This window comes from Nannobrachium achirus, assembly GCF_963921795.1.
Source record: "Nannobrachium achirus genome assembly, chromosome: 4".
In the NCBI taxonomy this organism is placed as follows: domain Eukaryota; kingdom Metazoa; phylum Chordata; class Actinopteri; order Myctophiformes; family Myctophidae; genus Nannobrachium; species Nannobrachium achirus.
In genome coordinates this window covers 32,874,900-32,946,988 of record NC_137813.1, presented here as the reverse complement: position 1 = coordinate 32,946,988, position 72,089 = coordinate 32,874,900, and the positions used below count along the sequence as shown (strand labels likewise).

Below are 72,089 nucleotides of genomic sequence, written 5' to 3'. Positions count from 1 at the left end.
CTGACCAAATATGTGTCTTAGCACCTCAGTTCTGGGATAGGGAGTCCCTCCCTTACCATGTTGATGAGTTGTCATTTTACTTTTCTTTTTTTTTCTTTTTTTGTTGAAATGCTATTATGTATTTCTTATCAGGATTGTATTCATTAAATTTGTACGCTGTATAAAGGGAATATAACCCTAGACATTCTTTCCATCTAAAGGTTGAGTCCTCTAATTAAATTGTTAGGCTATAAGCAGTATTAAGCACTGTGATCGTGTGATGTAGGACCTATACAATGTATAATGTGTGTGATAGATTTATGTGTGCCGGTGTGTGATCATACCAAATGACAAATAGTTCACAATATTGTCCATGCCTGCACACTGGGACTCCGAATCGCCCCCGTTATTAGTAGCTGCAGTATTTCTTTTACAAATTTACAACAGCGTCTGTGGGCCTATATTTATTTTGTATTCACATTTCTATAGGAATCAGTAAAATTATAAAGCCATGCATATTCCCCCTTTCTCCATGGGAGGGTGTGTATTATGTTCCCTCAATCCCTCAGCCTTAGGTTAACCCTAACCCCAATCCTCAGGGAACATGGAAAGTACATGAGGCCCTCCCCCACGAGCACGTAAACACAACCATTCATACACGAAATATGGTTTCCCAGAGAGCAAAGGAATGTTGCTTTTCACACATGATCCTTATCAAAGTCGTCATCGCACTGCACGCGATGACCTGATAATTAACAGAATAGTTTTTTACAGATGTTTTGATTGATTGAAGAATTTATTAGAAGTTTGCAATAGAAAAAAAGTACAGTTTCATGACAGTACAAATCACTGGTACAAGGTCAACTAAAAGGAGATCCTAGAAAGCCGAGGCTTATTTCCACAGGAACCAAACTTTAAGTATCTCATATAACATTGAAAGACAGACGGATAGAACATAGTACTTTATCTAGGATAATATCAGTTTCAAAAGCATAACATCAAATACAAAGGCAGAAAAAAAAGAAAAGGGGGGGGGGGGGGGAGCATAGTCTATTTACAAGTCACGGGTAGCAGCTGTCTGAAGGTGACTTTTCATACCAACTTTGAAGGAGGCTAGGGATTTGCTCTCCTTTAAGGCTTGTGGAAGGGCGTTCCACATGTTGATGGTATAGCAGTATGTACATGCAGCATGTACGTATGTAACATTCAAATTATAAATGTAGGACAGAAAAAAACATATAAAAACCCATAAATAGAATCCGCCTACTCCTATGAGCATTGCGTGATAAAACAATAGAGGTTCATGGGAGAATTATCCTGCGTGCGAATACGTTTTCTGAATGAACAGGGCCAGGCCAATTCTTTTCCCGACACCTGCGGCAGAAGGGTGTGGTGTCACACTGATTTACACTCAGTAGTTTTTCTGTGGGGGGTGGTATTCCTCTTGAATGTGTTTGTCTTACTGAAGAGAAATTTACTCATCTTCTGTTGAATAGAAATAACTGAACTAACTCCCTGCATTAAAGGACAACTTTGTTTGTTACAACAAGGGTTCATATTTTAGATTGTAATTCTCTCATTTGCAAATCCCGCCCCATTCTGCCCTGTTACTATGGTGGTACAGATGACCCTGGGATTGTTTTTATAGTGGCAGTGAATGGGGGGAGAGGGTATTTTCATTGCCTCATTTGCAATTTAAAGTACCAAAGGAAAAACATCTAGGTGATATTAATAAAAAGGGAAGACAAAGGTACAGTACATTGCAAAACAGGGGGTTTCCCCCGAAAATATATGTTTTAATTGTTTAATCCCAGTGGGACAGAATCACCATTGCAGATTATTTTATAGTGGAAGTGGATGGGGAAAAAAGATTGTTCATAGCCTCATTACAGCTATATAAAGTACCAAAAAAAACACATCTATGTGATATTAATAAAAAGGGAAGAAAAAAGTACAGTAGTTACATAGCAAAACAGTAGTTTTCCCCCGAAAATATATGTTTTAATTAGTTTAATCCTCTGGATCAGAGAGAGGAGAGTAATAGAAAGAGAAAGCGCAGTGCATCTTGGGTAGGAAAATGACAACCAGATTATAGTTCTACTCACATAATAGGCTGGCTTTCGTAATTCTGCCCATTTAAAATATATGTACCCAATCATAACTCTTAGTTACATTGATAAGGTCCACCATGTGAACTAGTCTGTTGAAGCTTATTCATTATAATGAGCGATCACCTCGCGCGGCCGTACTGCACGCACGCCGTGTCGCGCAGAGCGGACCATTGTTGAAAGCCTAAAGCAACATTCTCCACTGCACAAACTCCACCCCCGATAGCAAAAAGTGAATGATTTTTTCTGGTTGGCCAGTCAGGGAGTCTCAGGGACCAATCAGAAGGCTGACAAACGGTGAATTAGAGAAATGAAAACATCAGTGTTAAAAAATATTTTTATTTACTGCTTTCTATCGTTTTAGATGTTTTAGTATTTTGATTTCAGTGGGTGGGGGCATGCAAACAAGTGGCTAAATATGTCTTTTTAGACACAATAAGCCGGCAATTTCTTTGTTACTATTTACACCATCCCATATAAGTCACATATGCTCACATGCCCCCAACCTGGGGGCATGCATGCAAATCACAATCGTTAAAATCACTAAAACGATATAAGTAAATGAAAACATTTTAACACTCATCTTTTCTTTTCTCCAATGACTATCTAAAATATGAACCATTTGTTGTAAAAAAACAAAGTTGTCCTTTAAATTGATAGCCTACCCTGTACGGAAAGTGAATGGACCGGGTCTTTTCACACTTTCAGAGATAGATTAACCCTGGATTTTACTGTGTATTACCCAGAACAACTGCAAACAATCATCTTTGTCATAACTGGCCCCACAGCCACCCGTACCCCCTAGGACAAAACTTCTGGAGAAGTCCTTTCCTACTGGCTCCTGTGACCTCCCTTCCTCCACCCCAACAGAGTCTGTCTATGAAGACATAGATGCCCTACTGGTAAGGGGTGAAAAGTTAATATCTCACCCAAATATTCATATATAGAGAAGAGTAAAATATTGAACCTGTGATGTGAAGATAAAGTTGATATGGGAATTTCTCTCTTGATTCTAAGGTTGTTTTGTGGTTGCAATGTGGATTTTGAGTCAAAATAATTCCATTATGTGTTCCGTTACAAATAATGCCAATACTTTTTTCTTACCTTCAGAGTGATCCTATTGAAAGAAGCCAGTCATTGACTGACACCAGGAAGCCTACACCTCTTCCCAGGTCCAAATCATGTCCTCGTGCTCTTTGTCCCCCTCCCACTCCCAGTCCACCTATAAACAAGCGGCTGTCTTCCTATGGTTCTGCAATAACTGTTAATGGAAGCCACAATAACAACTCGAGAACAACTGTACAAACTTTGGAGGTAGGAAATGTTAGTGAAATGAAAGACAGTGAGTTAAATGCTCCAATCAATATAACAGGTCCATTATTTGTAAAGAATATAGGGCCTACATAATCGTACAAAATAATTGCTGACATGAAAGTCCAAGCACTTAAGCAGTAAGCAACGCTTATAGCTTGCACATTTTCAAAGCCACAATTAAGTATTTCTGAAATGTTGAGTTACTTTTCATGTTGCTATTAAATCTTTTAATTTGGCATAACATTGTTTAAATATTTTAATCTTGAAATTGATTAACCGTATTATGTAGGAGTAGCTGAAGAATCTATTTAATTTGTTTATTTGTTGTCCAGATTACAAATACGTGTATAGATGGTGAGAGAGCGAGAACACCACCACCTCCACGACCCCCTCCCCCCTCCAGCTACCTTGCCTCCTCAGAGTATAAGAGAGGACTAAAACCTCAGGTATGTCATCATTATACTGCATTTTCACTGTAAATTGTAAATAAATGGTAATTGGTGCATTTATATAGCGCCTTTATCCAAGGCACTTTACAGAGATTTTGCATTAAATTCACCCATTCATACACCAATGGCAGAGGAAGCCTTGCACCAACCTTGAGCAGGTTGGTGCCACGCATGGTTTCCTGGAGCAACTAGGGGTTCAGATTCTTGCTCAAGGACTCTTCGACACTAGCTCTGGGGGAGCCCGGGATCGAACTGGGAACCCTCCGTGTTCTCTACCTATGAGCCACTGCTGCCCTCTGTACAAGACTGCACAACAGGCCATACGCTCGATAGACCATATTCACCTGGCGGCCATGTTTGAAATTTGCATTGAAAACTGTACCTACATAGGAGACAATTCATTGTCTTAATGGCAAGTGGCCGCTGTGTGAATATGGTCAATTGATAGTGCCCACTGCTCCTAATATAGTTGGAGGGTGGGTGAAAGGGGAGGGACCATCATTTCTGTTATTATAATAACTGTCAATCACCTGTTCCAACTGTTCCATCCAGACCATCTATCTCAATGGAACTCTTGAAAGCAGGATTCCTGGTGTAATGGCATTTCATGTAATATATTGTGATAAATATTGCATATCTTATACATTTTACTAACTTTATTGGTTGCACATATACATCAAGCCGCCCCACTCTAAGGAAACATGAGATAGGCCCCCGACCCATGGGCCACATGACTCAGGAACGTTATGGTTTCCAAGGCTACACTGACAACTTTATTGGATTTACTGTGCTTTGCTACTAGTAATTTCTAATAATACAGAGGAAGGCCCCTAGACTGTCTGGGGAGAATTTGAGTGGGGGAGGTTTCAACACTGGTTCTGCAAAATTGCTCCACCGGTGTGGCTCACTGGACAAACAATAGTTCAGGTTTACATACAGTACGCAGTCAATACAGACAGTAGCAGTCATTGTGGGCAGTGAAGTGCTTGTAGGCAATATAATAGACTATTGTGGGTAGTGAAGTGCTATAGACTCTAGTGTGTTGTACTGGGAAACTAACTAAGTGTGCGATGTGTACAGTCTGCAATTGTACGTGTGAAGCATCAGCACTGATTAGAGCTTTCCTGGTGTAAAAATAACATAAAAATATATGAATTAGGCGTTTGTCTAGACAATACACAATAGCATGCCTCGAATGAGTCAGTCCTGTTTGAGTTGGAAGCTTTCCCTCTAGGCCACTGAAATACCAGTGAATGGAGAATCCCCATTGGTAATCTCTGTTTTTGAAAAGGTGCCAAGGTAATGTCAGTATCATGGAAGATTAGGCTTGCTAGTCTATCTATACCCCACCCTTTGGAATTACTACTTACTTACTGTATGACAAAAGTAATTCAAGGGAAGCCTTCATTTGTGTCTGTAAATAGATGTATAAATAGATACAAGGAAGTGTTCCACTCTGGTGAACAGTTGTGATGGCTTACGTAAATTCCTTTTAACTGTCACTGACTATACAGATGTTTAGGTGATAACTAGGAGGGTTGGTTCTTGTTGAAATGGTGAGGTGAGCGAATACAAAGAGGGAAATCACAGTTAAACCGAAACTTGAAAATGACACAACACTTTCATATATGGGCCTTGACGGACTTGGCACGCGAAACGGCAAGGATACAAGGGTGTGCAGTGCCGACGTCAAGTCGTTAGGCCAACCGAATGGAAAATGATTGTCCTGAATTTTATTCCAATATTGTTTAGTATTTTGTATGTATTACAGCTGAATTGAGTACAATGGACCACAATGGAAACTAGGGTCATAACTCCCTATACCCAACTCAAAAAACGAACCTAAAAGAGTTCCTGTCCTGAGTTTTATTACAATATGTTCAGTATTTGTATTACGTCATGTATTACTGATGAATTTGAGTACAATGGACCACAATGGAAACAAACCCCCTGTGGCTTTTTTTAATCATTTTAGCATAACCTTTGACTGCACTACCTGTGCTGTTAGCAATCATCACATACAGTATGACTTGACATGGTGACAGACAGGGCTCAATGCCTGTCCAGCTGCCTGATGGCTTGGCTGAGGCTGTGGCTTGGCAGTTGGCACGGCCCCTTTAGTCTGTTCATTTGGCATTTGATGCTGTTATATTTCTCTAAAAAATAAGTTTTGAGACAGACTAATCTAATGAGCAGAGCATTATATCAGGATGTAATCATGAATTATTTGTCTCTTGTCCGCAACAGTACGTCAGTGCAGGAGAAAACGGAGCACCACAGCGGCCTCAACAGCCACCACCACCACAGTTCACCCCTCCACCTCCACCACGACCCAATCGGCCCAGCAAGAGGCCAGCTGTATTGTATTCCTCCGGCACCTATGACACCCAGGCCCTGTACACTGAGATAGAGTATCCCCCGTACCTGGAGGTGTTACCAGATGAAAATGAGTATCCCCCGTACCTGGAAGTGTTACCAGATGAGAACGATGATAAGGTGAGAGAGAGAGACACACGCACGCACGCACGCACACACTCGGGTGCACGCGCACACACACTCGGGTGCACTGATAGGCTTATAGAAGTAGGCTGATATGGAATCCTGCATGCTCACATTAGTGCACTTGTAGCAGAGTAGCCCTGCTGAAGACCAGAAACCTAATCACTCTCTTGACCAAGAGGGGTTCCCCCTGTGGGAAGCCCGGGCTCAAATCCAGGTGGTTCCAATGGGGGCTTGGATTGGATTTCAAGGCAGGAGGAGGTCAAAGCTGGGTGAAGCATATCTGCCTGTCATGATCTCTCCCTTGGAAAAGGGTTCTGGTTGAAACCCCCCCTCTGGGATTAACTGGCACTTAACCACCACAAAAAAAAAGAAAAAGAAAAACTAAAAATTACTAATAAACAAGCTCACAAATGCATCGCGAGCACATGGATCTGCTATTTTAGAAAAATGCTTTTGAAATGTTTCGAATTAAACATTTTACCTATAATAACTTGCACATAATTGGGAAGCCAGGATTAGTGGTTAATAAAGTGTAATTTAATCTAATTTAAGATCATACCATCAAACAGTACGCACAAGCAGTACATGGGAGTGGGAAGGCCAACACTAGCCCGGACCCCACCACAAACTGGACCACACTACCGCAATGGTGACCTTCCTGTACAACAGGAGGAGGTATGGTCGTAATGTAACCAAGGACATTTAATTATACTTTATTGATTGGCTTCACTTTGCGCTCTTTCCTTTTACCAGCGAACAATGCTCTGATCTTTGATGCACAATACTTTTTGATTTCGTTTTTATAATACTATTTTTCTTATCTTGCTGGAACACAGATCATTCCAATTATTTCACATACAATCTGTGAGAAACTAACCAAAACTAACCCTAACCCTGCAAAAAAAGTAGGATCTCTGTTAGTTAAATGTGAGATTACAAAGAAACCACTGTAAACACATTGACTGAAGCTACGCTGATTCAACACCCATTTCTGACAATAAAAACCTCTTCTTCTCAGAACATCGACAATCTGTTGAGATGGCTGAAGACAATGGCATGTAAGTACGGTATAACATGTTTTATGGTGCTACTGTGTTTGGCTTTGTGTTGGATTTTGCTTTGGGTTGTGCTGGTGGCCTTGGTGCCCCAAAACAGAACCATTGTGTGCATTGCAATGCATATAACTCCATCTCTTTTTGTATTCTTGTAGACTCGAATAACATGGCTCCATCACTGTATGGCCTCAATATAGAAGATGAAACTAGGTAAGAGCTGACTGTCCAGAGAACAAATGTAACCTGTATAGGTATATTGGGCACAAATGTAACTCCATATTTCAACTTTAAGTGCACAATGCTTCTTCCTGTCGCTTGAGGTGGTGAGAGATGGAACACAAGGTACATGGTGCACAGGAAAGAACGATATGTGGTTAGCGAAGTTTCACAGTTTAGTAGGCTATGTTGCAATATTCAGCATGTACACACTTTTAGATGACATATGGGGCAAAAGGCCACAGCGAGGCCTCTTGCTATGAGGAACTGAAACAGTAAACTTTATGCTCTGTAACAACAGGAATCGCTGCAGATGAACAAGAACTATTGCATTATGACAGGGAGTATCAGCTCATCAAAATGTGACGTGTTGTGAGCTTGTAGATCTGCCTGCTATCTTTGCCATTTCTGCTTAAATTGTTTTAAAGTGAAAGTGGTCATGTTTGTATGTAGGTTTTATAAATATTGAATTGGACAAACAAGTTTCCCACCTGACAGCGAGGATATATTGTCCTCTACTGTGCTGATGCAGGAATCATGATGCAGCAGAAGCTTTTGGCGTGTCGGGGATTGGAACTATAAGTGTTTCATGACACAGAAGTGATTTGTGATTTATTAAAGACAAACGTTAATAATACTCAAGCTTTATAACCAAGGGGGGTCAACAGTTGGTTACATCTATGTGTTCTACAATTTTCTAAGCTTTAATAATGAAAGCAGCTTCTGGAACCTAATCTGACCACAATGTGTCAGGGTATATACACAAAGGTGTAAAAACCACACAGACTAACTTTCCAGCTGCAAATTCAGATGTGTTTACATTAGTGGCATGCATGTACTAAAAGAGACTTGGCTGGGTAACAGAGGTATGATTGAGATGTTTAATGTAGCACATTTAATTACAGCTGTGTCCCTCCTCCACCAAATAGAGTAATGTCATCCACAATGCCATCCACATTGACATTACTCTATTAACTCTCTTCTCATTACATCAGACCCATTATCTTTATTTTCTTCTGTTTAAAATGTCTTTCTCCTGAATGTGTTGAAAATGTGTTGACATTATCTTAACATTAAGTGAAAGAAACAGATGGAACTAATGACATTTTACAGGGTGGAATGTAATTACTTGCCACACAATAAATGTGACACTTTAAAGCATATCTAGCCATGCACACTCATTGTAGAAATAAACCTATGACATGTCTAGGATGGCCAATGTTTTCATACATGCTTTCTTTTTATCAGACTAGTCCCACTATTAATTTGGATACTTGGAAAGCAAGCCGGGAGAGCCCACAAACATCCACCACATTAAAAAGAGTATAAATGTTGTTCCACCTGGGTCCAATCAGCATAAAGGTCACCACATGATGTATGTGAAATTAACTTGGAACCAGAAACATGCAGAATTCACAATCTCATCAAACGATCATTAAGGTTTAATACGATATATCATATAATACAGATATGCTTAGTGGGAACACAGTCCCCAAGGACAGCTGCCCGGCTGCCTTGAGCCAGCCTTTCACCTTGGATGCTCCTGTGTACTCACAGAAAGCTGTTAATCAGGCCTCATGAGCCCGTCCAGATGTAGACTTAAAAGGTTGTACCATAACTTTCCTTTCAGGCTTTTAGGCTACTTCATTAGGCACATGTATGTAGCTACTAGCTACATAACTTATCTTGACCTCAGTATGAACCAGGCTGGGAATTTCCTCTTTTTAGGGGCAAGGCCACTTTGGTCTTATAAATGTTTTGAGGGCACAAAGGCCAAATGCCAGGACAGCAAGGCCTTCAAATAAAATAATAATTAAGTCCACTGAAATAATTATTTGAATTGAAGGGTTAAGAATGAATTTGGCAAATGTGTAGTATAACTATCAAATACATAAATGATTGGTATTTAGAAATGACTAATATTTGTACAAACCCCTGAAATGTAGTTCAAAGGTTCATACTCGGTTCACGTCCTGTTCTACAGAAGCAGGATGTAGTATGAGACGTGCACATGCTGTATGGGCAGAGGGTTGTTAAATTAAAGGAAAGAGACAGAGGAGAAAATTATGAAATAAGACTCTGGTCCAAATATTTTACAATATGTATTTCATGAATGAAAGTACATGTGTGTGTTTCATTGGGGTGGGATTGAGGGGGAGATGCAAACTTGTGTTGCCACTATAACACATGTTCTCTTTTTCAGAGACAGAATGCTGAGACCAAGTATTGTGCATGCTATATGCTGTGTATATAATATTACAGTGTATTGTTGATTGTTTGATCAGAAATGTATTCCTGACTCCAAATGTTGTCACATTAGCTTTTTGTCAAAAGACATGTATCATACCATGACATTTAGGTGTTTATTTTTGACAATGGGCCAACAGCAAGCCTCAGTTAGTTGTGCTGTGAGCTTGTAGATCTGCTATCTAAATATCTCTGGCTTAACCACGAGTGCAGTTTCATAGAACCTTCCCTCAACCTGTTCTACCATTGTCTATACAGGGAATTCAATCAGAGAGCCATGAACATGAAGAAAGCTCTACGTCTCTACAACCTCCTCCTGATTCAACGTAACAGCACCCTGCGAGGCCACATCTCCGAACTCAACGGCATCTCCGACAATGTGGACAAGGTGCAGAAGAAGAGCAAGACCATGGGAATTGCTGGGGGCGCAACTGGCGCCGTGGGCGGTGTCGCGGCCGTGGTGGGCATCGCCCTGGCTCCCATGACCATGGGGGTTTCTCTGGTTGCCACGGCTGTGGGTGCTGGCATGGTGGCTTCAGCGGGGGGAATGGGCACCAAAGCAGTTATTGCCCGCAAGAAGTGTGTGGACAGGAAGAAGCTGGAAAACATAGTGCAGAACTACAGGACTTGTGCTGCTGAAGTGGAGTTTTGTGTGGCGTTTATCCATTCTGGGATGGATGAATTGAGGAGGCATGACCTGTCCAGGTTACAAAGGGCAGGAGCTCAGCCTGAGGCATTGAGAATGGCAGAACTCTCACAGACAATGTACAGTACAACTCACATAGGAGGCATGTCATCTGAGCGGCTGCTTCAGAGCTTTGCTAAAGAAATTGACTTGTACTTTACGGAAAACGATGGTCAGAGGCTGAAGAAGTCTGCAGAGAACAAGTTTATGAGCAGAGTTCGCTTGCTGGCTCAAGATCTGCAGAGTGTGCTGGATGAACTGAACGAAATGTGGAAGAAATTCAGTATAGTCTAGGAGTTGATCTCTCTCTGTTCATTCATGGGAAAGAAAAATATGACAAATTATTACACAAAATTTGACACAAATCTTGAACTGTTTTGTATAGTTTTAAAGTATATCCAATGTTATTTATCAATTATTTCGTTTTTTGTTAATAAATAGGTCTATACTTCAGTTCAGACTTTTGCTGTGGATTTCTTTTGTTTGTAGGATTTATTTTATCAGTGAACACATTTGAACCAAGATCAAACGCATGGGGGGGAAATGCTTTCATAAGCTTACAAAAACATTGTTGCACAACCACATCCTAATTTCTCGTGTCACGATGATGCTGCAATAAAACGCAGACGCCGTGACTACTTTTGCAGGGAATGCAAACATTAGCGGAGTGATACGCCGGCGCAGAGGTTGCGGAAGGACACGCGTGAGCTCTATAATTACAACGCAGCAGGCTCAGCGCCATTTTCCATCCCGAGGATTTTACACACGGAGTGTCTGTATTAAAGAGCCGGGCTATTTTAGACCGAAATGGCAGTGTGAACGTGTGCCGCGTCCCAGCCGCAGCCAACCAAACAGTGCATCCAACCAGTGCACTGAGTCACTTACTCTTTATCAAAATGACGTGAGTACTAATTTTACCGTTTATTTTCCATAACATCCATATGGCCTAGCTGCGCGAGCCTGCATCCATCATCAGGGCGACACTGAAGAACCTGCGAATGTCGAGTTCCCAAAGTCACCTTTTCATTAAACTATTCATTTCTAAGTGTTTATGAAGTTGATTGTGGGTGTATGACGTTGTTGTATTGGGTAGGTTTAATAGGCGAATAGAAATTGTTTAATGTTAGGGTAGTTAAATGTTATGGTAGTCTAATCTAATGACATTCAACATGAACACGAGGTGTGTCATTGTCACCCTCGACAAAGAGAGGCTATGTATTTGTGTCATTTTTTACTATCTCAGTAGAAAGTATAAGTAGGTGCCAACGTGGCAGTTAGAAAATGGTTCGCTTCCACATTTTGTCAAAATGGCGGCTTCGTGTAGGCGGGTTTTGAGAATAGAAATACTACCATAGTTGACAGTTGTTGTTATGAGGAGAGGAGAGTAGAGGAGGGGGCCGGAGTGGGACTTTCCCCCAGCCCAGTTGCCACGGAAACAGACAGACATTGACGTAAGAGTCACAAGACTAGAGGCGGGGCTTGTGAACATTGTGTAAAGCAGGTGTAATGCAGTGATGGGGGCAGTGTTGTGCTCATGCAAACATCAGTGCCAGCTTTTTTTTAGGGGGGCAATAACACCTGTAATAACAACTGTAATAACACCTGTTATTACACAAATCACAAATTGTATTAAAATCTGTAAAACTGTGTTACACCCCTACAAGATGAATCATATCCTCTGTACTGCTTTTCCCATACAGGTCCTTTGTGGAAACCCTGAAATCTGCTGTAGGCGACAGCATAAAAGAATCCGACACGTTCCCTGTGTTGTCACACTCCCCGTTTGTGACCAACAACAGCCACTATGACCATGATGATGACAAACTCACAGTTTGGCCTGGACGACATGGAGGCCCTACTTTGGGGACCTTCCTCTCCCATGGCTGACCCCATGGGCTCCCTCCTTCTCCACCCTGAACAGGAAGAGCAACGCCCAGGAGGTGGAGCCTCTGCTTCAGAGGGGGGCGATTCGCCCGATTCCTCCCTCTCCTCCGCGTTGACCTCTTCTTCCTCATCTCCTCCTCCCTTCTACTCCCCTTCTCCCTCACCGCCGACCCCACTCCTTCACGGGGACAAGGCGGGACCTGAGTCAGACATGCTGTCCTTCCCATGGCTGGCCCATCCTGACCAGCTGGGGCGCTCCCAGGCCGGCACGGATGATAATGGCAAAGGTGATAACCATGAAGAATGGACTAACTTACTTTTGCATAGATAAGAAAATACTTGACAATCAGAAATCAGTCTTAAGGCCCATTCCCACTGGGCCAGATAACAGATAAAAAAATCTCTTTCTCCAGATATTTTTCCATTCAAGTGGATGGTAGATACAGATAAATCTTTTTTTATCTGTCACAGATATTTGCTTTATCTGTGACCGATATTTTCTTTTATCTGTATCTACCATCCACTTGAATGGAAAAAGATTTTTTTTAATTGGTTATCTGGCCCAGTGGGAATGGGCCTTCTTTACACTTAGTAATATCAATACCCTAATGAAACCACACACAGGTTAGCTTTACAATCAACACTAAAGCACATATTAGCACTTAATTGCCAACAAGTATCATGCAAGTAACAGCCACCATAATTTGAAACTTGACTGATCTTATTGCTTCCATCCGCAGAGGCTGCCTTTTGTGACCTAGACTGGATGACAGAGAGGATGGACCTGAGTGAGTTTGACCTGGACACACTCATTGGTCCCTGCAGTCCACATGAAGATTCCCCCAGCTCTCCAGAAGGCCTCCTTGACTCCCTCGACTGTTCCATGGACCTCGACTCCCTGCCCCTCCCTGCTCTCACAGCTGCTACTCCTGCAGACCTTGCCACACCCTCTGCCCTAATTCCTCAGACCCCTTCCATTGAAACGACTCCTGCTTGTCTCTCTGTCCTCTCAACAGTTGACTCTGTGTCCCTTATGGATGGACAGGAAGATTCCTCCCCTCCTCTGTGTGTCCCAGAGCCCCAGGAGGAGCTGGAAATAAAATCTGAACCTGTATCCCCTGCTCCTTCCTCCTCAACATCTCCCTCCCCTGTCCACTCGCCTCCCTCCCCCACATACACTCTAGACCTGGGGAGTGAGGTAGACATCTCGGAGAGCGAGGTAAAGCCTGTCGTCGCCACCCTAGTCCCCCAGGTCCCCAGAATCGTCCTGTCACTGTCCCCCACCCGAATTGTCCTTGTGCTAGCCCCTAAAAGTGAGACTGGCATCTCTACCACCACCATGACCACCACTGTGACCACTGCAACGCACGTTGTCAGCTGCTCTCCCCCAGCCACCGGCCCAACGAGATCCCATAGAAGCAGGCCCTACCCCGACCCCAAATCCAGACTAAGTCCACCCTCTCCCAGCACCCCAAGTGTCAGAGTCAAGTGCCCGAGGGGTGCATCAACAGCAGCAGCAACGGAAATGAGAGAAGAAAGGGTGGCTTCGAGGCCTGTTAAGGAAAAGAAATTAAAAAAGATGGAGCAAAATAAGACGGCAGCCACTAGATACCGGCAGAAGAAGAGGGCGGAGCATGACATGCTGAGTATAGAGTACGGAGAATTGGAGAAGAAGAATATTGAACTAACCGAGAAGGCTGAATCCATGGCCAGGGAAATACAGTACCTCAAAGAGCTGATGGATGAGGTTCGAGTGACAAGGATAAAGAAAGGTCTGGCCGCTGACCTCTAGTGGTCAGTTCAGAGAACAAGAGGTGAGACTGTTGGACATGTTGGGTTGGGTAGGGTGGTACCAAAAATGTGTGGAATGATGAAAAAGAGGGCTGAAATGGTGCTCAGCAAAATAATTATACAATAGGATTCAGTGTGTATTCTTATATTGTGATGCATGTTTGAGATGCCGAAAACCCAGCAAAGTTATTTGACCATGCCCGACTCTCTTCCTCCTTAAGATATTTATACTGTATGGGTATTTTAGAAATATTGCTGTTTTTGTGTACTTGTTTAGAGTCGTTTTTCCGTATGAAAACCTACAAGTATTTTCCACTCAGTATCTGTACTTGTATAGTACTGTATGTATCCGTTTATTACAACCTTGGACCTTGGTAACTTTGTATTTAATTAATGTAGATTGTACATTAATAGTAGATTGTCTTGTACATTTTGAAAATGTACTTGTGTATTTAGTATGATATCTTGTCATCATTAATGTCTTTATCTCTAATAAAGCTTAAATCTTAAACTCAGATTACTTCTTGTCAGTCATTATTATGATGGGGAAAATTGGGTAATAGATGAGTTGCTGCACACTTGTAGCTCAAATATTACTGGGACTCAATAAACGTTTTGGCAAATAAGATGCTTTTGTCAGGGTTAACTGGTGTGGTAGTAGCAGCAGCATAATTATAGGGGTGTGGTGATGGGAATATGTTACTGTAAGTAAAAATCTGTTTTTCTGCTTGGTATATTGTATTATTATGCACTATCAATATTGTGGAATGTGGTCATTGAACCCGGTTGAACCAGTTTCTATTGTTTTCAGCCACTTGTGCAATGTGCATACAGCTAGTGTTCACTGTCCACATACTGTAAATACATAAGATTGTTCCCTTCTCAATTTGTCCTAATCTAGGACTATTTAGAATGTGTAGGTAGTTTGGCCCACATTGGGAATTCAGTTATGGCTCAAAGTGGAACTGAGTTTTTTGACCTTTCACGTTTTGGACATTAATCACTTTAAACCTGGCATCCCTGTTTTCAGCATGTCATTGACCATACATTTTAAAAAATGTGAAAAGTATCAAAAAAGAGCTTTAAGTGGTTAATTTACTGAGAATGCAGCACAGTTTCGCCCACAGAACGGCTCCGGATCTCCAGTCCCGTGATGCATTACAATGAAACTGTTGAACTAATGTGTGGTTTCTGTGGAGACTCTTTTAGAGGGTAAACTAGGTGAGGGTAATAGGGCCAGCCTGACCAGCCTCATGCTGCAGACACACGAGTGCTGCATCAAATGATTGTCATGTGGAACTACACACACCACTTCCTATCCAAACTCTGGCCATTTTAGGACAGAAAACGGCAGCGTACGCTATACGTGCCATTTCTTTTTTTGCGCCAGTGGTTCATTTCATTCTGACAGTAAGGAAATTGCCTGTTTGTGAGATGAAATGCACATGTATATATCAGGACAGGAAGAGAATGGGATTGCAAGAAAGAGAGAGAGTGCTGACAACATAGGCATCACTAGATGTCAAAAGCAACTCTGTGCTTTAAAAGCATGATTATAGCCCTAAAGGTACACACTGTTATTGGCTCATTCTTTTGACCAAGACGACTTTGGCCAAATCTACTTGTGGATGTGGGCCAAAACAGGAATGCTGCAGAGCTACTTAAAATGGAAAGACATTATTATTGCTCTTTGAAATGACCCTGATCCTCTAAGGGTAACACATTTGGAACTGCTCAGTAAGCTTTGTTGTGTAGAATATTTTATTTCTTACTTTTCTACTCTAAATATGTTAATAAAATGTGAGAACAAAGAACAATATATTGTTCGTATTTTGGCAAAGGCCCTGTTTTTTTATATTGTCATGTAAGTCATGTAACTTAATAGCTGGTTACTTTTTCAAACTCTTTAATGTATACAAATGTCCTTGCCCAATTGTTGGATGGTAGAATTTTTTTTTCTTTTTTACCACCTAAGCTGTTCAGATTCACTCTGAGACGGTTTCAGAACAATTTAGTAAAATGATCCATCTGTGGTCAGCTTAGATAAGAGCCAGCATTACTAAAATGTGTGCATGCATCTCTAGGATTACAAATGTAAGGGTTAAGTGAGCATATAGTGCCCCCTTGTGGTGAATATGTAAAACAACTAATTGCTTCTTAGACCATGGTGATGTCTGTTAGTCATCTTCTTATATAAATAGCAGGCTGTTTGGACTTTTGATAGAATATTAGAGACAGGAAACTGAGGCCACAGGAGGATATGCTACTCTAACCACAAACACTATCCAGCCAGCAACATGCAATGTACTAGTTGCATTTTATCTAAGGTAATATTGAAGTCTCTCAATTGGTAGTTGTTACAACTAAACCAAAACATTTAATAAAAACAAACATACAAAACAAAAAGGAACAAAAATAGACAAGAATATATCCACATATTTTATTGTCTGGATGAAACAACGTTGTTGCACTAATGATGCAAGCACCACATAGGATCACACACAGTAAGTAACTTCACTTTGGCTAAAGTAAACTGGTGGACGGTACACAGTGCAAATAGTTTTGATGGTACAATGTAACATATCTTACACTGTAAATATCCATCGCTTTATACAATGTATTCACAAGTGGAGCGGAACTTTAAGTTTAACTCAAGACTCCAAATAAATATCTGAAACGCCACCACACTCTGAAGGCATGCTTTCTATACTAAGTGCTGTGTTAGTCTACATCACTAGATGAAGCATTGTGGCAGGAAAGCATTGAGGAAGCAGTGTTTTCTTCTCTCTCTTTTTTGCCTATTTTTGTAGAAAATGTGTTTTTCTCTCCTTTAACACATGGCAGTGCTACTGGTCACATAGTACATTAATTTCTATACTATAATAGCAACCTTTATAACAGTACATGGCTTGAATTTAATTTTTCCACGTTACTTTTCTTTTTCTTTTATGATTACCGGTAGTTTCTTTTATAGCACAGTTGTAAAGGTAGAGGTGATATAATAATGCCACACCAGGAACCAGGGACGGCCGGTTCATTCCCGGCCGGTCCAGGCCAGCCATTAGGAAAAAATTAAAAATAAAATGTCGGCCTTCGTTCCATTTTGGGGGCTGGGCAGACAACAAAGTAAATCGTCACTGTCGGGCAGAAACCTCGTATCTCCAAGTTTCAAATGTATACATTTTTTCGCAAAGCAAAGCCCTGCTTCATCATACAAGGCTGTTGCACAAAAGTAGTGAAAACAGCCGATCTACAAGCACTGCTTGTAGATCGGCTGTTTTCACTAGTTTAAATCATTTTTAAAATGATAAATACAAAACAAACGGTTTTGGACATACAAGGTTTCCACCCGACAACGACGAAAGATAACTCAAGTACAGTAATTGGCCCACTGGCTTGTCACTTGTCATGATCTGAAATGGCAAATCTTTGAGTAGCAGCAGCGCTATAGAGAGAGATCTCTCTCTATAACGTGCAATGAGGGCCTCTCCAACTCCTTTTCCCGGGGCTGAATCAGGGGCCCAGCCCGTCCCTGCCAGGAACTCGTGGTGGCTTGCTTGGGCGAGGTTCTAAACAGGGAGTGATGTTACCAAAAGCTTTATTAGGCACTCGTTTAGGTACATGCACTCTCAGTCTAAACAGGCCTCTGGGAGCTGAGGTTATTTCTCTCTCTCGCTCTCTCCCTTTGTTTTCTTTACAGAAGTCAGGAGCAGATGTGTCATTGGTGTAGAAACATGTTGCCGGTAAGCAAGTAATTAGGTATGTTTGTAAGTAAGCAAGCCCTCTTTAGCCCAAACACGTCCTTGAAATGTATCTGTTTCAGTAGCACAGGAGCACTTGATATTGTGAAGGATGCTAGACAGTGGTGAGGCCTTACCCCCAGTTCCTTCTCTCTAAAGGATGCTACACAGTTGTGAGGCCTGAGTTTACCCCCAGTTCCTTCTCTCTGATGCTGAGTCATGCTGCTGAATCTTCCTTATTGACTAACACACACAGATGCATGACCAGAAAGCAGAGCAATGCAGAACCAGACTGAGCTGCTTGGAGAGAGCGAATTGAAGTGAGCCTGCACTGCAAAATCCTGAGTCTTCATTTACACTCTCAGAGAGAAATTAACACTGAGGACTTTACTGTGTGCGCAGCATCCGTTCTAAATAAATGCTGTTGTTCACAGCGTGCCAGACAAGGATCAAAATGATTGAATAATTACTATTTCAGTTAAATTACTTAGGAGAGATTGATCTGATGTGGCACAGCAGAGCCCATGGAACACCCCAGAAGAACAAATACTGACCATCTTGCAGTCAAAGTAGACCAAAGCAAACCTTAGAGGTAGTTAAAAGGTTTCTGTTAATAAGTGACTCATGTCTTCTGTTAGTGCTAATGAGTATTTCAGTAAATATGCCAGAATTGGCCCAAAAGGGCTGGATTTCATCCCAAATCCCAGAGCAGGACTACTGAAATGTTGATGAAAAGAAACCTTCATTTCGGCTTCATACACTTACGCGTAATATTACCCACAGAGAATATACAACAGGAAGATAATATCCTGTTTGTAACTGGATCCAACTGGTAATATCATAATATTACCAGATGCTGAATGTCTTCTGATTCAAGAATGATCACATGGCAAACATTAATACCTCTGGAGTGCACAAAGGACCTACGGTTCACTGAATTTCCCCCTTGGGATAATAAAGGTATCTATCTATCTACTTACTCACCTCAAATCCAGATTACTGTTTCTTATATTGCAGATATTTGGTTTCTGTTGGATGGGCTTACACTACAGTATGTCAGCTGTTTTTTCTCAATAGGTTGCTTTTGCTTGAGCATTTTCATCACCCCATACCCCAGTTGAATGAGGAGGAACATATAGATGAAAACAACACAGAATGGCCTCCTTAAAAAGCACTACAGAGTTCAGTCAACATGTAACATGGGCTAGAATGAGCTCTGACTCGTGCAGTCTCTGTCTCTCTCACTTAATGTCACAGACCGGTCAGTGGATATGACTCATACCCTACTGCTGACTGCCTGTGATGAAGTTGTCTTCTCCCTCATCAGTAGATTGTAATACAAAGTAAAAACAAAGGTGATGCATTGCATCATTCCCCAGCAGACAACATTACAATGGCGTCACGCTCACTGCGCACACATATACACACACAAAGAAGCACACAAGCTTAATACTCCCGGGAACGTAGAATTACAATGTCTCTGAATTAATCCACTTTCTTATTCTGAGGCGTTGAAGCAAGGTGTCATTAGCAGCAGTCCTTGTCTCTGACACAGACAGAATGGTATTGTCACTTAGACCCTGTTGGAGCAGAACCCAAATATCTAAAATGGAACTCAAGGTATGTGGGCAGCGTTTGCCCTCACAACACACCCCAGTCATCACATCAGAGTGTAGCTCTGAATCTAAGCACAAACCACACAAACAGCAGAGGATATCCAATATCCATATCTGAATCCAAGTTGTCTTGATGATGTGAGATGCTTTCAAAGTCTAAGGCAGAGCCTTCATCACAGGACCACTGTTCCAAAACCCCTGTTGCTGATTTTGTCTCAGTTTCCCTTAAAATCCTTCGGAAGTTGAGTTGAGGAGAGGGCTATCTAGATGAGGTTTCATTATATGAGGTAATGTTTGGGTCTGGTGAAGTCTCAAGGCAAGGTGTAAAATGCAAAATTCCGCTTTTCCCTTCATAGCCGGCGGATCACTGGAGCTGGCATCCTCTACAGTCATCCTCTGGTTCAGTGTTGTCAGAGGACTGAGAGCTCTCATCTGTCACTGTCGAACATACACAATTACATCAATGTGTGATAGAAACCTTTTTTAAATATTTTTTATATAAACTTTTTTTATATTAACAACTTGAACCCTAACGTCCATATTCTAAGAACTTTAGCCAAAAATAGTAGATCTACAAGCTCACAACGCCTCGCGCTCCGAGCTTGTAGATCGGCTATTTTTGGCAAAGAGGTTTGGTCTAGAGGGGAAAAAGAGCAGACCAAGTACAGAGAGAACGGTCAAGTTTATTAGACCGTTAATAGGTAGACTTATTAGGGAGTCTTACTGGTAGGTAATGATGGCTCAAGTGGTTAAATATCTGAAAACACAAATTGAAATGAATCCAAAATACACTGATGAACACACAAAATACACTGATGAAACTATATGGAATCTATGAACAAATTGTGGGGGTCCCTGCTTCATCTCTCTCTCAACTAAGGGGTCCTTGGCCTGAAAACGTTGAAGACCCCTGGTATAGAGTATAATAGATCTTGTAGGCTACTTCCTCCAACTACTACATAATAAAAAAGAAAAATGCAGGCATTTTATATCTTAAGGCCAGAGGCGTCACAATGGGGGGATAAGTGGGACTGAGTTACTAGGGCCCAAGGTGGAGGGGCCTTAATTATTTTATACTTTAGGTATTGAAAAAATAGCAGATATACAAGCTCACAGTGCAGCACCAAGTGCCGCACTGCGAGCTTGTAGATCTGCTATTTTTGAAAAGTCTTGAAAATGTGTGCAAATCATATGTATCTTTTAAGCGAACATTTGTAACTCAAATTTTGCTTCTGGGGGGTCCCTGGAACGTTGATGGGGGTCCGTCGCCAAATACATATCATTATGGGGGTCCTTCACATGAAAAAGTTTGAGCACCACTGACATAGAAACAAAAACGTTGGAAGGATTTGATAAATAGCAAATTTTCACGATTTCTCAAAAATAGCAGATATACAAGCTCGCAGCGCACGCTGAGAGCTTGTATATCTACTACCGTATATTTCAATAGTTAAAGCACAAAATAATGAGTAATAATGCGTTCCCCGTCTAAAAGGGTTTAACCCCCTCCCCCTATGAAGAACATTCATGGGGGGCACACAGTGAATCCTTGTACCTAGGGCCCAGAATTTGGTGTGACACCCCTGCCAAAGGCTACTTCACTTTTAGGGAAAGCGTAAAGTACAGCACATCTTAAAGGAGTAGTTCACTCACAAAATGAGGAGACTTGAGTTCAACAATATATGTTTTCGTATTTTTCGCATTCCTAAGACAAAAAATTGATTATAGTAAATTTACCCCCATTGATTCCGGATGGGGACCCAAATGCATTCGGGTCCATTTATCAATGGGGGTACATTTATTGTACCCCCATCATTTAATTACATTTATTGTAATTAAATGATTGTCTTAGGAATGTGATTAAAACAAAAAAATATGATTGAACTCAAGTCTCCATGGCATGAGTAATCAATAGAAAAAATATCATTTTGGCGGTGAACTACTCCTTTAAGTGTAACTAACGAGTAGTGAGACTTACGCCATTCGTCCTGTATGGGGAGGAAGGCCTCGTCCCCATTCTCTACATTCTCCCTGATCATCTCCTCGATCTTGTCCAGCAGGTCCGAGATGCCCCTGCTGTCCTTCCCGGGCACCTTACTGTCCAGCACGTGGTAATAGTTCCCGCAGTACGCCAGCAGCCTGTGCAGCTCCCGCCCCCCTCTCTGAATGTGCTCCTCGATGGGCGTGTGGCCCAGCCAGTCGCCGCAGCTGAACAGCACCATGGTGTGGAGGCACGACCTCTCGCCGAACAGCGCCTCCAGGTGCGCCTGCAGGGTGCGTCGCTTCCTGGTGGTGAGCAGGGACGTGCAGAGAATGTTAGAGAGGCAGGGGCTGACATTTCTAAAAGGGCCTTTTTGTGAAAATATAGAAAATAGCCGACCTCCAAGCTCACAACGTGCCGCGCTGCTACGCGTTGTGAGCTTGGAGGTCGGCTATTTTCGGTGCTTGATACCACACTGAACTAAGGATTATCAAGTCAATACTGGAGATGTGGCGTAACAGCCTGGATTTCTACACAGAGAGGGCAATTCTTTCAACATAAGATGCTGCATTCAAGTTCAGGAGTGTTTGGATAAGGCAATTCTCTTGAATGCCGCCATTCAGGTATGGCATGGAAAGAGGGCATTTGCAATTCTTTCACCATAGTGAAAACTGCATTCATGGTCCGGAGAGGACACTTTTTACAGACAGATAAAAGGGCAGGGGCTCAAGCCCCCTTTGATGTCTATGTGTGCACGTGCCTGGTGGTGAGCGACGAGACCACAGGGAGGACCAGCAGGAGAGTGTGTGGCCCCGGGCGCAGGAGGGCCGCGCCGCGCTGCGTCTCGTGGCGGATGCGCTTTGGGGTCCGCCGGACGGAGAACCAGTCCCAGCCTGGGGTGTCGACAATGGTGACCCTGCGTCCCGACACCAGGGCCTGCCTCCTCAGACACAGCTCTGTCTCCTGGCCCGCCTCGAAGACACGATTCCCCAGGATGGAGTTCCCCACCGAGCTCTTACCTACGCCCTTCCAGCCCAGCAGCAACACCCTTAGCTCTGGGAGGGGTGAGAGACACACACACACGCACGCACGCACGCACGCACGCACGCACGCACGAAGGCACGCACACACACACACACACACACACACACACACACACACACACACACACACACACACACACACACACACACACACACACACACACAGACAGGTGGAGTGGGGTGGGTGGGTGGGTGATGGAAGGATTGAGACGGAAAGAAAAACAGAAAAAGGAGAGAAAGGGGGATACATAGGTGGACACTGGACAGTGAGACAGACAGCAGGGCTTCTGCTACAGTATGTGTCCCATTTTCCCAAGCACAGAGTAGGGCAGCTATGCACCACATGCATATGTAGATTATGCATTGCACACACACACACGCACGCACGCACGCACGCACGCACGCACGCACGCACGCACGCACGCACGCACGCACGCACGCACGCACGCACGCACACACACACACACACACACACACACACACACACACACACTCACACACTGCTCCTCACCTCTGGGAGGTCCTCCAATCATCTGCTCCCTTTGTCTAACGTGCTCCTCCATCCTCATCCGTTCCTCCTCAAGAGCCTTCCTGGCCTGCTCCTCCTCCAGCAGAATCAGCTCGTTCACCTCAAAGTACCACCCTAAGACACAGCACATTCTTTATCATATTACTATTGATGAGATGGTTAAGCAATTGGGGAAATCCTGCTAAGGCAAACGCTGATAAGGCAAACGCTGATAAAGCAAACGTAAATGTACTGCCCGGGTTTCACATTGCAAGCGGCGCCCGGGTCTCCTGGTCCTACCGTAGTGATGAATAAAGAATTTTGAGCAATAGGGTCTACAATGGTTATATGTCACAGTTATTGTCCACGACATTGCAAGCGGCGCGAAGGCCAGCGGACCTTGGTCCTGCTCTTCGCGCCCGAGCGCAGCAGGCGCGAGTGCCCGTGAAGCCGTGGTGAATGCAATCGTTATATTTATGGGTTAGGGTTAGGGTTAGGGTTAGTGCACGATAAACGCATGAATGGGATCATGAAACGCGATGCAGGTGAGCTCACATTTCACCATAACAAAAGGAGGTTTAGTACATTAGTTTGCCTTATCAGCGTTTGCCTTATCAGGACGTGCCCAAGCAATTTACTTTAAGATTACCACAAGTTGCCAAATAAAAATGTATTTGACAAATAATGAAATATTCCAGTGAGATGTATAGTTTAAGCTCTTGAGAAAAGAAAGAAAGTAACAGGCGACTTTGCAGATAAACACATTTGAGGTTTTTGTAGACCTAATAGCCCAGTGTATGATTAAACAATTATACCAAAGGTACTAATGATCAACAACGGAAAAACATGGGATCCTGCAACAGATGGTACAGTATGGCTTCCACAGAACGAGTCAGATTTGAGTCAGTCTGGGATTACATGAATGACAAGACAGTGTGCTTGTGATTTGGCACTATAACACATTTTAATTTTCTACAGCCCAAGAACAGTAGCAAGTTTTCTGAGATGGAACAACCTAGTAACCTAGCAAGTGTACGTACAGAGGTATTTTCCTGCTATGTACGTGTGTGCTGTGTATACAGTATACACACTGTATGTAAGGTATACAATACATGTTCAACAAACATAAAGAATAGTTATATTATTAATATTATTATCATTTGCAAACCTTGGTTGTCAGTTATCAACTCCTCCACCTTCTCCATAAGTTCTGGCACCTGCGTGTTGTCCTCTCCATTATTCTCTTTGCTCGTGTTATCAAAGGCATGGTACCTGGACATGTGGGATAGAAAGATAGTGATGAAAGGTAGACTCAGGCTAACTGGAGCACAAACATTATTCATCTCAGCAGTGTTAGTGCCAACGTTGGCCGGATTTGCACAGGAATGAAGAGGCTGTTTTTTAGCCCTGAGTGAACCAGATTCAACGCTTTAATATTGCCTAGTACTGTTCCTCAAACATAATTTTCTTACTAAGGCATACTACATGAAGTGTGGGGGTGAGGTGGATCCGCCTGTAGGATACCATTACATTTGTTGTGCTTAGGTTATTCTGAACAGTATGACAGTATGACAGAGAGATAAGGTCAATATAACCAGCATCGGGACAATTCTAGGATCAGAACTTTATGGGGGCTCTGCCTCAAAGCCACTGGATAACAATAAATAAGTTATTATTATAACATACTGTACATTATATAATACCTACTGAGCCCCTTGGGCCCTGATTAAGGAGAGTGAAAATGAAAGTGTCTCAAAACACAACTGCACTGATGGGAATGTTTGTGGATATTATTAAACTGATTCATTCCGGTAACAAGGAGAGACAATGAAAGGGACATTTATTATTAGTATCAAAAACAAAGCTACTGATGGGAAATTATGGAGGACATCTGGCCACGCCTGGCCTGAAACACAGATGTTATTAAGTTACCAAATCCAGACATAAAACCATATCTTTGGAAATGGTTAGAGTGAAAATGAAAGTAACCTTTCCAAATGAGCAACAACCCAAAACTCGCAGCCATACTGTCAAAATAAGTGGGGGACTATTATATAACATTTTACATTTTAAAATATGTAATGTTTACATTTTTAGGGCTGCTAACATGAAATGTAGTGCTTGCGCACCCATAAAAAGGTTCTAAAACATACCTGCTTCCACACCTCTCCACCAACCACTGCAGGGGCTCCCCTGTGTTGGATATGTGCTCCTCGATGAAGGTCCCCTTGGGCAGCTTGTCAACTCCAGTGAAGAGCACCATGGAGTATCTCCAGGTGCCTCCACCCAGGGCCGCCAGCTGGTCCTCTGCTGCCTTTTTCTGTATCTCTGTGAAGGGCTGGGTAACCGACACTACCAACAGCAGGGCATGGGGTCCAGGAGGGCAGAGGATGGCTCCCATACAAGGCCCCTCGCTGTCAAAGCTTGGCGGTGGCTGTGGGGGGTCAGCTGTGGCGTTATCGTTCTCGTCCGTGTTGCAGTCATTCTCTGGGTCGCTGGGGATAGTCCAGGGCGGGGTGTCGACCACAGTCACCCGTCTGCCATAGATCTCTGTCTGGCCCACGTTGCTGTGGGTGGTCTCCGTTCCCGGCTCAAAGACTTCTTCCCCCAGGATGGTGTTAGCTGTGGAGGTCTTCCCGGAGTGTGGCCCCCCAAGAAGCAGAAGTCTGCGCTCGGGTGGGTGACGGACCCCATGTTCGCCTGTTGGAAAACAATGTATGTGATTGAATGCTTCTCCTTGTTATGGTTTAGTTAGGTGGTTTGCTGTACTAATGTCTGCTGCACTGACAGGAGGGTGGGTTAGTCTATTATGTGCCTGTGAGCTAATGATCATAGTGAAAGTGATTACATCATCTACTATATGGTTCCAACAACAATTACAAAGGACCCTCCAGCAAAAGCATTCCCAAGCAATTCCAAAAGTGCTCTAGTGGTGCAGTGCAGCCGGAAACCCCTTTTTCATAAAGGAAGCGGAAGCGATAATGGCAGTGTGTTTCAATGTGTTCATATTTACAAATATGACAAGCTTCAATGTCCCTGTGAAGATTTACATGGCAATATGTCTGTTGGCCATGATGTAACCTCTAGTTTAAATTCAAAAACAAAACATACAAAAAAGAAAACGTACAAGTTTATAAATCACAACATTTTCTAAATATTATTTATCAAATCAGGATAATCTTGGAGTGAGAGTGAGACATAATAATTCATAGTTAGATATATCAATCTCATCTTTCTCTACATGTTTTGGAGATGACACACTTTCTTCTATTTCAGTCCTTATCCTCTCAAGTTGCTGTCGTCTTGCGCGCTTCCTTTCATCAGCTCCACCATATCAATTTGGCTTTCCTCCTCTCCCTTTACCTTCTACCCAACTTTCATCCTGTTCATCCTTTTTGCACTTTGGAAAAAACACAGGTGAGAGAGAGGAGGATCCTTGTCCAGAGGATGGCATGATGGCAGAATATGATGTGCTGTGAGTGGATGTCAAAAGAACAGAACACACATTTGGATGGCAGGAAGACGGAATATGTCATTTGAAAACAGGTAGTGAGAGGCTGGCGAACCAGAATTGAAAATACAGGTCGAAGGCTTTTTGTGTCAGTGACTCTGTGCTGCTGTGACCGTCCATGTGAGCTGCTACACACAGGAAGTGGACTCAAGCAACAGTTCCAATGACTGTGGATGTTTGATGAAAAGTTCAATGGCCCCAAGTGCTTAATGCCAGATGTTCCATGCGAAAGGAGCGACAGGATGAGGAGGGTTGAGGACCTGTGTTGAGCCATGTGTTGAGGATAAAGATGAAAAAAAAAGCCACTTACCAGACCCAGAAGCAGAGGACAAAGCAGCCATCTTGTGTGTAGAACCTCTGGTCTCCCCCTCCTCGCCCCCTCTCCTCCGTCTCCTTCTGGGATCCACTGTGCTTTCTCTTTCGTGTTTCCTTGTTCAGAGAGAATGGGGCTGCCAGGAGGCAGTGACTCCAGAGTGGTGTGTGAGAGCCTGGGCGCTCTCTCTCTCCCTCCCTGCGTCTCTCTCCTTCTCACTGTACCTCCTATGCCACTCAACCTCTCCCCCTCTCCATCCTATTATCTACCCACACCACCAGCACCAACACACCACACACAGTCACACACGCTGTGTCTCTCTCTCTCTCTCTCTCTCTCTCTCTCTCTCTCTGTTCTTCCCCCTCTGTCTCCTCTGCCCCTCCCGTCCCGCACTACTCCCCTTTTTTAATGTCTTCCTTATTTTGTCAGTCCATGCAGAGAGGAGAGATTGTGCAATGCAGGAGACGGGAAGTCCAATGCCACCCCTGCAGAAGCTCTGGAAAGGTGTCTCGTCATTTTGTGGGAAAAAGGGAGGAGGCAAGTCCTCCCACACACACACACACACACACACACACACGCACACACGCACGCACGCACGCACACACGCACACACACACACACACACACACACACACACACACACACACACACTCACTCACTCACTCACTCATACTACACACACGCACAAGTGCATACATACCACAGCAGCTCTGTAGAAAGCACACTGCAGAGACAGATATACAAATCCACTGAGGGAGAAAGAAATACAGAGTCGGAGACAGTGAGACAGAGGGAGACCGAGAGATGGAGAGGAGGAGACAAAGGGATGAGAGAGAGAGAGAGAGGAATCAGAGAGGGATGGATATACAGTGTTTACAGCTGCAACTATTCCCTAGATGCTGCTGCATACTCACAGATACTGATACACATTCCTATTTATGATGCCCTTCAGGCAGGCAGGAGGGAGGGAGCTGGATGATGCTACATGTATATTGAATGAATATTCATAAATAATGAAATAACAGAGGCAGCAATTGGCTATGTTGTTACATAAGACATGCCAGTCATGCCACCAAATTCTAAAAGCAGAGGGGGAGGTTCTATTACGGAACTGACTGTCCTAAATTCAATGCACTGTCAGTCACCTTCAGATGAATAATCTCTGCATGAATGATACATCTTGCTCGTAATGTGGCTCGCATACAAACGATCCACACCACTCTGGGTACCACGTCAGATCATAAATGTATGGCTCACTGGCAGTTTAATGGTGCCATGCATGCCATAATGCAATAAGGTACAATCAGGGATCTGGTGGTCGTGCATCTGTTGCTGCCTATGGGAGGATCACGTCTAGTAGACGTTTTATTACTAGTGAACATGTAAAATACTTTCCCATATTCAATCAATCAATCAATGCATAATGCATGCATGCCATGATGCATGCATAATCTGCTACCCCGAACGAGTAGAATTTACAATGGTACAAAAGTATGGCATCGATAATGATTAGAGGGCGGTATGATAATAACGCTTTACCAGCACATTTATTTATAAATGGTAACGATTTATTGACCTTCTGCCGTATGACAGCACAAAGCAAGTTAAGCAACGCAATACCTCTTGCCGTACACCGACCAGAAGTGTCGTAAACAGACAGTGCATGTCCATGTGAAATTGCACGGTTACTGGACCCCATGTACTGGGCAGGCTAGTGGTTGTTGTGATCGACCTGTGGCAGTTAGAGCAGTGTGTAAACCTTCTGTTCTCCTGAGTCCTGACCAGACCACCACACTATGGAGGGTTCCGATGAGTTTGATAAGTATCGCTCCCCGCTGGTGTCCAGATATGCCAGTAAGGAAATGGCCTACAACTTCAGTGACAGGAAGAAATTCACGACCTGGAGAAAGCTGTGGATCTATCTGGCCAAAGCTGAGAAGGTTTGGCTCTCACTGCTGTCTGCTGCAGATGCAGCTGGAATCTGGATAGGCTACTGATTTGATCAAATGCTTGTTTCTTTGTTTTATTACGCGCACGTTTTGTCTTGTGTTGTTGGTGTTGTTGTTGCAAGACATTAGTTAAAATCTGCGAATCTGCGACCTTGAGACAGAGAGCACTAATATCAAGTTCCCCGAACTAAATATAGTTTTAAAGCAGGGACCCCGTGAAAGATTGTCCTTGAATCATATAGCTCCTGTAGAGAAATGACAGATCAAAGCCAGCCTGTTGCAGGACTAATACTCAGGGAGGGAATTACAGGCTGGGAATATTGATCAATCAATCACGCATAGCATCACACCATGCTCCCTTCAATTTGTAGTCCTGGTAGTCGACATGCAGTAGGTCAATTTAAGCAACAGGGCCAACTCGGGAAATAAAGGCTATTGTTTATACACCCTGTTGAATTACATTAGGCTATTAACAAAATGTTATTATTGGTATCAATTTAAGGTCGTTTTTTTTTTTCAAATGTTTATTAGTTTCATACAATGTTTTTACATATTCAATTTAGTTTTGCCTAGACATTGATTTTCCATTTGTTATCAACAGATAGAAAACTAACATTGAAAATCAATTACAGTTTGAATACAGCTTCAATTTGAGAATGCTAGAAACACTCACATCAGTGTCCCATTCCATATACCCAGAGTTCAGAAAGATAGCAGCATCTATCACATGTATTGCTCCAACCCAGAAGATTGCCATAAATTGTGTGTTTAAAAAAAAAAAAGTTTTAGATAGATACAAATCGTACTGTGAAAATGATAGTGATAACCTATTGTGAAATGATAGACCTAAGCTTGAGTCACACAATGGCTGTTCACAAAACAAAATTTGGACCACCAAACAATATCAGAGAGTTTATTTTGTTTATGACCACCATGTTTGGTTTAGGTTATCCAGTCCACGTTTCAAGTGTAGCCTTCAGTATGTTCCTCTCATACTTTGGCAAGCATATATAGTCCTGTATTTTTCCCCAAGTGACAAGCATCTTCCACACCCCTCACATTATAGAGAAGGTTGTGGTTAATTAACATCAGACCCTTTCTCACATGCATCACCTCATATGACTTGACACACACACACACACACACACACACACACACACACACACACACACACACACACACACACACACACACACACACACACACACACACACACACACACACAATGACACAAAGGCCATACTCCATACAGATACACTACAGACTACAGTATTGCTACTTTACAGAACAGAAATCTTTAACTTCTCACCTCCCTCTATTCATCTCACGGTCAGCACTTAGGGCTTAGGTCATTAAAACCTGGAAAGCATCCGTTTCATTTTAGATTTTTGTGTTGGCTATTCTAAAAATAGCAGATATACAAGCTCAAAGTCACTTCATCCCACGCTACGAGCTTGTATATCTGTTATTTTTCTTTAAAGTTGGGGAACTACTGATTTATTTGTCGAATCGGCCTCAGGTCTTAATGTTAAGTAATCTCATCTTCTGAGATCAGAACAAAGAGTCTCTCCACGCACTGAAAATAACTGTTCTGGTAACTCCAGGTGTTCTTTAGGGAGTTAGCTGAGCTACAGTGCCATACTACCACTAGGGGAGGGTTTGTGTGTTTTAAAATAGCATGAAGAGAATGTCACAGTAATAGGAAACGGACCCCCAGAGAATCCATATTTTACTTTACACACACCCTGTCTGCTCAGCTGCCTTGCTCGTTTGTGTGTGACAAGTGTAGCACGTTATCGGGGTAATGCACAGCTTTTGGGGTTCATTGACTGACACAAATGTACAGTTGTACTACAAACATATCTAGCCCTGGCCATATAATATTGTGTATGCAAAAACAAAACAACCCATGGTTTCCAACTTCCATATCAACTTTTCTTGAATTTGCGGACATTATTTGTTTTGCTCATGCCAAAGCCATTGAGATACAATTGCATCATCTCCGTTCACTTCATTGGGCTAATTATTTTACAGAAATGGCAGGTTAACAAAGAATATTCATCATATAAAATTCAGTATTTAATCATTTATCACCAATGCCAAAACCACCTGACAGTTGATTGGAAATTAGTTTAGGTGCGCTCAGAGATAACAACAAGAATGTGGACGTAATGCTTGCCTTCAGGCAACCAATTGTTCCTACAATGTACTGTATGTGTGTACTACTGCATAATTCCAAACTTGAATCCTCATAATTGGTGTTGATTAAGCATGCATGATGCATGAACCACATGACCTGCACTAGTGTTTCTGACCCCTTACTGATGTAACTCCTTCTATCTCAACAGTTTTGGCACAGGAGCCGATCTCCTGACCTATAACATAGTAGCTGGGCCTTGAACCGTGTGGCCTTGTCGCAGTGTTGATTTTGTCGACTAAAACTATGACGAAAAATGTTTGTCGACTGTGTTTTTTTCACTGACGAAAACTAAATAAAAACAACATAAAAACTAAGCTGTGGTGACTAAAACTAAGACTAAATATATTGACAATTTCGTCAACAAAATAAAAACTAGACTAAAACGTTAGGGAGAAGAGAGTAATTTTATGTTTGGTTGCTCTCAGGTGTTGCGTGCTAAAAATAGCCGATCTACAAGCTCACAACGCGTCGCGCTGCGACACGTTGTGAGCTTGTAGATCTGCTATTTTCAGCACACAACCAAGTGTAAAATCAGTCATTACGATGCCATCAAGGCCTGCCAAAATACATTTTAGTCGGCTAAATCAACTGTAGATTTAGTCGCCTAGAGTCTTATGATATTTAGTCGACTAAAATTAGACTAAAACTAATACTTTTCAGGTGACTAAATTATGACTAAAACTAAATGACATTTTTTTCAAAAGACTATGACTAAAACTAAATCAAAATTTGCTGTCAAAAACAACACTGCCTTGTCGTCACACAGAGATAGAGAGAGACGGAGAGATGGGAGGTTTCAGGGTCTACTAACTAATTGTACAGGCCAGTCAGTCACATGAATGCCCGGTCCAAATAGAGAGCACTTGAATCTTATCACAAAGAATGTTGTCATCACGAGACTCAGACGATTGTATAAATAATGGATAATGTCATCAATCATCACTTTAGGGGTCGTTCGCCTTCTGTCTATGTGGCAGTGAAGTGCGCCAGATAACAGTGTTGGCCAAACAAATTATTGATTAGCATTTGTTCTCTTAAAAATATTTAGTCAGATTAGTTATTTATTTAGCCTGTGAATATTGTATTACTTTGCCGTCCTTTCTGTGTATCCTGATTCAGCTTATTTGTATTTCACTGAACTGTTTGTACGAGTCTCCATAGAATGTGACCATCAACAAACGTAACCTATATACCCGTTACTTTGTTGACCGTGGTCCTCCACTGAGGGGTCTGTACCATAGCCCCGTCCTTTTATAGCCAATATACAAGCTCACAGTGCATCGTGAGCTTGTAGATCTGCTATCTTCGCCAAATGTTAACCTATTATGACCTGCCCAGAATGGGGGTGCTGGGGTATTGAAAGTAAAAAAGAAAAGCCTAATAGCCTATATTCACGTTTTCCTTTCCTTGTTTTCCTACTCTCGCAGGCAGGGGTGTGTGCATCAAATTCTGGGCCCTGGCTGGGTACAATGATTCACTGCGGCCCCCCCATTTAGACTGGGAACGCATTATTACGCATTATTTTGTGCGTTAACTATTGAAAAATAGCAGATGTACAAGCTCACAGCGCGGTGCCGTGCTGCGTGCTTGTAGATCTGCTATTTTAGAAAAATCGTGAACATTTGTGCAAGTCTTTGAATATTTCAAATCCTTCTAAGGTTTTTGAAAAACCTATGTTTCTATGTCAGTGGTGCTCAAACCTTTTCATATTTAGTTCCAGGGATCCCCCCAGAAACAGAATTTGAGTTACAAATGTTTGCTTAAAAATACATATATTCAAAGATTTGCACACATTTTCACGACTTTTGATAGCAGATCTAGCAGATCTACAAGCTTGCAGCGCGGCACTCGGTGCCGCGCTGCGAGCTTGTATACCTGCTATTTTTCATTCGCTAAAGTATAAAATGATTCCAGGCCCCTCCACCTCCACCTTGGGCCCTAGTAACTCAGTCCCACTTTTCCCCTCCCTTGTGACGCCTCTGCCCGCAGGCTCTGGGTCTGCCCATCAGCGATGCTCAGGTTGTGGAGATGGAGAGCCATGCAGAATACATCGACTTTGCCATGGCGGCCGAGGAGGAACGGAAGCTGAGGCATGACGTCATGGCCCACGTGCACACCTTCGCTCACTGCTGCCCCACCGCAGCTCCCATCATCCACCTGGGTGCCACCTCCTGCTACGTTGGAGACAACACCGTAATAATGATTAATTGTGTGCATTCTAGAGTAGGGTTTATTACTAATATTAATCGATGATATGTTAACAACGCTTGATGCTGGTATGGTCCTTTATATATCCTCATATTATCCTCATCTTATTATTATATTTTTTATTTTGCAGTTTATGTTACATGGCATACAAAGACATACAACACATACATACCCCTCTCTCCCCCCTCTCCCCTTAGGCAAAACAAAAAAAACAAGAACAATTTGCTTATTATTTTGCTTAAACCCTCTATACTTAGTAGTAAACTTGACCGGAGTCTACTTTGTACTTTTTTGTTTGTTCCCCCCACTAAATCTTTTTGCTGCTAGCCTATAATCTATCTATGTTGAGAGCTTGTAGATCGGCTATTTTTGGCTACTCACCCTGACAAGGGTTGCGAGGGTTCAAGTGGTTAACCTTTCATTTCTTTGCTAATACAGTTATAAATGTCTTTACAATTTTGTTTTTGTTTTTCTTCAGGATCTGATTATGCTGCGTGACGGATTTGACATTCTGTTGCCTAAGGTGAGGCTCAGCTGTACACACACACACACGCGCACACACACACACACATGCGCACACACACACACACACACACACACACACACACACACACACACACACACACACACACACACACACACACACACACACACACACACACACTGGACTAAATATCCAACAGATCCCTTGTGATGGTATTATTTTTAGCTCTTGTCCTATAATAATATTATAATGATGCTTTCTTATTCCCATAGCTGGCCAGAGTGATTGACAGACTGGCAAACTTTGCAGAGAAATATGCAGATCTCCCAACCCTTGGATTCACACATTACCAGTGAGTTTGAACATACAATTTGCTATGTAGGCATTTAGCAGACACTCTTATCCAGAGTGACTTACAAGTGCAAGGTTGTTGTAAATAAATAAGGGTTAGGGTTATGTTTAGCATTTGTGGTCAAGCAAACGGTATTATGTCTAAATAACATAACATGTCATACAGTGTGTGAATTAGTAGCCAACCTACTATTCATCTGCATGTAACTACCGTACATCAATAAATAGGGGACAGAAGTAATGAATAGGGAGTTGTGAGGTAGAGGCCGAAAAGGTGAGTTTTGAGACTGCGGCAGAAAATGAGGAGTGAGACTGCAGTCGTGACTGATGGGGGCAGGTCATTCCACAGCTAGGGAGCCAGGAGTGAGAAGAGGCTAGGGTGCGTGGAGCATTGACCAGCATTGGCTGGCTTCGGCCAACATTAGCATTCGCTCTAATACTCAGTCAGTGTTTTTCCTGATAATTCATTGAACATACTGTACAATATGTCTCGCTGTCCTTCTGTATGAAAAGTCACCTTCAGGCGGCTGCTACCCGTGACTTGTAAATAGACTAAGCCCCCATGCTCCCCCCACCCTTTTTTCTGCCTCTGTATTTGATGTTATGCTTTTTCTGCTTTTGAAATTGATATTATCCTACATAAAGTACTATGTTCTATCCGTCTGTCTTTCAATGTTATATGAGATACTTAAAGTGTGGTTCCTGTGGAATTAAGCCTCGTCTTTCTAGGATCTCCTTTTAGTTGACCTTGTACCAGTGATTTGTACTGTCATGAAACTGTACTTTTTTCTATTGCAAACTTTTAATAAATTCTTCAATCAATCAATCAATTCTCATGTGCAGGTAATCCTTTCACTTCAACTCTGTCTTCTTTGGTCTGTCTAGCTTTCTCCTCACCTTGTGCTTCAGTTATGTTGTTGCTCTCCTCTGCCTTAAGTCTGATTTATGCTGTGACACGCAACCAAAATAGTGAGTTTGTAGATTAGCAATATTGGCGGAAGACACAAGGCACAACCAAGTAGAAATCAGGTCTTGCAGTACTTCTCTCTTTCTCTCCCGCCAGGCCAGCTCAGTTGACCACTGTGGGGAAGCGAGCCTGCCTTTGGCTACAGGACCTGGCCATGGACATGAGGAACCTTCAAAGGGCCCGCGATGACCTGCGTTTCCGGGGTGTCAAGGGGACCACTGGCACACAGGCCAGCTTCCTGCAGCTCTTCCAGGGGGACCATGACAAGGTGAGCACTCAAGACTACATGGAAGATGATGATAATGATGAACATTTTGAGGCATTTTGTGCAGATGTTATGTTTATTTAGTCAGTAGAGAGAAAGGAAATTGGGGTCAGAGAAGGGGAAATATGTCACACAGGTTTCCGGCCACAATCAACGCACATGTGTGGTTGATGCAATATCCTGTCAACAACCTGCTCTGGCATGTTTGTGTTATTTAGATAGAGAGACAGGGCAGGCAAAGCTGGTTTGCAGCCTGAATCTAATTGGGGCTGTTACAAAAAATGTATGGGTGACTGTCTAACAGTTAACTGTGTGCCTGTAACTTGGCGCCCCGTTTTAGCTTGAAGGTGCTTAATTCACATATCGGCCATGAAGTGGCCCTAAGCATCATGATAACCAGCCTAAAGCCCTTTGCACACAGGACAGTTGCGTTTTTTTCGTTTGCTGCATGATTAAAACGCATTGGATTTGGTGTGCAATGCTGTGCGGAATCGGCGCTGCGGATCCCAAAAGGAGTCATAAAAGGAGTGATGAGTTTTTTCCCGCATGCGACAAGACGCACAAATCGAACTGGGTTCGATCGAAGAAAAAAAAACGCACGGCCACAGCCACTTGTCGCACGGCTAATTCGGATCCGGTGTGCATGAGGTCGTAGAGAATCATTGTTTTCTTTTAAAAAAATGAAATTGTCCGTTTTATCCGTGCGGATAAACACGCCTGTGTGCAAAGGGCTTAAGTAGTGTTACTATTACAGTAATTTTGTGCCAGCAATCCTTTTGTTACTGTAGGTGCCATACAGTATGTGAATCCTCTCATTCTCACTTTCCATCAATGTTCTGCTTCAGGTAGAAGAACTTGACAGATTGGTGACAGAGATGGCCGGCTTCAAAAAGTGAGTTTTCATAAAGAGAAGAGAGATTTACATCCATTGTTTATTTCAGTTTAAAAGAAAAACTTCACAGCAACAAATAATACTATAGGCACTGTGACATGAGACACATTCACATAAAATACCAAGGAACTACATGGTTTCATATTAGGTGAAGGCTTACTGTTACTTTATGTTTCCTAATGATTCTGATCCGATCCGACTCAGATCGTACCTGGTGACAGGACAGACGTACAGTCGTAAGGTGGACGTTGATTCTCTGTCCACTCTGGCCAGCTTGGGAGCTACTGTCCATAAGGTGAGCTATAGAACCTGGACATCAGTGGGCAAACACTGCTACCTAGTGGTCATATAGCAAACAGCAATTGCAAATAAATTAATTAAAAGTAATAACAATAATACTAATGATGATGATGATGATGATGATGATGATGATGATAATAATAATACATTAAATACTGTATATATGTAAGTATTGTTTGATAAACCTGTTTTTTTAATGGACTTTAACTAGTTCACAGCCAAATCGCCTTCCATCGCCATTTTGAGGAGGGTGAGGCAGCCAGATCGCCAAACGTCGCCTTGGGGATCATTTTCTGATCATTTTGGTATTTTTTTTACATTTTTTTAGCTATAAATGACCTTTCTAGCTTAATTTTAGTCTAAGTTACATATTCGAAGGAAGTGACATCATCGATGACGTAACCCGGAAGTCGTTCGGCCATAACATAGAATGGGCCTTTTTACAGCATTGAATGTTGACGTTTTTCTTATCAAACTTTACCATATTTAGACCGATTTTCATTCGGAAAAAAATGGCTGGACTGACAGATTGGTCACTCAAGAGCAAAAACGAGTGTAAATGGCGTGCGCACGACGTTCGGATCGTGTTTTATAGCTCCCGTTCGGCGGACCGGGAGACATAATGGCCGCCAATGGGCGCCGCCATTATGGGTCTACTGCTGTCCACTCGCTAGTCCAGACTCTAGGAGATTATCGTTGGGCACACTCTAGTGGATAGTACTAGTACTACATTCTACAACAATATGATCCCTGTTGGGTTAGATTAAAGCTAACTTGGAAATTAATAAAATTCCTGGCAGTATAGGCGCACAAGCCTATTGTAAATGGCTGGGAGAGATTTTATGTAAATGAATTTATACACTATTTGTGTGCATGTGTATTTCTCGGTTAGATATTGTCTAACTGAGATCATCTGTATTTAGTGAATGCTGAACAGCAACTGAACATTGATGGTCTGGTGGATTGAATTGTTTCATTGCGTGTCTTAATTTATTCTCTTTCATCTCTTCCTCTGCCTTAGATCTGTACTGACATCCGCTTGCTGGCCAACTTGAAAGAGATCGAGGAACCCTTTGAGAAAGAGCAGATTGGTATGTTCATCATTCACTCTTTTCCTCTCACATAGTGAGAGAGAGCAAATAGTCTCCCCACATTCCTACACATTTTTTGGAGCTGTGTGGAACACAAGCTCCCTATACGTGGCCGTGTGTGTGGCCGTCCGTCCGTCCGTGTCTGTCTGTATGTAGCCTCAAAGTTTGGCACGCTACTCCTCCCACAGTTTTTGCACCACACACTCGCGCCATATGTCAAATCGACCGGCTTACTCGGGAATCGTGTGCTAGTAACTTGCTAAGAGAAAGGTTCTATAGTTTAATTGATATTAATTTATTAGTGAATTAATTTTCCCCATTGACTTATAATGGGAATTGCAAAAACTCACATTCAAGTATTTTTCTCTCGTAAACCATAGGAGCTACAGTTTCAAACCTCGGAGAGGAGATTCATAATGATTTTAAGAATGAATCCAAAAATAATTACATCACTCGGCCTCATGGTGGCGCTATAACGGCCCACTTTGCGTTTTGCCCCGTAACTCTTGAACCGTAGATCGGAAAATTAAAATTCTTTTTTTCCCTGGATTCCTTGGGTCAAGACGCATCTCCCCATATAGGCCACGCCCATTTGCGCCAGGATAGATTTTCCGCCATCTTGAATTTTCTCCAAAACACACTTTTTGCACCTTTTCCTACATATTTTCTTCAAATGTCACAAAAATCGGTACACATGATCCTGGGTGACCAGAGAGGTGCTACACACACACACACACACACACACACACACACACACACACACACACACACACACACAGCTCCACTTCGAACAGAGGTTCGATTTTTTCTAGACTTATTGATAATGATGGCCAAGCGTTTGAATGTTCAACTTTGTGATCTTGAGAAATATAGAAGTAAACTATCAAGTTTATTGGTGTGGAGTACCTACGCAGAAGGGTCACTCCGTTAAAAAAATGTGTATCTTCATATGATGATCAAGGGAATAGAATTGTACCTTCCTCAAAGGGAGCAGCTCCTTGCCAAAGCAAGACAATGTACTGCTAAAGTGAATCCTCATTATTTGCTACAGGATCCAGTGCCATGCCCTACAAGAGGAACCCTATGCGTGCAGAGCGCTGCTGTAGTTTGGCCCGCCACCTGGTGGCACTGTTGGCTGACCCATTGCAGACAGCCTCAGTCCAATGGCTGGAGAGAACGCTGGATGACAGTGCCAACAGGTCAAAAAAAACACACACACACACACACACACACACACACACACACACACACACACACACACAGACACACAGAGAATCAGGCATTGATACTTAGCTTATCAGTTGATGCTTTACCTTTTACCTGTATGACTCATTTATTCATGTGTTAGACTGCTTTTATGTTATTGCTGAGCCTTGCTTTGCATGATTGCCTCTTCCGTCGGTGTGTGAATGAGTGAATGACTGTAATGCACATTGTAAAGAGCTTTATATAAAGGTGCAATCTAACTATTAATGTACCGAATGTCTGTCCGTCTGACAGTCTGTCTTTATGCTGACATCACTGATACTAAACAGTGTCTCAGCCATGGTAATAGCCGCATGCTGAAACAATGCCCACATTTGGAGATGATGTCTGTCATCTGTCTGCATGCTATCATCACTGATTCTAAACAGTGTCGCCACCGTGGTAACAGTGCATGCTGAATCCCCACATGCTGAATCCCCAGGGGTCCCTAGCCGCCCACCGAGCACCGGGGCCCCTCCACGCCGTTCACGGCCGTTTCCTAGGAAAACAGTGAAACTACTGGTGATGGGACTGGTGATGGAATTTCTACAAATGGATGGACTGTATGAAATAGAAACCAGAATATCTAAATATAGCACAAATATAGCAATAAGTATAATATACTGTAAGTATATATAAATAAAGTATAATAGATTACACAATGATAATTTCCTATACACTGCTACTGACTGTCCGTCAGTTCCGAAGGCTGCCACTGGGAGCAGTAGGGAGGTGCAGGGAAATCCCTGCAGACCCCTTCCTGCAGGCTGCAGCCGTTACTACTTGACAGTGTAAGGCGTTACCCGTCCGGACGGACATCTACGGACAAGCTGTGACGGTTCCGATAAATGTAGCATGTTTTACAATTCATAGTACAGTACAGTGGTCCCTGAATGGTTGCTGCCTCATTCAATTCAATGCACTTCTATTCAGTTCACGTTGTGAGCTTGTAGACAGAAACACAATTAAATCGTTAATCGCAATTATTTGAGTGACAATTAATCGTCATGTAAAATGTCATCATAATCGTGACAGCCCTATCCTCTGTCTTTCCCTCCACCAATAGGAGGATTTCCCTGCCCGAGTCTTTCCTGACAGCGGACATCATCCTCAGCACGCTGCAGAACATCACAGAGGGCTTGGTGGTCTATCCCAAGGTCATCGAGAGACACATCCGCCATGAGCTGCCCTTCATGGCCACCGAGAACATCATCATGGCCATGGTGAAGGCTGGAGGAAACCGACAGGTAAACACTCTAGGACAGGGGTTCTCAACCCTTTCAGGCCGCGACCCCCAAAATAATCATGTTTTAACTGGGGACCCCTGCACCCTGATGAGCACTAAGAGTTGAGGCATTACATTTTGCATAACACGGTTCTATTGTGAAAATAGATTATCTACATGCTCACAACGCCTCGCAATGGGAGGCATTGTGAGCATGTAGGTCGGCTATTTTCACAATTTCTGCCTCTAATATTTGACAATTTGACCAATGTTTAATTTGTCATTTTAGAGGTATCAAAAAGTCCTTAAATTGTCACTTTAGAAATGTGCTGATAGTACCCTATAATAGTCTATACACTTAAACGTTATGTTGGTTTGTTTACTGTTGAGTGAGTGAGAAAACAATGTTTCACATTAAGCTAATCATCTGGGGACCCCCCAAAATAATTTGGAGACCCCCCTGGGGGTCCCGACCCACAGGTTGAGAACCACTGAGAGGAGAGGTCTTCAACGAGAGTCAAAGCTGCAATTTTGTTGCATATTAAACTTTGCTAACTTGGGTTCATGGATATTTTCAGACTTTAAATGATGATTGATCTGCAATACCAAAATTGCAGAAGTTATGAAGGTGAAAATTATGTTACCAGTCTGATTAGCACAGCGGGTGCCCACGAGGTGTCAACGCGACAATTTCTTTGATGTCGCTGGAGGCCCACGACGCGTTGGGCGCATTTACTGTAATTACAGTATAACTTTATATCTCACCGTTAGGTCGGGGCTACGCCTGGATGTAGCCCATTAGCCGCTAGTTGCTTCGAGTCGACGCTGAGAGCATCGCGCAGCCGTTTTTCTCCGTATACTCCAATGCATTTCCCCATCTTTAAAGCCCTTTATCTCCGATGTTTGTTTTATGGCTAAAACTGTGGCCACGTGCGGCAAAATGTCCAAATTTTGATCGGCAGTGAACAGCTATGATCAACACTAGCCCATACAGTAAGTTACACAATAACATCCTGTCTGCGCTCATGTGACCAAGTGACGTCATCACGCATGCATTGACGCAACAGGGCCTCGTATTCTTCTATGGAAGTGCTATGGGGGCACTCAGAGGGGATGACTGGCGCCTCCTAGTGGGCAGTCGATGTGTTAAGTCTATTTTTTTGTGACTATATAAGCCTAAGCTTAAGGAATAGTCCAATAGAAAAGTCTACAGGCTGTTTCAATTGTCTTATCCACATTCCAGTCCTTGTTTACCCCTGACATGGGTGTAGAAAAAAATATTTTCCCAACGGCGGTTGCCTTTAAGTATGCTGTTCCGAACAGCAGCACAAGCTAGCGAAGGTAAATCCAATTTCAGTCAGATAACTCACAAATACATTTAAAACATTTTATTCATAAGATGTAAATACAAGTGTGAATATTGTATATTTGATCTTGCCATTCAGGCTCTGCTATACATTACTCTGCACATAAGAAGACAAACATTTATAAGAGCAGGGTGATATTTATATCCACCCAGGGGAAAACGGAACACTTTGGGAAAGCAGAGCCTACTGGTGGTGTTGGGAGCAAACCAAGCGCATACAATGTTCAGAGGCACTGACGGCAAGAGGAAGTACAATCAGAATTGGATTAGCTTGCAGGCTGCACATCATACAGTATATACTGTCTGTAACTGGCTCTCTCCAGCATCGCCATATGGCCTTGACATAAGTTTTATAATTATATAAGACTAAGCAGTGTCACCTACAAGCTCACAACGTCATAATGCGATGCGTTGTGGGCTTGTAGATTGGCAATTTAAATGCGCAACACCGACTAAGTATAAATCAGGCTTGAGTGAGTGATTATGGTTTCTTCATCACCTATCTCTATCTCTATCTCCATCAGGATTGTCATGAGAAGATCAGGGTGCTCTCTCAGCTGGCAGGAGCAGTGGTTAAACAGGAAGGAGGGGATAATGACCTACTGGTCAGGGTCCAAGCGGACCCCTACTTCACCCCCATCCTGGGACAGCTGGATGCCATTCTGGACCCCAAAACCTTTGTGGGCCGTGCCCCCCAGCAGGTATACCATAGTAGAACATATCGTCGTTGTCGGGTGGGAACCTCGTATGTCCAAAATCCTTCGTTTTATATTGATCATTTTACAAAGGATTTAAAGTGTGTGAAAATAGCTGATCTACAAGCACACAACGCCTCGCACCGTGCTTTAGATCTGCTATTTTCCCTAGTTTTGTGCGACAATCTTGTATGATAAAGCAGGACTTTACTTTGCGAAAAAACGTACACATTTGAAACTACGATACGAAGTTTCTGCCCGAATGTGACTATACTATACACTACACACTGCATGTCCTCATGGTGGGACGTAACCAGACCGTAACCAGACCAGAGCAGGGTGGCGGCAACATTGTTTCTCTTCAACCAAATTATTGAGGAAAACCTGTGTCCCCCTATGTCCCTCTGTGATGGAAGGTCAATCCCATTCCTAACATACCACCAAAAGAACAACAGCTTAAGGATAGGAAGGTGAATGTCCTTGAGTGGCCAAGTCAGAGCCCTGACTTAAATCCGGATAAAGCTGGAAAAAGTTTTGATTTCAGGCTGTGTGACAAAGATAACTATTATTCTATTAACCATTTCAAAGGGATATGATTTTTGCAACCATAGGTCGCGTTTAGTATGTGAACGGTCACAGCTTGTCCGTATGTATCTCTGTCTAACGCCTGACATTGTGGTTCTATGGGTTTGTCGCTCTGACATCATGCTCTGACGTCACTGTGATGTCAGGGGAACCACTCTTAATAGAATGGGTTTGCCCTTACTGACATCACGCTCTGGCTTCACTGTGATGTCACACTAACAGAATCCCTTTTATGCCCATATATGGAGTTCCCTGATTGAGAACATATCTAACATGACGTCATATGGGAATGCCCATATATGGAGGCCACATCGGCCACATACCACACTAACGGCCGGTTCTACAGACAGGGATCTCCATGTATGGGCATAGGACTTTCACATAACAAATAACTTAGTAATAATGTTTGGGCTCTCACAGCATATCTCCATATACAGTACATGGATCTCCATATATGGGTACCAGGGGTCTCCATATATGGGTAACTGGTCCGATATACATCACTGGCCAGATGGCCAAGAATTGGCGCGATCGCATGTCGCCCTGAGGAGTCTTACTAGTCTATATACTGTATACTACTACTTATAGTTGAGCTTAAATCGGGCCAAAATATGTGAGCCCGGCCCAGCCCAGCCCGGCTGAACGTCAGCCCAAGCTCGGCCCAAAGCCCGATACATAAGTGTCTGAATGGTTTCAACGATCTCCTCCGCTCCGCTCTGCTCAGGCAGTGCATGCATGCACACGCCACAGCAGACACACACAGACGGGAGCACAGCACACTCACACGCTCAACTGTCTGAAAGTTGCGCATCGCAGCGCTAGAGTTATGAGCACGCAGCTTACACAGTCACAGAGACATCATGATACCGCGCTGCGCTTGCCTACCGGATTATAAAAGCCCGACCCAGCCCAAAGCCCGACATATATACATGACAAATTGAGCCCGGCCCAGCCCGCGCCGACCCGGGCTCTGGCCCTCTCCATCCCTAATGCCTACTCTCCACTTTCAGGTGTCCAGATTCCTCTCTGAGGAAGTGCGCCCCCTGCTGGAACCTTACAAGGCCAAGATGGACGTCAAGATTGAGTTGGAGCTCTAAAACACACTCGCACACACACAAGCTAAGAGACTTCATTCACCCTGGTGTGTGACCATGGTGAATGCTGCACTGTACCTCAATAAAGAACAAGTTTACTATCTATGTCTGTATTTTTATATTTGCTGGGATTTGAACATGAATGCCAAAATAAGCAGATGCTTGTAATTGTCTTAAAGAATTGAGTAAACTAGAAGCTGGGCCGCCCTTCGGGCGGCCCAGCGTCTAGTCGGCGACCTGGCCAACTCGGAACAATGTAAATAGGGAATGAATGCCCCGCCCTTTAATGCAAACCCCATTATACCTGTTGTCATAGGACCCGTTTTGACCATCTGTTTGCCTGTGTCCATTTATGCCCATATATGGAGATATCTGTTATCTGTCTGTCTGTCAGCGTCCATTTTATGTCCATATATGGAGATCACTGCAGATATAGTTCTGGGTCCATTTTATGCCCATATATGCCCATATATGGAGATATCTGTCTATTTGCGTCCATTTCACGCCCATATATGGAGATCTCTGAATCTGTCTGTCTGTGTCCCTTTATGCCCGTATATGGAGATCTTTGTGATTCTGCGTAAATTTTATGCCCATATATGCCATTTGCGTCCATTTTATGCCCATTTATGGAGATCTCTGTATCCGTCTGTCTGTGTGTCTGTCTGTGTCCCTTTATGCCCGTATATGGAGATCTTTGTGATTCTGCGTAAATTTTATGCCCATATATGCCATTTGCGTCCATATAGTTCTGGGTCCATTTTATGCCCATATATGCCCATATATGGAGATATCTGTCTATTTGCGTCCATTTCACGCCCATATATGGAGATCTCTGAATCTGTCTGTCTGTGTCCCTTTATCCATTTTATGCCCATATATGCCATTTGCGTCCATATAGTTCTGGGTCCATTTTATGCCCATATATGCCCATATATGGAGATATCTGTCTATTTGCGTCCATTTCACGCCCATATATGGAGATCTCTGAATCTGTCTGTCTGTGTCCCTTTATCCATTTTATGCCCATATATGGGGGCATTCATTTTATGCCCATATATGGAGAACGCGCATGCCCGTGGGACGAACGGTTCTCGAGATACGCGGATTACCTACATACATACACACTCACAGAGATTTTTTGTTGACTCATGTGGCGTACGTGATGTCAGAGCCTTTTATGAAGTGATGTCACAATGAGTCAGAGCTTTCGCCGATTTCCTCAGAAACAGCCTGATGTCAACAATCAACCCCGCATAAGGAGATTCCGAACGTTTCGCGCCGGTTCGGGAAAACCGCGAGTCGGGTCGGGTCGAGGCCCGGCACTGCACTCCGCGCGGCCGCGGGGAACGCGCGTGCCGAGTCTGAAGCCGGTGGGACGAACGGTTCTCGAGATACGCGGATTACAAACAAACAGACAGAGATTTGTCGCATTTATAGATAGATAACTGAAAATGACTAGACTGCACTCGGTCGAGGTGTTGCTTCCCACTCTGTCGAGGTGCCACCTTGCACCTTGTTATTTATATTAGCTCACACTTGTTGGTGGTGACGTCACCGAGAACTCTGCTCCTTCACTGGCCCTGCCTTTGTACTGTCGGCCGGATACAGTCAATGCTGAACACAGTACTTGTGCGCTCTAGTGGCGCAATTATTAATGAAAAAGACTATTCTCAAGGTGCTCGGGTGGTGCTGTGGTAAAGTCCCTGCCCACCACCACGGAGGTTGTAGGATCGAATCCACCTTGGTGCCTCCAGATTCTCTGGGCGTTTATGCAAACACGATTGGCCTGTGTTCTGGGGAGGGAACCGGACAGGGAGGGTGATAGTTGTCATTCCATGTACCGGTAATCCTATGGGCTGGGGCACCTGTCAGCAGGGAGGGTTGGGCGGGAGGAGTAGGACAAAGGCCCTACGTCCTCCCGGAGGGGGCTCCTCACTGGAAGGAACAGCAGTGACAACACAGCAATGTGTGTGGGGAGGAATTAATGGATATAACTACTACTAAACTGGGGAGAAAGGGGTTGAATAAAATACTTCTTAATACTATGCTGATTATTATACCGATCTCAATGTCTCTATTGTTTAGCTCTGTGCAAAGGTCATTATTGCTCTGGACGTTTTTATGACATGACAGATATGTCATCGTATAAAGCTGATAATGATAGGTGTAAAAGAATCATTAAACCATCATTTATGGCTTTGCATTTATGATTAATCCAGGCGTCATCTGTGGACACAGCAAAGACGGAGTGAGCCAGACTGCCACTTCAGTTTGAGTTATATCGTCACAATGTTAAGTCCCTTTTTCTAAATGAGGATTCACGTCTAAAATTATATTGCGAGGAAGAGTTTAGATTTAGATTGTTATTGTTGTAGTTGAGAGCGTTAACAGTAAACACAATGGTATGTGTGGCCGGAGAGGAAACCCAGTGTTTGTCAATGATTTATTGGTAGGAACTTGTGCAAGAGGTTGTTAAAAAAAACTAAAACCCAGCTCACGGTCTAGCCCGCCAAACAAAAGCTATGACATTACCGTAACAACGGTTTATCAAAGTGCCCAGAAAACCCCCTCAAACAGAGTGACTGAATTGAGATTCTGAGCTCTTGGTTTTTGTTTACAGTCAGTAAGCGGTTGCTCCTTTCAAACCTTCCGTGCAGCATAAGGTCAAAGTGCGATGTTCTCTGTGGCCAAATGATGCTCTTCTACTAGTGCCATTGTGGTAATGTTCACTTAGAGTGAGAAGGAAGGTTAATAAGAGAGAAGAGGCTTGTCGGCTTGAAGCAACTTGATTCTCTCACCCTACTACCTGTAGCAGACTCGGTGAGTAAATTGTCTTAATCTATTCCTCTTCTTACTCTCTCTGTCTCTGTGTCACCATCTAAGTCTGTCAATTTATTTATAATATTATTTTTAAATCTCTGTCTTTGTCTTTAAGTCTGAATTCTTGCTCTCCCTGGAGTTTATTACAGTATGTAGTACTGTGTTGTCAAAAATAAATAAAACTAATGTCCTCTCATTCCATCTCTATAATTTGTATATACCTTATTTTTTTATTTGTTTTTGGGCTTTATTGATAGGACAGATTGATAGGAATGGGGAGAGAGATGGGGAGTATCACACATCAGGATTCAAACCCGCTACACGCTGTTAGTCTGGCATTGCAGCCTAGGGTGCCCGGACTACCACGCTGGCGGCCCGGCCATATCTACCTTATTTGATTATGTATATATTTTATGGAGAGGGTTGACTTAAAATATAATTCATAGTATGTTTAGTTGAAACTGCAGGTGAAATTGTACCATTGCTGTTGAGTAGTGGGTTTACTTTACTGTCTGTCTCCCCCCAGGTGTACCAGCCAGGAGCTGAACTAGGCAATGTGGCTGTGGGTGTTGCTTCCCATCTCCTTTGCTGTCTTCGGGACAGTGGGTATATGGACTGTGTGAGTATCTGGCTTCCTGGTTATCTTGTAATCACTTAATGTTATAATGTCAATATTTGCTATGTCATATAATTTGAGCAGAGCTGATGTGAAATATTCTCATGATTATATTTCTCATGCAAGGGGCGCGCCGTTAGCTTATCGGATAGAGCGTCAAAACCTGTGTCATTCAGTCTCCACCCTCAGCTTCCTTTCTGTCTAAAGTCTTGTATCTGAAAATGGTGTAGTAAAATTAAACATGAAACAAACCAAAACAGAAAAAAAGAATGCTTGCTGGCCATGTCCTTAAACACATTATCCAGTCTTTTTAAATTTCCAGTTGTGGTGTACTTACAGTCACACTGTAATACACTGGACAAAATAGTTTTTTCAAGGCTGACAGCCAATCAGCCAAGTTAGACAGCAGAGACAAATTCTATACATGTAAAGCCATCACACAGTGTGAATTGAATTGGCCTCCAGTGTATAGTAAAAATGAAAGTCATCCAATTACCACTCCCATGGGGTCAGTGTTGGGAAAGTTCACTTTAAAAACGAACTAGTTCAAGTTCAAGTTCAGAACTTCTAAAATGAACTAGTTCATTTTTAGTTCATAATTCCCCATTATGAACTAAAGTTCATGGTTCCCCAAAATGAACTACATAGTTCTTTTTTAGTTCTTTTTTTAACCATATTTTTTTTATACTTTTGGCTATTCAAAAAAAAAGAAAAAAAAAAGGAAAAAATATATATATAAAGGTCTATATATATATAAATGTTTAGACGTTGCTGCATGCTATTATTTGTCAAAATTATTGACTCAGCCCATATAGAACCACACACAGCAATAATTTCATCCAACTTAACATTGAGGTGCCCACAATATTTATGTGCCCACTGCCTAGTTCCCAGTCTTCCTGCACCCTTATTGTGAAGGGCTGAATGTAATAACCATGTTATTGTCTCATTGTGTGAAATATCATAATATTCAAAACAAATATTTGACTCCAATTGATTCCCCACACAGTATTGACTTGATATAGCAATACAAATATATATATATTACACAGCAGTTGTGGGAAAACTAAGACATTGTTCAAAAAACACAATTCCGATTTTGGTCATTTTGGAAATAGGGCAAAAAATATATTTTTCTTCAATCTACTGTCTTGACACTCTAACCAAAATTGTTCTATAGACCATAATCTACAAATTGGAAGTGAAAGAAACTTTAACACACATTTGAAATAAAAACAAAAAATTACATGTACAAGGAACCCCACTAGAAAAAAAACAAAAAATTACATGTACAAGGAACCCCACTAGAAGGCAGACGTTTCTCGTGCACAGCATGTTTCCGCGTTGGTTAAAGTAGCTGATCTACAAGCTCACGTTGTCTCGTGGATGCGACGCGTTGTGAGCTTGCAGATCAGCTATTTTCGCCGTGCAACACACATAGGACAAAGTATAGTCAGTCAGGCTTGCGAGACGAGGAGGAGATTCACAGTGCAGCAGCAGAGTGCAGACAGCACCGCATATCAACGGAGGAACTTTCACGAGGAGCTGCGTGCAGTGCCTACTATTGGAGCATGTGAATGAAAAGAGAGACGAGAGGAGCAGAGGACAGACGACCGCGGAGGCGCGGACCGCCGCATGAACGGCCGACGAACGCCGACGAACGTCGTTCACGGGCGTCAGAATGACCGCGTTCGACAATATCGTTCATCAAGCGAAAACAATTACGTTCAGTTCACGTTCGCCCAAAATATGAGCGTGTTCATGAACGATCGTTCTTTGAACGCGTTCGGGTACAATACTGCATGGGGTTAGATATTTGTTATAGGTTATATGTCAAGATTAAGGATGCACTGTCTTTTACCTCCCTGTAAAGATTCTATCCCTACTTTATTTTATGATGGAACTATTATTGCCATGATGTAGGCTAAATTAACTCAAAAGCAACAGTGTAGCTCTCAAGATGATTATAAACCAGGAAGTCATCAATGACAAGTAATTTACTGTTTCACTTCAACTATGATTATTTCTTTCTTTTAGGTATGGAATAGCTGTGTCGAATGGTTCAGTGAATCTAGCAGAAGGGTTCCCTTATATCAGGTTGGTGTCAAGTTCCTTGTGATATGTACGTGAGCTTAATGCCGTCCTGAGAAATTACACACTGGACCACTGAAACGCACGTGTTAGCCATTGCAGAAGAGCAAAGGGAACTGACAACACACAACACTTTAGATGAACCGATTTGCCCCATCTGCTCACCTTAAAGGAGTAGTTCATCCCCAAAAATACTTTTTTTGGAGACTTTAGTTCAATAATATTTTTGTTTTTTTGTCGCATTCATAAGACAATAATTTTATTACAATAAATGTACCCTCATTGATCCGGAATCAATGGGGGTCAATTTACTATAATCAAATCTTTGTCTTAGGAATGCGACAAATACTTAAAAAAAAAAAACTCAAGTATCCATGGCGTGAGTAATCAATAGACAAAAAGTCATTTTGGGGGTGAACTACTCCTTTAAGCCTTGCAGAGCACCAAAAATCACCTCGTCAAACCCACGCTCCCTGGCTGGGTCATGAAGACATTTTTTTTTTTTTTTCACTCAAATTTTTATTTGAATTTCAACACACACACTTCACATAGACATGTTAAACAACTAAAACCAAAATAACATAAGATAAAATAACATAAAATAAAATACACTACAGGGTGAAACGACAGCTCACAATTTTCCATCCATACCACATTATGCATTGTACATAGATCAGTTTTTAATAACCATTTGCTTTAAATTCCATCCATTTAACCCATCTTTTGTCCATCAGTTCCTCTTGAAGTCTCAACCTATGAGTCATTTTTTCCATTATGTATATTTCTTCAACCAGTCCAATCCATGTCTCACATTTTGGTGTTTCTGTTTGTCCCCACAATCTTGTTATTGTTTTCTTCCCTGCCGTCAATAAAATCTTTACCAAGTATTCGTCTCCTTCCTGCACCCCACCTCCTTGCAGATCCCCCAAGTACAACACTCTCCCCTCCATTGGTACTTCATACCCCAGTATCTTCTTCAACCTTCCATTTATCATTTCCCAAAAGCATTGAATTTTGACACATTTCCAGAAAACATGAGCATGGTCTGCATTCACTTCTCCACACTCTCTCCAGCATCCGATTTGTTTTTTAGTTTGTCTACTTTTAATTTTTGGTGTAATAAAGAACCTGCTCAAATTCTTCCACGCAAATTCTCTCCATACCCTCGAGTTGGTCGACGAATGGTGTGTTGTCCACATTCTTATCCAGTCCTCCTCTATGATTTCTATATCCAACTCCTTTTCCCACTTTTCTTTGATATAATCTGTTGTATGTTTTTCATTGCCCATCAATTGTTGATACATCCCCGATACCATCCGAATTTTATACCCCCTATATATATTTATCATAATTTGGACCACACCATTCGTCTCCCCCTGGACTTTGCCTTCAATTTCTTTCGTATAGTAATCCCTTAGCTGTAGATACATGAAAAACTCCCTGTTATCTAATCCATACTTCTGGTCATGAAGACATTTAAGCAGATTTGTTATTCATATAACATTATTAATCGTGACATTTCTTTCTCCCTCTAGCCAATGTGGTACTTTCAACCCACAGAGCTGTCTCTTTTCCCAGATCTGCAACATCTGTGCTGTTTTAGGTAATGACAGAGGACACACCTTTTATCTTTTTCACAAAGCTTTTCCTCAACAAGTGGTCATAATCATAGACATAGAAAGGTAGACGCCTCCTCCGGCTCTGGGGCGTTGGTAAAAGAGGACTGGCAAGCTTCCGGAATTCTGAAGGACGCCTCCTTGTGCGTCACAGAATGGGATGCTGGGTAGGCCAATCCCCCTTTCCCACTGCAGGGGGCGCACTTCCGCCAGTCCTGTTTTACCAGTTGCACCAATGAACTGCAGCGGGATGAGGTATCTAGCTTTTTATATCTGTGGTCACAATGAGGCGTTATGCACTTGGAAAATAATGTAACAAAACAAGTAGAACACAAAAAATGTAGGGCAGTAGCAGGGAAAAGTAGCTGATGTTTTGGTGTTCATGCCTTGTACGTTTATTACATTCATCATTACAGCACTATTACACCACACTTGTACTGTGATGATTCTTCCTTTCAAGAGCCTTTTGTATCAGGCTATCTCTACTCACTCTCTGTGTCTCTTCTTCTCTCTCTCTGTCTCTGTCTCTGTGTCAATCAGCTTTGTGGATTGTGGTGATCAGGTTCCAACAGGTCAGAGACCTTGGTTGCCATGGGAAAGCCAACATCACCAGCATTGTTTTGGGGTTCATCTCTGCCTTAGGAATCTCCATCATTGGAAACTTTCAGGTTACTCCTCATTGTCTACCTCTACACTTTCATCCTCCTCTCCCCGTCTCACACTGCCTTCTCCGTTTCCTCACTCACCCTGTCCTTTTCCAATATGTTACCAATATGTGTGTTAAACACAGCCCGGTGACAATGTCAAAAGAAATTAAACTTAATACATTTGTTTGGTTCCTGCAGAAGTCTGTGTTTCACCATTCTGAGCCCACGGTCAGGGGTCATTGATGGGTGTATTATTGCAACCGTCAGGTCGCAGTTTAGTATCAAAACCTCCACCGGCCGTCCGTCCGTCCGTCCGTCCGTCGGTCACACGTCACACCTTTGCCCTGCTCATATCTCCGCATCAGTATGACATCACACTGCTTGGTGTGTGCCGTCCGGGTCATTTGTGTACGGTGTGATGTCATACTGATGTCAGCAGTGTGATGTCATACTGATGTCAGCAGCTATGTCTCTATATATGGAGTTATATGTTGTTTGTGTCCAAATATGGGGCTTGTGAGGTCAGACTTAGTGAGATTCGTCGGTTATCTCCATATATGGAGGGAGAACCAGCTTCTGTCGGTAGATAATGCCGGTCTTATATAAGGGTCATTTGTGTACGGTGTGATGTCATACTGATGTCAGCAGTGTGATGTCATACTGATGTCAGCAGCTATGTCTCTATATATGGAGTTATATGTTGTTCGTGTCCAAATATGGGGCTTGTGAGGTCAGACTTAGTGAGATTCGTCGGTTATCTCCATATATGGAGGGATGTGTTGGTTATCTCCATACCTGGAGATTCAACCTTCAACGATTTTGACATCTTGTTACTAATCTGTCGGTAGATAATGCAAAAAAAAGTGTGACAGGAGATAAGCGACCAACCGATTAGGGAGTCTTACTGGTTGAATATATATGCGTATAATCTTTCCATTCTACATCTCGTTCATTTACAGCCAGTCTCTCTTAGTGTCCGCACATTCTAATGAGCTACTTACATTTCACATTCCCGCTCTGTCCTTCCACCCATCCAATGTCTCACCCTGCAGCAATCGGTTGTAATGGGAGCCCACCTGTTAGGAGCGACCCTGGCCTTCTTCGTAGGCCTAGCCTACTTCTGGGTGCAGCTGTGGCTGACCTACCGGACCGAGGCATCAAAGGACAAACGCTGGGTGGGGCCTCCCAGGGCCATCTGCTGCACCCTATGTACCATTCTGGTCATCATCAGTATCCTTCCTACATTGCATTCTATCATCATCCAGTTCTAACAAGGAGTTCTAACTAATTGATTTAGTTTATAGCGGTTATAAGAATAACCTTTTTCATTTCACACCACCTCCTACCTGCATTTTGTGTTATATTCAGTGCCACCGCTACCATGACTCACAGCACGCACTGTGCGTCGGGCACCACGCTGCCAAAGGGCACCAAAGAATTAGCTACGACAAAAAATGATCACGGCATGCATGCGAGCGTGATGCCTGATCATCCCTTGCCCCATATATCCTGCTACAAGGTTTCATCCATTTGAACTGGGGGCGGGGCCGCAGCCTGCGACTCACCCACTCACACTCACACACTGACACAGCGGAGACAGCCGACGGCCAGTTGTGCGTCGGGCACCAAATTGGGCAGCAGCGGCCCTGGTTGTATATTACTTATGAAAAATGGTGGATAAAGTTGAGTATTTATTTACAACATGTAGTAACTTATGAAAAGGTACCTGTCACAGTTATTAATTTGCTTTATTTGTGTTTATTAAGCCTTTTGTGGCTTATCCATAAGCAGGATACCAATAGAAGAATTAGAAGACACTGCAGCCTGTCAGCAGTAACTGCTTTTATATTAGTGCTGGGGTTGGAGCTGCTTCTACCAGGAGCCTATCGTCGTTAAATAACCAGCCATGTTGTGCAAGAAGTGCACCAGCTATGTAGATGCACTGCATGGTGCTGAAGACCCTGATAGATAGGAGAGTTTGCAGGGCAGCGATCCAGAAGTCCCGAGTTGGTGTTGGCTAGACCACACTCGAAATGCATCGTGCGCATGCGTAAGATAACATAAAATACACACATAGATGCAGCTATTCTTACTCTCGCTTTTAGAGATACATACTATACTTATTTATTTTCTTTACTAGAGAGACGATATACAGTAAATGCTCCTTTACATTGTGGTCCTTGACTTCCCTTTCCTTCAGTGGCTGTTCTTCACAACACAGGCCACAAGAGTGGGGCTGCAGTGTGTGAGTGGGCCCTGGTCATGGTGTTCTTCTTTCTGTTTGGTCTGTTTGCTGCTGAGTTCAGACACATTGACTGTCACCAGCTCACGGTGCAGAAAGACGCCCTCAGCAAAACACCAGGCCAGCGTACAGTGGAAATGAATGGTCAGATTTTTGCATAGAGCTGAACACACGTACGCATACATATGCACATGCTCACACAACTACACATACAGTATACTGTATACAGCATACCAACAGCATTTGCATGCACGCACGTATATGCACATAGACGCAAGTCACACGTAAGCGTACACATGTCACACGTAAGCATACGCATGTCATACGTAAGCGTAAGCACACACGCACGCACGCGCACACACACACACACACACACACACACACACACACACACACACACACACACACACACACACACACACACACACACGCATGCACACACACGCATGCACACGCGTCATGTTACTTTTTCCATGACTAAAAATGTCATTTTTTGAACTTTTTAAATTATTAAAACATTACTGGTACTTTGGTTACCTGTAGAAGCAAAGCTTGGGTGAAATCTTATTTGTACTTTTCACCTTTTTGAGGGTTGTGGGTGAATGTGTGCAGAACCCATTTTACATTAATACATGAGAGATGGCCAGTAAAATCCCTTTAGATTGTGTGCTAAACATCTTGGCCTCTAGTTTGTCAACAGCACAGTTGGCTTGGAAGTTTGACACACTGCAGCTGTACGGTACAGACGCTGTTCAGTTTACTGTCCCTAAACCTTACTGTATGTCTTGAGGCTTTATTGGTGCTGCTACCTCTTAATTTTAAGATTCTAGTTAACTTCTCTGCATGGAAATACCCCTCCAGTGGGGTGGTCTGGAGTTTGTGATGTGGGTGTCATCAAGATTACACTGACAATGTGCAAGTTTGACTAATGCTTTAGTGCTTGTGAAAGCCATATGTGAATAGGATGTGCCATTTCCCCTTTATTTAGAGAACCTCACAGAACTATAATACAGTAATGCAGTAACAGTGTTCTTATGCCTGGCTGTCCCTGTTCCAGTCAAACTAGCAATAGCAAAACACGTCATAATGGGTATTCAATCAGTGGTGTAAAGTAACTAAGTACATTTACTTAAGTACTGTACTAAGTTAAATTTTTAGTTATTTGTACTTGAGTATTTCAATTGCCAATACTTACTTACTTCTACTCCACTACACCTCAGATCCAAATAATGTACTTTTACTCCACTATACATGTATTTGAATACATTAACAACGCCCTATATAGGCCTATATTTAGTCCGCTGGAAAATAGACGATCTACAAGCTCACATATGCATCGCAATGCGTTGCATTGTGAGCGTTAGATCTGCTATTTTCGAAAGATTTGAAAACTTGAAATGGGACATTCTGCATAATGAGTACTTTTACTTTTGGTACTTTAAGTAAATTTTGATGCCAATGCCAGTACTTTTACTTGGAACAGATTATATTTCTACATTGCAGTAATGATACTAAAAGATTTGAGTACTTTTAAGACCACTACTATGAATTATACTTTGATGCAACACATACATCCCCTTTAGAGATACTGACATGATTGCTCAAGTTGAAGTTTGAATGTTGATAGAACGTTGATGTGACAACTATGTGAACAATTAAATTAATCTGTACAATAGACATTAATGGCTTGTCGTTTCTCTTCAGAAAATGGAGACTATCCGCTGAGCACACCTGTACGGGGAGCGAGTCTCATTTATTGATATGTCTGAGGAAGAATTTGGGGGAAAAATGTCATCTGTCAAAGGACACACTGTATGTGAAATGACAACTATTTGCACTATATAGAGTTTACTAATTTGTTATTTGCTACAGTAGATGTTGGGGATCGTTGCAACTTGATCAAAATGTTGTTTAATAATAGTGCAATATGGAGTGTTCAGTCCCTACTCCTTGTCAACACTAATAAACATATTCAACTAATCTTAAAGTGGACTTTATGCTGGTTCAATAATTAATCATTATGTATTCTCACAAATGTTATTATTTGTAAAATACTGAACCATGACCTGATCTAAATAATTCCCAGAAAAAATTGGTTGGTAATCTTATGGCTTACATTATAGACACCCAAAATGAACAGAAATACAAATGTCTGAATAGGAATTACAGGATTTGTAAGCTATGACAACTGCATCATGATCCGGTTGTCATATTTTACAACTTTACAATTTATTCAAATGTAAAATAAAGAATTTACCTACATCATCCCACAAGGAAAATAAATTCATGTATTAATTAAGACGTACTTACTATGTAAAACTGTAATGCACACCTTGCACTGTCTGCATTACCTGATACTAACACATGGTGGCACAATTTAACTTTCAATAAATCCACAGAGCTGTTTCATGGTTGGTTTGTACATTCCATTATAATATACTATAATGTTAATTGAACATATTCTATTCATAGCATATACCTGGTTTTGGTAGTATTCATTTGTGTAAGGCCTATGGACCAGATATGGACAAGATAAGTTATGATTTATGTTTTTATGTTCAAACCAAATGGACCCGGTTTTGGGACTTGGTATGAATGTAGAACCTTTTCCCCCACAGAGACCTGTGTGAGATATTGGAATCTTTATTGTAACTAGTCAAGAATCCAAGTTTTAAACAATAGCGTGAAGATTTTCTTTTTCATATTTTTTATGAAAAATATTTTTTAATATTTACGACACATCAATACTGTATTCATAGTATTCATATGATTGTTACATTTGTAAAGCCTATGCTCATGGCTTAGTTTATTACAAGTACAGCATTAGCAACAACAAAAAAAATACTCTCAATGTCATGAGCTCAAATGTCCTGAATTATATTATGTCACATCTCTGTACCTTATCTTTCCTTGCTCTGCACTATCCTGGGATCCAGGCTGATTCCGCTCTGAAGGGAGAGAATCCGTCTGGATTCCAGGCTACCACTGTACTATCACAAAGAAGACTTTTCTCTGTCTGACAGAGAAACACTTTTGTAGGCTACTTGTTTCAAGTTAGAAGCTATTTCCTTTAAAGGCAACACACATTCCAATCATACTGTCTTGAATAGTAGTCTAACTTCAGTTACAGTAGACTACTCAATATGTGTATGTGGGATATCCTCAGCAGTGTGAAGTGAGCCCATGATTAGCACATAGTGAGCGAATACTAGGAAAAGTCTGCTCTTTGTCTCTGTCTCTCTCCACCTGTCAGCTGGCTAATACAATGGAGAGGAAGGGAGGATGGAGATCTGGTTGAGTCAGTAGGAGAAAGAATTCCCATCATTTCAATAATACCTAGCCTAACTGTTACGTAAAAGTATGGTAAAATGATATTTTGTTCACAGTATGTTTTTCAGAGGTGGAAAGTAACTAAGTACTGTACATTTACTTAAGTACTGTACTTAAGTAAAAAAAGAAACATTATTTTTACTTTTGTATTTCCAATTTCCAATACTTTTACTTCTACTCCACTACATCTTGGATCCAAATATTGTACTATTACTTCACTACATTTATTTGAGAACTTAAGTTACTTTGTAGGGGTTGATTCTTAGTAGGCTACAAAACATACTTTAACCACTTCAACCCTATACACATTTCGGTCATTTGAAAATGGCAGATCTACAAGCTCACACGATGGGATGCATTGTGAGCTTGAGATCTGCTCAAATGTCCCATTTGAAAACTTCAAATGGGACATTTTGCATAATGAGTACTTTTACTTTTGGTACTTTAAGAACATTTTGATGCCAATACTTTTGTACTTTTACTCAAGTACATTTTGAATTCCGGACTTTTAAACAATTTGAGTACTTTTTCCCACCACTGATGTTTTCCAAAAGGTCTTGAGGGGCACATGTGCAAAAATGTGCCTTCAAAGAAATGAAAGATTTCCTCTTATCTATAATAATGCCCTTATATCCTCTCTTGCTGATATGACCAGCAGGGGGGATATTGAGCAACATGAGCTGATAATTGCCATACCAATGAGAAAATGTAGCAGCAGCGATACCCTTGCCAGAGAAGGTTTTGGAAGATGCTCTTAGTTTAGAGACAGATAATCTGCATGCAGGACAACTTGGCGAGGGTACTTTGAGAGGTGGCTAAATAATGGAGCCCTTATACCAATGTTAACAATGGGAGTGGTCCAACTCTTGGCACCAACATTTATAGCCTATATATTCTCATGTAAAGTCTCTGTTTGTGGGCATCAGTGGACTTTGATACCCATTTGTTTTACAGTTCTTTCCCCCTAATTGTGTATATATTTTACTGATGTTAATAAAAATCTGTGGTATCCATAAACAGTGGGTCCACATGGGGATTGTGAAGGGCAGGGGCGTCACACCAAATTCTGGGCCCTGGGTACAAGGATTCACTGCGGGGCCCCCCCATGAATGTTAACTATTGAAAAATAGCAGATATACAAGCTCACAGCGCGGCGCGAGCTTGTAGATCTGCTATTTTTGAAAAAAATCGTGAAAAATGTGTGCAAGAAACTTATGTTTCTATGTCATTGGTGAACAAACGTTTTCATGTCAAGGACCCCGAAGATGATATGTATTTGGCCACAGACCCCCATCTCAAAATATTTCGTTCCCGGGACCCCCCCGCCCCCCCCCCCCCCCCCCCCCCAGAAGCAAAATTTGAGTTACAAATGTTCGCTTAAAAATACATATTCAAAGATTTGCACACATGATCACAACCTTTCAAAAAATAGCAGATCTACAAGCTCGCAGCGCGGCACTCGGTGCCGTGCTGTGAGCTTGTAACTCAGAGCTTGTAACTCAGAGCTTGTAACTCAGTCCCACTTTCCTACCCCTTGTGACGCCCCTGGTGAAGGGAGAACTGGGGGCCCTCACTGTCCCCTCAGTCCTGACAGCATTCTTTCACATACTCCACGCTGGGTGATCACCAGTGTGTGTGTTTGGGAGGGGGACGGGGACGGGGGGGGGGGGGGGGGGCGGGCACGGGGGGGGAGGGGGGGGGGGGAGCACAGGGATCAAACGGGCAGCTTGGAATTCTATGGGAATTTTCTCAAGTGCTGTTTGCTACTAGTGCTGTGTTGCAGACAGCCAGCATATTGTCTTGTATGTGTGGTTGGATAGACAAAGGTGTCTTACTTGGGGGGGCCCTTAAAACGCTGTCAATGCAGTGACATGAACTTGATGTGTCTTGATGTGGAGATATAGACCTGCATGGGTAAATACGTTTACTCGTTTGAATGTGCTTGGTGTGGGTTACCATGTGATGGATTCATAACACGGCTTTCAGACTATTAACGTGTCTGGCGTGCCAGATCAAGAACACCTCCAGTGGTTTACAACATTGGAAATCAATGAAATCATTTTGACGCAAAATGTTGAGTAAGTCCGATATGAAATAACACATTACTCTCAAATTACCCTAACTCTGCTATAGAGGAATGTGGAAGGAACTCATTGGTGCCAAAAGACCCCTGGGCCCCCGCTGTTTTCATTAGGGGAGAATAAAAGCCTCCTGATAAAGTAATAAAACTCATATAACATGCCAATAGCAATGTGCAAAGGCTGGGAGGCCCCTGCACGTCTGGAAGGAAAGCTGGGATTCTGTGCCGGTGCAGCTTGACTACCATTCCTGCCAGCTACTATGGACTAGGACACTCAATCGAAGCTTGAGGCAGATTCCAGGCGCCAGCAACCCATAGCAACTCTACATAGAAATGGTAGAAATGACTTTAGGGCTTATAGGATCATGTTGATGTTTTATTATTTCTTTTGTACTGAAAATGTTAAATTAATTTAGTCTTTAGCACACGAAGACAATTAGGAATGTGAAATGGAAATATGATATGCTGTAGAACACTATCAGGGTTGTACATCTTGAAGCAGCACAAGTTGTCAATTAGTGGGGTATTTACTAAGAAGGATTACTGAGCTGATTAATTAGCTCATAGTATTCTTTTTAGAGCAAATCTTATGTAAAAAAAGCTGCATGCATGGCTCAGCAGAATAGCGCCTCATCATGTCAATGCCATTTGTAGCCTAATGTGCATGCAGTGCACCCAATGAAAACCATTCAAAACATCCATTGGCCACTGGAAAAAGATGCGTTGGCAGACACATCGCCTTATGGTGAAGTAATTTCCAAATATATTGTTGTCTAGATATGGACTAGTTTGTAAATAATTCAAGCTGTTTATTATGTGTTGCTCTAACTTTAATAGGTGCGCATTTAAAAGGGTATTTGTTTGTCCTGTCTATTATAGGCTATGCATGGTTTCACATCCCACTAACCTAATCCCACTAACCTAATCAGAATCCCACCAAAAAATAGTGTGTTTGTGTATCCATCTGTAACTCCACGTTCAGCAGTTGTTCAATTGTCTAAAAAACATAATACAAAAATCAATAACGCATGTACCTTGCCCAACAATCAACTGTATCACCTTCAGATGTGTCTCTACTTCTCATAATCCCAAAATGTTTACAATTTCTTCCATTTTGGCCTGTAGGCGGCATATATTGCGCAATCCATAGTTGGGAGCGAAGTGTCATTATCATCACCAAAGTCTCAGGTTACAAGAGGGAAGGGGGGGGGGGGGGGGGGGGGGGTCAGATGCACACACACACAGAGAGAGAGAGAGAGAGAGGGATCTAGAACAAGAATCAAAAACATAGATCTAGAACACAGAATTCATAGATCTAGAACACATAGAATTCATAGATATAGAACACAGAATATGTACAGTTAGGTACAGTAGAGTACAGTAAAGTACAGTAAGGTACAGTACAGGACTGGGCCCCCACGCAGTAGGCGTTGCAGGGCCGTATCAGTTGGATCACTGCTGCAACGTAGCTGTGAGCGCCTGCAAAGCAGCCGCGATCTCTAGATGTGAGCGGCCCGAATGTTATTATTATTTTTTTTTACACCATTTACACTATTTTGCATTTTGGAAAAAAACTGCATATTTAATGTTGAGCTATCCTAAATTCGTATTGCTTAGCTGCCCACTGGACTGTATCCATCTCTGGGTACAGGGGACTTTCACATAGGAAAGGGGCCAGGGCCAGGCCCCCGCAGGGGGCTTTTTTCTAGTTCTAATTATTGATTTTTCCGCAGCAGCGCCCTATGAGATCCTCTGCAAGCACTTTCTCCTGACTACAGACTAAAATACATTTTAAGTGTAACTTTTTTTAGCATTTTCTCCCCAATTTTGTCGTTATGACAATTAATTCCTCCCCACACACATTTGCGTGTTGTATATACAGATTCCCGACCCACCTTCCAGTGAGGAGCCTCCACTGGGAGTACGTAGAGCCTTTGTCCTACTCCTCCAGCACCACATTTCCTGCTGACAGGTGCCGTCCCAACCCAACCCGAAAACGGGACACTTTGTGTCGAATATAGACGAATCCACAGAGCAGCAATCATAACTGCTGTGTCAAGCAGGTCTACCGCAACACCGTGGATTCATCTATAGACGCTCGACAAAGACGGATGCACCCTGGTGGAATCGAAGCCTATACGTGGTGGTAGGTAGGCACTGTGTCATCTGAGCACGAAGTATGACATTTTTATTTCATTTATTGTTCTCACATAGTATAGAATGACGATACTTTTAAATATTCATATCTAAGTTGTCGAGATCATGGCTGTATCTGGGCCGGAAACACTTGCCTCCCTCAGTAGAGTTTTAGCCAAGCCAAGAAGGGTCTGTCCAGACATACGGTACATATTACATACATGCATGCATGCATACATACAGTACATACTGTGTACATACATAATGTATATGTTACAGGGTAACTGGGTAACTCAGGGAGACTGTGGTAAGAGCGCTCGTTTTGTAGTTCACCACACACTAATCACCACCAGATGGCGACGCAGCCATTCAATAGTGAAGGCGCTGACGTCACTCGTTTGCGACTCTCTTTCTTTATTTACTAGCCTAGCCTAGCCTAGCCTAGCCTAGCCTAGCTTAGCCATTAGCTCCATTGTAGTCACTTGGACAGGGCGTTTATCGTGGGCTTGCCCAGGCCTTACGGCCTGGGCATAAATATAACGATTGCATTCACCACGGCTTCGTAACTCGCGCGGCGCTCCGCCGGCCGCGCGGCCCTGGCCCGCTCTTCGCGGCCACTCGCGCCTGCGGCGCTCGGGGGCGAAGAGCAGGACCAAGGTCCGCTGGCCTTCGCGCCGCTTGCAATGTCGTGGACAATCGAGTGGCTCCGCCTGGAGGACGTTGTTGTGGCGACCGCTTGTTCCGCCCTGTGCGGCACGGCAAGCGCTCCGTTTCTCTAATTCTCTGAGACGCAAAAAAAACGTGACATATATATACATACGTATATACATATGTACTGTATATACATATATACTGTACATACATACAGTACACACATACAGTACACACATACTTTTTCTAGTTTAAAATCAGGTAGACCTTCACCCCACTACAGTACATGCACACAAGAAAACAATATCAATTGTGTGTGTAGGAGCTAAGCTGGAGGCACCCCAAATTGAACCCGGTTGTGCCTGCAGTATTTTACCTTATATCTCCCGGAGACAGTAGGCCTATCGTACGTCACGGTCGGAAAATGTCCAAAATATATCAGATTCACCTTGGGGGGCTTGAATTCTTCAGATCAAAGTGCCAAATAGATAGAACTGAGACCACAATACGCTCTAGTAGCACTCCTTCTTTGAATATGTACCTCAAAAAGGAGGCGGTGATGGTGGGGGGCTTGGGCATACACTACAGTGCCGAACTTCTGTGTTCTCTAGTTCTTTACTTCTTTTCAAGCTTTCCTTGGTGACTTGGCTCTAAAAACCTGCATGAAAAACTTTGGCGGCCGGTCGAGTGTTGTTGCCACGAAGGGCAGTTGCGCAGCACTGGCACAAGGGAGTTCAGCAATTAGTCAGCCTCACACTACTACTACTGCTCTGCTCTACTATTGTGGTGCAGGAGAATGAGGTGTATGCAGTGACTGCCTTGTTGCTCTTGACTTTGATTCAAAAAGAGGCCATAGCAGACGTGCTTTCTAGGCTCGCTGTAATCTCTCTAAACACCTGCCTGTGCTCCAGCCTCTCTTATCCCCAAGCAGCTCTTGACTGGGAACAATAGACTTGCTTCCCTATCACTCTGTTGAGCAGTCGCCCCAGGGTCCACTATCAGGGAGCAGAGTGCCAACCTTCTGCCCTTCGGTCCTGCAGCCGCGCCGCAGCCGTGCGACTCTTATCTTAGGACACCCAAAATCCTGTCCAAGGCCTTGTCGAAAAGGCCACATTCTCTGCAAGAGAGAGTGAAGGGGCAAACCTTACGACTTCTTGGTAGACGCAGAGGACTGGGGACTTAAAAGGCTGAGAGAGCGCAGCAGCAGAATAGGGGGAAGAGGGGAGTGACGGGAGATGGAGAGAGAGACAGCGTGAGATGGAAATGGAGATAGAGAACGACAGAAGCAGACAGAGGAGAGAGCATGTATTGTTGAGGCGGGGATGGATAGAGACCTGCAGACAGACAGACAATGAGAGAAAGAGAGATAAATAGAGTGGCAGATACAGTAGAGACATGAGGGGTGAAAGAGTGGGCAACGCCAGCCATGATCTCACCCCCCTCTCTCTTCTCCTTGGCAGCTCCAGAAAGCTGCCCTTTCGATGAAAAATGCCAAGCGCACCACATTCCACCGCCACACAAAGGCGTGCCTCCCTCGTTCAGCTGCACGGGGCACAATCAGACAAGGAATAATGATATAATTAGTCTGGCTGGTGCAGACGTGGACCCCTCAGATGGTGTGTCGTGTTTGTGTTATCAGACAATGAAGAGAGACAGGACTCGATCTGAGGAGTGTGTGTGTGGGGGGTGCAGCTGCGGCACCCAGGAACAGACTGTCACGTTGGAGAATAAGGGCCCGATAGAGTGACCCGCTGTGTATGGCCAAGCCTCGATCAGGCCTTGTATTGTCACACTGTGTGTGTGTGTGTGTGTGTGTGTGTGTGTGTGTGTGTGTGTGTGTGTGTGTGTGTGTGTGTGTGTGTGTGTGTGTGTGAGGTGGGGACTTTTTGGATAGGAGGCCCAGACGTTTCAATCGGAGGTGAAGAAGAGGGTATCTATAGTCTGTGATCAACACACAGACCCCAATGAAAGCAGGCTCCGTTCATAATTCTGACATCCCATTATTCCGACCATTATGTTAGTGTGAGGTTAGGGATAGGGTCAGAGATAAGGTTAGATAATGGTGCCAGTTGGACCAACGGGACATAATGACATGGCACCATAAAAGCCAGACACCAATACAACACAATTCAATGCAGTGATGAACAAATACGCCCCATGCTGTCATGCTATAGATACACAGACAGATATGACCCCACAGAGCTATAGCGGCCATTCACAGATGCAAGCATGCAAACACGGTAAAATCTTCAGTGATAGTTTAGTGTGTGTAAAAAGGGTCCAGATCGTACTGTGATAGAGATCTGTTAAATGTTGAAGGGCACGCATGGTCAGTTCATTTTTACACTCTCAGAAGGTATTAACACTCGGTAATGCATTGTGCACACAGTCATATACATTAAATTACTACATGAGAGATAGGACCACCTCTGCCCTCTTGTCAAAGTCCGATCCGCTCTCCCAGACGAGAATCGAGGCACTGTCCCTCTGACTTGGCCTCCGCCCAACAATCTCCCATAGCACCATGGCCTTGGCTTTGGGTGTGTCTCCTCTTGCACGGGACGCCACAGAATAGACTATTGTTGAATCACACAAGGCAGGGGGGGGTGTGCTGAGGGTGGAGGAGAAATTAGCTGGTAGCGAGTGAATATCACATGGACAGTGAAATGGCTCCTCGTCCTACTTGTGTGCATGTGCAGAAATATGGTCAATGACACAGACACTGTATGCACACAAAGACAGAAACACACACACACGCGAGCGCGCACAAACACACACATACTGACGCACAAGGCATATGAGTGGAAAGTGTCAAGGAGACAAAGGGTGATTATACTCCGCAAAATCCTGAGTGTTAATTCAAACACTGAGAGTGTAAAAATTAACCCATAAGGGTAAATCTTTATACTCTCGGAGTGAAATGAACACTTTAGATTTGACGGTGTATTTCCTCCTTAGTCGCCAGTGTTCGTCCGCTTCCATACATCTAATATCTTTATCGACCTGATGCTACCTTTAGCACACACACACCCTTGATCCTACTGCAGGGGTCTTCAACAGGGGGTCTGGGACCCCTAGGGGGTCCCCAGAGTTACTACAGGGGTCCTCCAAATCTTTGAGTGAACTTTTTTTTCTCCTTTTATTAACCACTTGAATCCTAACGTCCATATTCTGAGAACTTTTGCCAAAAATAGCAGATCTATAAGCTCACAACGCCTCGCACTGCGAGGCGTTGTGAGCTTGTAGATCGGCTATTTTTGGTGTAGAGGGGAAAAAGAGCAGACTAAGTACAGAGTGAAAGGTCAAGTTTATTAAGTATTGACAGTTCAAGTGGTTAAATATCTGAAAACACAAATTGACATGCATCCAAAATGTTGTGGGGGTCCCTGCTTCATCTCTCTCTCTCTCAACTAAGGGGCCCTTGGCCTGAAAACGTTGAGACCCCTGTCCTACTGTTTATTTCATGGTCTGTCGTACAATGGTGTCCCATGTCAAAAATAGCAGATCTACAAACTCACAACATGTTGTGTCACAACGTGCTGTGAGCTCATGGATCGTCTGTTTTTGGCATGGGACACCATCGGCTCAGAATAAATCAGGATTTCTCCTCTTCTAAGCTCTCACACCGGGATAAAAAAGATTTACGTATGATTTGTGGCATTTGTCGTGGCCTACACGGAGAGGCAGATGGGTGGAGTTTACCACAGGGGACAACAAAATGAGTGCCACAATGTTTAAACAATTACAGGAAAATATGTTTAAAGAATTCCAGTGTAACCTTGATGAGGTGCCCTGGCTAATGGATGATCTATGACTATTGTATCACTAACAGTATTACTAATCTACCATATTACTCACAGACAAATCTATCAATTTAACTCTGTGAATCTCCATTTTCACACTCTAGCTTTCACTGTGATGGAAAACTGTTAAATGTTATAAAGGGCGTGCGCGGTCAGTAAAACCTCTCTGTGAGAAAACAAGTTACAAATTCTTCATAAAAAATGCATTGATTCATCTTTGACACTATCCCTTTCTCTCCCTCTCTGTCTTACGCTCTCTATCTCCCAGCACACACACACACACGCACGCACGCACGCACGCACGCACGCACGCACGCACGCACGCACGCACGCACGCACGCACGCACGCACACACACACACACACACACACACACACACACACACACACACACACACACACACACACACACACACACACACACACACACACACACACACACACACACTGTCTCTCTCTTCTCTCCTCTCTTCCCTTTCTCATGAATTCCTCTTTCTTCACTCTTCAGTGAGGCTTTGTTGTGACAAGCATCCAAACAGAAGCTGAATTCCACACTTCATCCTGGCTAAGACTGTAACATCTACTGTGTACACACACACACACACACACACACACACACACACACACACACACACACACACACACACACACAGACACAGACACAGACACAGACACACATAAATTATATCTAATGAGAGAGAGAGAGATGATGAAACGGCAAAAAGTCTCCTCTTTATCTTGCTGGATCTCATGTTCATTCCATCGCAATTTGCCACTGTTTTCTTAAAACATTTGGCAAACAGTCATTAGGGCCAAACAGGCTCCAGTCATCATGTGTCTCCCTATAGGATTACTCTGAAACAGATTCCCTCACACAGAAGAGCTGTAGTTAAAACGACCCCCATCATTTTCTGCATAAATGGCACCCAGTAAAATCCTCAGATTGTTAATTTTAAGGAGGTGTACTTCTGATAGTAGTTATTGCGACCGAAGGTCGCAGTTTAGTATGTGAAACGGCACATGCTGACTCCGTCTGGACGTCTGGACGTGTACACCTTTTTACGGTCTATGGGTTTGCCGCTCTGACATCACGCTTTGACATCACTGTGATGTCAGGGGATCCACTCTACCAGAATGGGTTTGCCGCTCTGGCATCACGCTCTGGCTTTAATGATGTCACACTAACAGAATCCCTTTAGGGCGAGGTCGCTTGTCGCCCTGAGGCGTCTTACTAGTGATATAGACTGCTCAGTTACAGGGGATTCCCTGTCTCTCCATTTCTTCAGTAAACAGAAAATACACTTTCAAGTAAGGAATAAGGATACACATTTTATCCAATGAAGAAAGAGAACCAAACAAGTGAAATTGGTGATTAAATAAATAAAAATAAGCTGACAAAATTGGAACTCGAACACAACAAAACTGATAAAATTCATATATGACCAGAACATTTATTTTCTGTTTTCTAAACTGGAGAGATAGGGAGAGTGGGAGACCCTACTGAACAAACACTCTGAAGCAATGAATCTATATAGAGTTTTAACTTCAAAAAGCATTTTAATCCGATCAGTGGCCAACTGGCCATCTGTATTTTCTCCATATAGACCTACTTTCAACTATGTGACCCTATATATAATTGTAACATCGTGGCCATGGGGTAAGCGCTTTAAATTTGAAATCTGAATGTTTACGCAGACGTATACGGAAGGGAGAAAGTGCAAGCACCACGCTGAAGTTCATCCATGACAGCCATGTTTCAGGGCTAGCATTCTCATGTACCCTGCTGTTACAGAACTATATATGGGACTTTAGAAATTTGGAGATGGTGAGAACCCAGTGTCTCTGTAGAAATAGCGGTCATTGCTGATGTTTCCTTGGTTTTAATAATTCTGTTTTTAGAAGTTGGCAATGCCTTGTGCTTTTGTCCATCCCCAGAGGCTTTTGGTGCTTTGGAAAATGTGTGTCAGAGTAGAAATTCCTGAGGTCACATTTTTTAAATTTTGTTTTACAACACAGTTAAACAAATCATTTGATGGCAGTAGAAAATGTTAGCTTTGACATACAGGTTTGCATTCATGTCTTTTTTTGATTGCTATAGAGTAGGCTTAAATGGTGATTAAACATTTCACATTTTGGGCTTACTGGTAAAAATATTATGCTGAATATAAATCGATAAATCAATGAACCAGTGCCACTCTGGTAATATAGTGTCTAAAAAGTGCGCACGCACGCACGCACGCACGCACGCACGCACGCACGCACGCACACACGCACACACACACACACACACACACACGCACACACGCACACACACACACACACACACACACACACACACACACACACTGACACACACACACACACACACACACACACACACACACACACACACACACGCCCGCGCACACACACACACACACACACACACACACACACACACACACACACACACACACACACACACACACACACACACACACACACACACACACACACACACACACACACACACACACACACACACACACTTCAAACCTCACTGACAGAGCCACTCACAGGTGACATACTGCGCATAACCATAACATAACATCAACACATCAGCTCAACGTCTGAGAGATTCTCCAAAGTGTCCAGATTGCCAACTCTCCATGCTAACCTTTGCATGACGTCAGACTTGCTGGCCCTGACCGCTCTCTCTCTCTTCTCTCGAATGGCCTGACCTTTTCGGTCACGTTGGAAGTCTTTGCAGTTGGGGCCTCGAGTGTATGGCCGGTGTGTCATAATGGAGAATACATGCAGGGATTATGTAAGGACCGTGACATTTTGGGTGGGCTGTTGTGACCTGCTCTGCTCCTTCTCTGCTTTGAGGATCACACAGACGTTAGCTCAGAAGGACGGGATGGAAAAGGCGCCGTTTCTGAATGATGTCTTGACGCGGGTCACAGTAGACGGTCTCTTTCAGAACGCTTCTATGCATCGTCGTAAAGAACATCAAACGATGGTCCTCCTTAATGGTACACAATACTCCACTCTGTGTGTGTCTCCATATATGACATGTTTGTGATCGCCATTATTCAAATCTGTCTGAGGCATGTCAGAAACTATGGCAATGAGTTTTCATAAATGGTCTGCATTTAGCCTATACAGAGCCTTTACATCCAAAGCGCTTTACACTCACCCATTCACACACCTACGGCGGAGGCAATGCAAGGCACCAACCTATACTCGTCACCAGCCACCAGCAGTTAAGGGTTCAGTGTCTTTCTCAAGGACACAATGCCAGAAGGAGTCAGCCATCAGTTCACCAGCTTTACCTCCAGGACCACTGCCAACCAGAGTGACTTTATTCAGACCAGGTAGAGGTTCAGTTCAGGAGACTCTCCTCTAGTCTTTCTTAATCAACAGGAGGAGAACTGCTGGTCAGCACAGAATGCTATACAGGGATTCCCACTGCAGAACTCAAGGATTTCAGAAAATAATATCTGTAGCAAAGACTTATTATTAAACTATACTAGGCTATATTAAAAATGTTTCATTCAAGATCATCTGCACAATTCGGCACACCACTGTTGGTGTGTGAATGTGTGTGTGTGTGTGTGTGTGTGTGTGTGTGTGTGTGTGTGTGTGTGTGTGTGTGTGTGTGTGTGTGCGTGTGTGCGTGTGTGTGTGTGTGTGTGTGTGTGTGTGTGTGTGTGTGTGTGTGTGTGTAGTGAATGTAATGCATAAAGTGCTTTGGATAAAGGCGCTATAGAAATGCAGACCATTGCTGCTGGGCATGGGTGGCTCTGTTTTTTTGGGAGCATAATTTGAAGAGTGTACTATAGAGATGTGTCTAGTCTGGAATGAGATGCAATTATGGAACACATTGTCACCTTATCAAACTAATGGCCATTTTTATTATTTATATTTTATGACTATTAATGTAAAAATAACACTGTCAGTTATGTAACAAAAGAGGATTAAATAAGATTAAACCTAGATAGTCACACTAGTATAATGGCCTATCCCCCTAAAGGGGTTTTCAATTAGGAGATACCAGAGGTAGTGTCATATCATGACGAGCTGACTTAAGCAAAAATATCCTTTTCCTCAAAAAATTACTTGGGCCATTCGTTTAATAAGGTGACATGGTTTAACATGGTTAAAGTTATAACTAAAACAGTTAAGTTACAACAACATTACATTTCTATTATATCTGGCTGAGGAAGGCTCTATCCATGTTCTTAACCATAACATGCAATCTAAACAATTTACCTCTATTGTCATGGCAGGTACTGTTCATTTGTTGCGCAGACAAAATGTATTTAACTCCCCAGTGATCTTAGCCCAGCCACAGACCCGCGTGGACCAATCCCAACCCAAGCCTGGGCCGAGCTATGGGAAACCTGACGTCAAAGACATTCTCCATCCAAAATAAGTAACCTTTTTTTTTCTCCTCTCTCTCTCCTCTTTGGCTTGGCCTGCATTTTCATATTTCGTCGGTATTTCCGGATGGCTCCCGCATTTGCCAAAATAAAGGCCATCAGAGTAATCATTATAATGTTGAACAATAATAACTAAGGGAACTGAATGAAAGCCTGGAGAGGCTTGTTGACCTTTCTGAGCTAAACTGGTCCTGGCTTCTGTGAGCGCACTGCTGAGCCCATTGTGTTCCCAGACCTTATCATTGTGTTGCAGTTTCCTCTCCCTGTAGCGAGTGTGTGTGCGTGCGCGTGTGTGCGTGCGTGTGTGCTCGTGCGCATGTCGGACTGTGTGTGTGTGTGTGTGTGTGTGTGTGTGTTTGTTGTGTGTGAACTGTATGTCCTTGTACGTATGTGTGCATGACTGCCTGTGTGTGTGTGTGTGTGTGTGTGTGTGTGTGTGTGTGTGTGTGTGTGTGTGTGTGTGTGTGTGTGTGTGTGTGTGTGTGTGTGTGTGTGTGTGTGTGTGTGTGTGTTTAATACACAGGACAGGACAGGCTTGGTACAAAGGCAGAGAGGCCCTAACGGTCACACTTACACTCATGCATAACGGTCACACACATCCCCCCCCCCACACACACACACCCTCACACACACGGAGCAGAGCACATGCTCTGCTCGGGGCAGAGGTCTACCTGTTGACAAGACAGTTGAGGATTCTCAACAGTCAACAAACGAGCTGTTTCCTGGATGAGGCCAGACCTGATGACTGTTCTGTGTGCTTAAACAAGACGGGGTCTAATCCCATGTGGATCCTGTACTTCAGGGGTCTTCAACGTTTTTTAGGTTAAGGACCACTTAGCTGAGAGAGAGAGAGAGAGATGAAGCAGGGACCACCACAACATTTTCGTAGATTCCATATACCGGTACAGGTAGTTTCATCGTTTGACAGCACAATCATCAGTGTATTTTGGATTCATGTCAATTTGTGTTTTCAGATATTTAACCACTTGAACCGTCTCTACTTAATAAACTTGACCTTTCACTCTGTACTAAGTCTGCCATTTTCCTCCTCTACACCAAACCTCTAAAGCTCTCAGAATATGGAAGTTAGGGTTCAAGTGGTTAATATATAAAAGGAGAAAAAAATGTTTCTATCACACAAAGATTTGGAGGACCCCCATAGGGTCCTGGACCCCCTGTTGAAGACTGGACACATGAAGTACAGTGTCCAGTCTATGAAATCGTAGACTGACATATCAATGACCTATGAGCTATGACATCAAATTTGGGCAAGGTTTCAGCCCGATCCAATCCCGTCTGTCAAAAATTTAAGTCAAATATTTATTAAAATAAAAAATGTGTCGGGGGGGGGGAAAATGCATGGAGGCGGTGTGCACAAAAGATTTGCCACGCTGGCGGTTTTGCGAGTTACACAACAGCTGTCATAGAAGAGCTCCGGCGATGCATTCTGTTCAAGTCACATCCCAGAACAGAAGAGCCGATTATTCGCATTCAGGAAAACCGCGTAACTACAAAAGATATCTCAGCAATTATAGTAATTATGCTTTATCTGAGGATTATGTCATCATTGGTGGATGCTACCACATCACACAGACAGAGACAGAACAGATGGACACTGAGACATTATTTCATCCAAAGAATCAATTTGATCTCACAGACATGCATCATCATGGCGTCACAACGATGTGTTACACACACGTACTGTATGCACGCACGCACGCACGCACGCACGCACGCACGCACGCACGCACGCACACAGACACAGCTATCAG

General features: G+C 43.0%; 4 protein-coding genes across 4 annotated transcripts; 3 read left to right on the top strand and 1 right to left on the bottom strand.

Moving 5' to 3' along the window:
* The first annotated feature begins 11,304 nt into the window (after positions 1-11,304).
* On the top strand, positions 11,305-14,747 carry atf4b (activating transcription factor 4b). Its single transcript, XM_080722959.1, has 3 exons — positions 11,305-11,456; positions 12,256-12,726; positions 13,180-14,747. Exons 2-3 carry the CDS (start codon positions 12,360-12,362, stop codon positions 14,229-14,231), a joined length of 1,419 nt encoding a protein of 472 aa, XP_080579085.1. The 5' UTR covers positions 11,305-11,456; positions 12,256-12,359; the 3' UTR covers positions 14,232-14,747.
* A 5,165-nt stretch (positions 14,748-19,912) lies between these two features.
* Positions 19,913-26,970, bottom strand: LOC308282838 (GTPase IMAP family member 8; the record flags this gene model as incomplete). The annotated part of the gene is made up of 7 exons (XM_080723224.1): positions 19,913-20,024; positions 21,565-21,868; positions 22,324-22,622; positions 23,122-23,253; positions 24,287-24,390; positions 25,272-25,818; positions 26,940-26,970. The coding sequence occupies 7 exons, from the start codon at positions 26,968-26,970 to the stop codon at positions 19,951-19,953; spliced, it is 1,491 nt and encodes a 496-aa protein (XP_080579350.1). The 3' UTR covers positions 19,913-19,950.
* Positions 26,971-28,620: 1,650 nt separating this feature from the next.
* On the top strand, positions 28,621-43,944 carry adsl (adenylosuccinate lyase). The gene is made up of 12 exons (XM_080722957.1): positions 28,621-28,882; positions 33,081-33,284; positions 33,778-33,822; positions 34,056-34,135; positions 35,198-35,369; positions 36,212-36,258; positions 36,463-36,553; positions 37,580-37,649; positions 38,701-38,848; positions 39,961-40,141; positions 42,010-42,186; positions 43,776-43,944. Exons 1-12 carry the CDS (start codon positions 28,739-28,741, stop codon positions 43,860-43,862), a joined length of 1,446 nt encoding a protein of 481 aa, XP_080579083.1. The 5' UTR covers positions 28,621-28,738; the 3' UTR covers positions 43,863-43,944.
* Positions 43,945-47,236: 3,292 nt separating this feature from the next.
* Positions 47,237-63,759, top strand: tmem150b (transmembrane protein 150B; the record flags this gene model as incomplete). The annotated part of the gene is made up of 7 exons (XM_080723223.1): positions 47,237-47,301; positions 49,336-49,395; positions 50,925-50,992; positions 51,546-51,673; positions 52,705-52,882; positions 53,853-54,020; positions 63,731-63,759. 7 exons carry the CDS (start codon positions 47,237-47,239, stop codon positions 63,757-63,759), a joined length of 696 nt encoding a protein of 231 aa, XP_080579349.1.
* Positions 63,760-72,089: the final 8,330 nt, after the last annotated feature.

What these genes read in the sequence shown, in the direction of transcription:
- atf4b (XM_080722959.1), top strand. Translation starts at nt 12,360, where the DNA reads ATGACCATGATGATGACAAACTCACAGTTTGGCCTGGACGACATGGAG. An exon ending in CACGGATGATAATGGCAAAG is followed by an intron (nt 12,727 to 13,179) that starts GTGATAACCATG and finishes TTCCATCCGCAG; the next exon opens with AGGCTGCCTTTTGTGACCTA.
- adsl (XM_080722957.1), top strand. Translation starts at nt 28,739, where the DNA reads ATGGAGGGTTCCGATGAGTTTGATAAGTATCGCTCCCCGCTGGTGTCC. An exon ending in CTTGGATTCACACATTACCA is followed by an intron (nt 34,136 to 35,197) that starts GTGAGTTTGAAC and finishes CTCTCCCGCCAG; the next exon opens with GCCAGCTCAGTTGACCACTG. An exon ending in TCCAGGGGGACCATGACAAG is followed by an intron (nt 35,370 to 36,211) that starts GTGAGCACTCAA and finishes GTTCTGCTTCAG; the next exon opens with GTAGAAGAACTTGACAGATT.